The following is a 72,089-nucleotide window of genomic DNA, read 5'->3' on the forward strand; positions in this document are numbered from 1 at the left end:
AATAAGACCCCCTGCCCTTCCACCTAAGGGAAGATGACCTTGCTTGGAACAATCTTTTCTTTTACTAACAACTTTCTTGCCCCACCCTCCTTCCTATAAAAACTTTTCATACCCTACAACCCAGCAATTGCACTACTAGGTATTTACCCAAAGGATATAAAAACACTGATTCAAAGCAGTACATGTACCCCAATGTCCATAGCAGCATTATCAACAATAGCCAAATTATGGAAAGAGCCCAAATGTCCACTGACTGATGAATGGATAAAGAAGATGTGGTATGTGTGTGTGTGTGTGTGTGTGTGTGTGTATGCAATGGAATATTACTTAGCCATCAAAAGGATGAAATCTTGCCATTTGCAATGACGTGGATAGAGTTAGAGTGTATTATGCTAAGTGAAATAAGTCAATCAGAGAAAGACAAATTATGCTAAGTGAAATAAGTCAATCAGAGAAAGACAAATACCATGTGATTTCACTCATATGTGGAATTTAAGAAACAAAACAGATGAACATAAGGGAAGGGGGAAAAAAGAGGGGGAAGCAAACCGTAAGAGATTCTTAGCTATAGAAAACAAACTGTTGATGGAGGGAGGTGGGCAGGGGATGGGCTAAATGTGATGTAATGAGCACTGGGTGTTATATGCAACTGATAAATCAGTAATTCTACTCCAATATTACCCTATATGTTATAACTAACTAGAATTTAAATAAAAACTTGAAAGAACAACAAAAGATAAAATATTTGATAAATAGTAAATAATGAGCAAATGAAAAAAAAAAACATTTCATTTTGTACAACTCCTTAGATCTCCCCTCTACCAGCTCAATTGGATACTGCTCAGTTCATGAATCATTTACTAAAATCAATTAGATCTTCAAAAAATAATATAATTAAGTATTTAAGCTAAAAAGGCATTTAAAAAGAAAAATCTAGTGATACCTTCAGGAAAAAAAGAGAGTAATTCATTTATGAAAAGTAAGTAGTAATTAGATCTTTAATACAGACTTATTTAACACACTTCAAAAAATGTGATTAAATTCATCAATTGAACCTGCTTACTTCTGTTCCTAAGGCAGTTTACTAAAGTGTACTAATCATCACAGCATGTGCTAAATAGTGAACGAAATACTTAACATGCATTATTTCACTTAATTAATTAGTATATGTGTAAAGAATGCAAAAAGACCTTGAATGTGACTAAATCTACTGATCATTGGTTTATAAACTCATTATAGAGTTTCACTTAGAATTCAAGTTTGTTTGATCTAGAAATTTGTTCCCCACCCTCCCCAATCTGTCAGAATTTCTCTCTCTCAAAACAATCATGGCTGGCCCAGTGAGTGCCACCTTAGTGACTAGGGCTCAGTTTTGGTTTCTTGAAGCAGAGAAGACTCCCACAAAGTCATGGGCTCCAGAGGTCTAGAATCATAGGTCAAGTCAGGGGTGTGAGGTGGTAGTGGGGCATTCAAACACCAACTGTGACGCTGCAAAAGTAAGATTTGAGGCTCTGGTTCTAAAACTAGAAGTTCAGAGGTGGGTATGGTTTAGAAAGCAATAAACAACAGATTGTGAAAAAGCTCAGGACTGGAGGGGTTTGGTTTGATTATTGCAACTATCCATAGATATTTTGATAGCTCATCTTCATTGGTCCAGGGGAGGATGGTGTGTTTATCTGGTTTAGAAAGCTATATATAAGGAAGATCATTACTAGTTCTGTATCATAAACATTTGATTGTTCACTTGGAAGCCCCTTATTTTTCCTAGATGTGTTCTATCACCACTGAATTTCAGAGAATTTTATACCCCTCCCCACATCTTGCATCCCAGTTTTCCCTGGAGTGGCTTCCTCACAACCTATTCACCACCAATTCCTTCCTCATTTACCCATATTCTCCCAAACATCCACTTTATGAGAAGTTAAAGCCCAATAGTTCTGATAAGAGACAATGCTTAATGACTTGGAACCAAAGGATCTGAAAGAAGACAACTTATTACTAGATTATTTATTCCAATTCTTTAATTTTAAAAATATACTCATTCAGTATTTTTTATTGAGCACCTAAAATGCACTGGGCACTGTTTTAGAACTGAGGAAATAAAGGTGAATAAAAGAGATTAAATACTTGTCTTCATGGAACATACATTTTATTAGGTAGATAGATAATAAACAATTAAATACATATAGAAATGTAATATAAATTGTAGGTAAAAGCTATAAAGAAAAATAGAGCATGATAATGGCATAGAGAATGATAGAAGGAAGAAAAGTGAGATCTTCTAAAAAGTGAAATTTGATCAGATAATTAAATAAAATGAGGTGAAAAGATACACATTGCTGCTATGAAAAAAATGTGTCTAAGGAAAACACAAAAACCCCCACAGTGTTCTAGGGCAGAAAAACATTTGAGGATCAGGAAGAAGGCCAGCAAGGCTGAAAAGGTGTGGGAAAAATGGAAAGAGATGTTAAAGAGACAGACGGGCCAGGTCACACAAGGCCTTGAAGGCTGTGGTGAAGAATTTGGAATTGATTCTAGCACAGTAGGTAACCATTAAAGTATGTTAAGCAAGGGAAAGAGATGACATATATTTTTTAAAAGTATATTGAAGAATAAATTGAAGAAGAGCAAGAGAGAATGCAAGGAAACCAGTCAGGGGCTCTTGAAGTTGTCAAAGTGAAACATGATGATAGTTGGGATGAAGGCAGTCACAATGGATGTGGTAAGAAGTAGTCAGGCTTGGGATATATTTTTTGAAGTTAAAGTCTACAGCACACTTGGGATATATTTTTTGAAGTTAAAGTCTACAGCACTTTTGGTTGATTGCATAGGGATTGTAGTGAGGATAAGAGAGGGGTCAAAAGTGACTGCAAGGTTTTGGATGTGAGTGGCCGTGTACATCACGTTTAATGAGATGGGAAAAGCTAGGAGATAATCATGTTTTGGGGGGGCAACCAATAGTTTAGATGTTTTAAGCTTGGATACTTCTTAGGCATTCAAGTAGAATCATCAACCAGCCAGTGAATATAAAAATACGGAATTTGGGAGAGGTACAGAATGGAGTTATCAAATTGTAGAATCTGTTGCATGTTAATGGTATTTAAAGCCATTGGACAGGATGAGATCCCCTACGGAGGAGGTATAGAGAAAAGAGACTGAGCACTAAGTTCTGGAGCACATCAATGTTTAGCAGTTAAAAAGAAGAAGAGAAACCAGCAAAGGAGATTTGGAAGGAGTGTTCAATGGAGTGGGAGAAAAACCAGTGGTTTTCTAGAAGCAAAGTGAAGAAAATGTTTGAGAAAGGAAGAGCTAAAGTTTAGTTACTGAGCATGGCAAGAGGTATGTTGTTGGTGACACTGACATAAGTAATTTCAATGGAGTAATGAAAGTCTGACTAGAGAATATTCAAGAAGAACTGGGAAATGAAGAAACATTTTTAAAAATAGGGGTCAGAGAAATGGGACGGTAGCTATAGGGGATGTCAGCTTTAATAAGGATTTTATTTTTTTTAATGAGAGATGTTAGAAAATGTGCATATGCTGACAAGAATGATCTGTCATGCCTAGACTTCTGAGTTTGAGAGGAGGACACATTGTCAGACTTTTATTTGTCAAAACAAATGAGCTTTGTGTTGGGAGAGGAGGTAGTTTTTGTTGACGTCTTCATTAGAATCAATAGCATTGTATATGAATAGCTTCAGATTTGCTCTTTTAAGGCAAACATAAATAACTTCTCAGGGTTTGCTCTTCCTTACACAGATTCCCAGGCATCCAGGCATGTGGCAGGTGTGGCAGACCTGCCAAGCGGTGTGTCTGGTCTTGTGTGATGGATTGGTGGGTTTTGATGAATGGCCCATGCCCCACAGCACCATTAGAGCTGACTGACTCTGGCAAGATTAATTGTTTTAGATTGTACAGACATCTTTCAAGAGGGAAGTATTTCTGTATATCTATCTGCTGTCCATCACAAAGGGGTCCCTTGCAGCTTGTCATAATCTATAAAGAGGAACAAAACATTTTCATACCTATGAAGGATGCTTTCAACTATTTCTTCAGTTACTTTTATACTCTCAGGGCCAATACAAATATGTTGGTTTTCTTTTGTAGTTGTTAAACTCTTCTTGTAAGTTAAGTTATCCCTAGCACCATTTAGGAGTGAAAATTAAAATCGAAAGGTCTAAAGAGCTTAATATGATGGCTTAATCTAGTTTGTGGCACGTAGCAATTATCATATTATAAAAATTTGTCTACATGTCATAGTTCCCTTGAGAGATACCATAGGGCCTGGAAAATATCAAGTATTCAATAAATGTTTGTTAAGTGAATTAATTTATGAGTGAGATACATAACCCTATTTTAGAGTTAATGGTACTTTAAAGAAATATTTTAAAGGCTTTGACCTTTTCCTTAGAAGGAACAAACTGATAAAGAAAAGGTATTTCCAAGTGACATATATACTATTTATTTTTAGTCAAACATTTCTATAGAGCTTATTATATGGCAGACACTATAATAATTGCTTTACAAATATTAACTGAGGTAATTTCTTAAGTCAGTATTATTATCAGCATTTTACATGTAAGGAAACTGAGGCATGGAGAAATTAAGGAAGGTTACACAGCTAACAAAGGACAGAGCTGATCCTCAAACCCAAACATCTAACTTCAAAACTCTAACCATATGGTTTGCCAAACCATAATGTTTGGCAATTGATCTAATGGAAAATATTTTTCAGAATCAATTACTGTTGACCAGGAACCAACTATAATCAGAATGCTGCACTTGGAACTGCTTTGAAGTTTGAGAGATTTATGGTTTGGGATCCACCAGACTAATAGTTACTGCTCATTATATACTTACTATTGCCAGGTATCATACCAGGTTTTTGTTTTGTTTTGTTTTGTTTTAAAGATTTATTTACTTATTTTAGAGAGAGGGCAAGTGAGGGGAGGGGCAGAAAGAGAGGGAGAAACTTCAGCAGACTCCGTGCTGAGTGCGGAGCCCGTGTGTGGCCCAACCTCAAGACCCTGAGATCAGGGCCCAAACTGAAACCAAGTCAGATGTGCAAACAACTGCACCAGCCAGGGCTCCATACTAGGTTCTTTGTATGTACTACCTCAATTCTGAAATGATGAATCTGAGCAATAGGAGTTTTTACCCTATTTGACAGATAAGGAAACTAAAGTGTGAATGGAAGAACTGGAAATCAAACCCACACATGTCTTATTTCAAAGTCAAGGCTCTATAAAGTGACTCAACAGAGAAAATAAAAGGACCTATTTAAATAAGTCAACTTTGTAGAGAAGATAGAACAAGCTGGGTTGAACTACAGTGTTTTTTGAAGCTGGAATTGAATTTAAGGTTGTTTTGTGTAAAAATTCCATTTCATAACATCTGAAAATAAAAATTTCCACTATTTTTAGTTTTATGTTTTGATTAATAATTTTGTTTTAATTTCAGTGGAAAACTATGGAGAAACAAAGAAAAGAAGTGATCAGTATCAATAATAAAAATGAAAGTACATATTCTTGGCACAAAAATAATTCACTGTTTTTTACTGTTACTAGGAATCAATTTTGGGCTTCATCTTCTCTTATTCACCTATAGTTCGATCAAAGTTATGAGAAAATAATAACTGACCTTTAATCTACCTTGGCCAGCTGCCATGTAAAGTACTTTACATCCACTGCCTAATTTAATCTTCAGAATAACCCTATTAGTTAGATACTATTATTATTTCACTGATTAGGAAACTGAGGACTAGAGAAGTAATCACTTGCCTAAATTCACTCAGATAATAAGTAGCAGAGGTGAGATGTTAATTATGGTCTATGTGATTCTAAAGTTCATTAAGCATATTTGTTGTTAATTACAGCATTCAGGGACACTTGTGTGGCTCAGCTGGTTAAGCGTCTGCCTTCAGCTCAGGTCATGATCCCAGGGTCCTGGGATCGAGTCCTGCATTGGGCTCCTTGCTCAGCAGGGAGTCTGCTTCTCCCCTCCCTCTGCCTGCCACTCCCCCTGCTTGTGCTCTCTCTCTCTCTCTCTGACAAATAAATAAATAAAATCTTTAAAAAAATTACAGCATCCAATGATAACAGCTTAACTATTTAGAAAGCACTTCTATATCCTTTATCACATTTAATTTGAACAATTTTGGGAGGTGGGAAAGTCAGATAAAAGAAAGACCAGAAAGATCATGAGTTAAGAAAAGCTTTTTTAAACAAATGAACAAAACACTGTATTAAGTTAAGTACTACTGTTCATCAAAAGATATCTTTAAGAGAGAAAATGTAAGCCACAGAAAGGGATAAAATAATCTCAAAACCTATACCCAACAAAGAAAAAAGACTCTTTAAAATTAATGGGAAAAAAGGCAGATAACCTCATAGAAAAATGAGAAAAGACTGACAGGCACTTCACTGAGGATATCCACAGACCAACAAACATGAAAAGGTGCTCAACTTGATTTTCATCAAGAAATGCAAATTAAATTCACAATATAATACCATTTTGGATAAAACAAAAAGGTGTTTTTGAAGATATGGAGTGACAAGAACCCTCATATACTGGTGGTGGGAGGATAAATTTCAGATACTTTGGAAAGCTATTTGGCAATTATTTACTAAAGTTGAATATACACATTCATACCCCATGACCCAAGAATGCCACTCTTAAGGGCATACTCAACAGAAATGCATATATAGGCACCTAAAGACATACAATTATGGTCTATAGAAGCATTATTTGTAATACTCTAAAATTGTAAACTCTCCAAATGTTTATTGACTGTCAAATGGATAAATACGTGTGATGTATTCACATAATGAAATGCTATACAGAAAGTATAATAAACTGCAATTGTACACAATAACATGGAAGAATCTCCCAAACAAAATGCAGAGTGAAAGACAGATACAAAATAGTACATGCTATATAGTTCTGTTTATATAAATTTCAAAAACAGAGAGAACTAATCTATACAGTTAGAAGTCATAATAGTGATCACAATTGGGGATGGTAGTGATTGGAAAAGGGCATGAGAAGAGCATGTGTTAAAACAATGTATTCTGTTGTTGATGGATGTTTGTGTTGTTTTCCATTTTTGGCTATTATGAATAGAGCTGCTTTGAAAATTTTTGTATACATCTTTTGATGGACATACATGTTTTAGTAATATTTCTTGCTTTATACTCTACTGATACTAATATAGTCATACCAATTTCCTTTTTGTTAATGTTTGTATGGTATATCTTTTTCATTCTAACTATGTCCTTAGAAGACTCTCTTGTGGGAACAACCTAAGTGTCCATCAATGGATGAATGAATAAAGAGGCTATGAGATATATCTATATACTTACATAGAGATATATATGGATATATGCAATGGAATATTATTCAGCCACAAAAAACACAAGGAAATCATACCATTTGTGACACTATGGTTGGAACTTGAAAGGCATTATGCTAAGTGAAATAAGTCAGAGAAAGAAATACTGTTTGATCTCACTTGTATTGGCATCTATTTAAAAACACACATATATACAAAAACTCACAGAAAAAGAGATAGGATTTATAGTTATCAGAAGTATGAGGTGGGGGAAGGGGAAATTGGAGGAAGGTGTTTAAAAGGTACAAACTTCCAGTTATAAGATAAAATAAGTATACTAGAGATGTAGTGTACAATATGATGAGTATAACACTGCTATATGATATGTAGAAAACTTAAGAGAATAGATTTGAAGACTTCTGATCACAAGGAGAGTTTTTTTCTTTTCTCCTTATTTTATCTATGTGAGATGATTGATGTTAACTAAACCTACTGTGGTAATCATTTCACAATATATGTAAATCAAACCATCATGCTATACACATTAAATTTATATACTAATGTATGTCAATTTCACTTGACCCTTGAACAACATGGGGGTTAGGGGTACTGACCCCCAGGCAGTTGAAAATCCACATTTAACTTTTGGCTCTGCTAAAACTTAACTACTAACCTACTGTGGACTGGAAGCCTTACTGATAACACAGTCAATTAACACATATTGTGTGTGTTATATGTATTCTATACTGTATTCTTACAACAAAGCAAGCTAGAGAAAAGAAAATGTTATTAAAATAATATGGTAAGATACAATTACAGTCTGTACTGTATTTATTTCAAAAATCCATATTTAAGGGGACCCATGCAGTTCGAACTCATGTTGTTCAAGGCTCAACTGTATTTCTCAATCTGAAAAAAGTTCTAAAAAAGACTGTCTCTTGTAAACTGCATTTAAAAGACAATGTTAGTCTTTTATTTGAAGTGTTTAGTTCATTTATATTTAAAAATATTTTAAAGATTTTATTTATTTGACAGAGAGAGAGAGAGAGAGCACAAGCAGGGGGGGCAGCAGGCAGAGGGAGAAGCAGGCTCCCCCAGGGAGCCCGAGGCGGGAATCGAACCCAGGACCCTGGGATCCTGACGTGAGCCGAAGGCAGATGCTTAACGACTGAGCCACCCAGGAGTCCCTAGTTCATTTATATTTAATGTATTATTGGTAGTTGGTTTATTTCTATTATCTTGCTATTTACTTTCAATTTGTCCCAGCTGTTGTTTCTTATTCTTCTTTTTTGCCTTATTTTGGAATAATCAAATATTTTTGTAATTCATTTTCTCTTCTATTTTTATTACACTTTCTTGTATTGCATGTGTACTTTTAGAACTACAGTAATTTCTCTTGTCTGGAAAATGGGTTGAGGGGTAGAAATGTTCCTCATACTCCTCAGTGTTGCACTTATGACTATGAGCACCAGGTCACTCATAGTTCAGTTCAACATATTCCTCTGTTCTCTGAATTTCCTGAAAACAGGTGTCTGGATTTAAGGATTTGACCAGACTCTGGTTGCATCTCTTTGGCAAGATAACAAATGATGTTGTATTCTTTCATCAGGGGACATGTAATGTCTGAACTTCATTCTGTCTTTATGTTAGCAGCTGTTGATGTTTGTGACTAGATCCTTTAAGTCTGAGGATGCCAAAATGGTGATATTCTAATTTGGTGTCATCCAATAGAAATGATGTGATCCACTGAAGTGAATGACATATGTAATTATAAATATTCTTGTGGCCATGTCAAAAAAGTTAAAAGGAACTTTTAAAATTAATTTTGATATTTTAAACACAATATATAAAATTATCATTTCAACATGTATTCAATATAAAAATCATTGAGATATTTTACATTCTCTTTTTTTGTACTAAATCTTTGAAATCTGTTATGTATTTTACATTTATATCACATTTTAATTTGTACTAGCCAAATTTCCTGTGCTCTACAGACATGTGACTGTGAACTATCATATTAGATTGCACAGTTTTAACTCCTTTATGTGTGTAAATTAGCTGGAGTAATTTTATAAGGAGATGCTTCTTTCCAATCATAATTTTCAAGTTCACAGGGGAAGATAGAGATAGAATATCCAAAAATTACTGATTTGCTTTATTCAACTTTATATACATGGCAGTTTCAGAAAACAGTACTATTCCTATTATCCTACTGTAATTATTTAAAAGAGTTAAAATTTCTTTTGCATATTCCCTCCCATTTTGCCCCATGTTTTACTATTTCTATATTGACAGAACATATATTCATTACCATATATACTCTTTCTTTTACTTATTTAATCTTCATTCTGCTAGTAACTGTATATTTAATGCTCAAAAGTGTTTGTGCTGTTTCTCTAGTCATTTTGGTTGTCTAAATGAAGCTTTGTTTTCCAGAAGATTCCTCAGGTAGAGTCCTGGGAACAATATTTTATGAGTACTTGAATGTTTCTGACAAATATTCCATGCTCTTTCTCTTTGAAAGTAAGCTTTTCTGGAAGCGAAATTCTCAGCTCACATTTTCTTTCCTAGAGAATCTTTGTTACTCCTTCCTTTTATTTTTGGCATTCAGTGTTGCTGTAAGAAAATATGATAATAGTTAAATTTTGTTCTCTATATGTCACTTGTTCTTTTTTTCTAGCTGTGCAAAGGATGTTTTTCACATATGTGTAATATTTATATTATCTATAAATATAAATACATATAATAAATATATATAATCTTTATTTATATATGTATTTTGATCATTCTGTATATATGGTATAGATCATTCTGTATCAGTATTCTTGGATATAGAGTGTGATGTTTCAGTGTATAGTTTCAAATTTTAAAAATTATTTTAGAGAAGTTTTCTTGAATTTTGCTTTTAGTTTTTTTTAGTTTAATATTTAGCTCCCTTGCTTTGGTTTTCTTCTTTAAGTCTCTTATTACCTATACCTTTGCATTAATCTACATAGATTAATATGCATAGATCTTCTTTGCATATCTTCAATATGTGCCACATTCAAGACCTTTTTATCTCTTTTTTCATTTCTTTTTGATTCTGACTTTTCCCTCTTTTTAGTTTACATTTCTCTTAAGCCATTTTTTGTTGTGTTTATATACTTTTGTGTTACTTCTAGTTTGATCTTCATTTCTAAAAATTTTTTATTTCTAATTCTTTGAAGTCTGTCACATCATTTCTGAGCTTTTCTAATTCTAATTTGTGCTGTTATTTAATATATCATTTTATTAATGGCTTTTAGCTAATTTTGGAATGTATGCTGCTACTCTTTATATTTGAGCATGTTTTTGTGGCATGCTTTCACTGTCTACAGAGATGTTATCCTGGCTTTGTTTCTCTCTTTGCCTTACATCCATACATTTACATCAGATATCCCTGTTCTCATTTTTTATTCCACTCCCAGAAATTTCTTCTCAGTACAGGGACTTATCTTGGAAAGAGACCCTAACGGGTCACTTTTGAGAGTTCATAGGGCCCAGAGTGCAACAGATACTTTATGCCTTACTGCAGGCTTATTAATTTCATCCTCTATTGGATTGGGCAAAACCCTTTGCAGTTTTAGATGCTCTGTCAGTTGGCACTCATTGCACTTTCCAGTGAATACCTGTTTGGTATTTTGGGGTTATCTTAATCTGAGGTCCATCAGACATCCTATTATTTCCTTCTGCTCTCTTCTGCACAGATGCCAGTAACACACAAATCTTGCAGCTGTTGGTGGTTTGTCCTTGTCCACTTACTTTGAGGTTAATTGGGACACTCTGTCATTTAGTTTTGTTGTAAATGTCCTTTGGTTTTTGTTTTACCATCTATTTTGATGTGGAGATTTTGGAAGATGCAAAAACTATGCTGCCATCACAGTTGCCATCTTTCTGGAATATGGTGCTGTTTTAAATTAGCTTCCTGAATATCCAGATTCCCAAAATGAACACTTTATTGACACCTGATTAGGCCATTCTTGTACCCTCTGTAGGGTATGGTAGGATGAATTTGGACATTATAGTATATATTGAATTTTGGCTTATGAACATCTACCATCCACCATCTGGACTAAGAAAGCATATTCAGGATTACAGAAAGCTGATTTCTATTTTTGATGAACAGTGATTGAGACTAAGGAAGAGCACCATTTCAACACAAAAGGTCTGGAAAGAACCCCTAACAAGAAGGAAATGGATACTCAACTCCATCCAGAAAGCTTGAATTAAAATCCTCATGATGCACCTACTATCTCTTTGACTTTGGAGAAGTCATTTATATTAATTGAAACTTAGGGTTATTTTTTAATTTCTAAAACACTTTCTTTACTTGGCTAGGAATACTGGGTGGGAAAAGCAAAAGATGCAATGTTTTAGAGAGATCCTTTAAAGCTAGCAAGTCACTCATTTAAATTATTTTTGTTACATCTTTTCTAGATATTACTTCTGTGGTCTTATAAAAACCAATGGTGGATCCTCTTTAGCCTTAGGGCTATATGCCACTTATTGGAACTATATCAGCAGGCATTGAAGTGAAGATGAAAAGGAGAGGTTAAGAATTGCATTACTAAGCACATTGATATATGATATAAATAAATATATTTTGAAAGTGATAAAATGACATCACTGAGACTTTTGAGGGTTCCCTAACAAAGACATTAATAAATAGCCTAGACATAACATTTTTTTAATGCAGCCCTTTGTTGATAACACTGGTAAATTTTGGCTTCTGCATTCAGTCTGGCTGGACACCCTTGGGCCAGGCAGCCATCTGCCTTGGATGCTTCAGGTGTTGTTTTGGCTAAGTGTGAGACCAAATGACCTTTGAAACACCTTCCATGATTCTATTATTTCATTAGGAAGCAATGTATATCTTTACAAGTTGCATTATACTATGTTCACTATATTTTCCAAGTAACTATATATATATATATATATATATATATATATATATATATATATATATAATAAAGTTGAAGAATTAGTGAAATGGAAAAGCTCAGATGATCATGACTTTCACATTAATTTGTATCAGTGATGTAGGAGAAGAGGTAGGGATAGGATAGGGATACAGTGTGCCTATGTCCTGGACTAGAGGTAAAAGTTTGTATATGGATCAGCTGGGGAATAGATAATCACTCAGAAGTTCAACTTTGAAGAATATAGCTTTGGAGAAAAATACAGGGTCATGAGGTAGAACCCAGGTGATACAATTGTGTTTTTATAATTTTAAGTCATTTAAGGTCCAGAGTCCATAGGTCTTGAACAGAAATAGGCATCCAAGTGTCTAAAAATATCTAGACCAGCATCATGAAAGACTTTTTCCGTTCAAATATTGTCTCTACAAAATGCTCTCTGGAAAAATAAATCATGCTAAATGTTAATAAATAAATCATGTTAAAAATATTAAAAAGCACAGCTTGTTATATGCCCCTTTGGGAGAGTTGACAGGATATTAGCATATTAAAACACTGAAAAAGACCAAAGTTTAGAAACCTATTTATCCATCTATAATCTAGTATTTCCAGGTGACACCCCTCCCTCTCTTTTTTCAAAAAGCTATTAATACATTGGAGACAAGTGGATATCTGAGGCAAACCTAAAATCTTTGGATCTAATGGTATGGACCGAAAGTTGGTGGGGATAGAAGTGTCATGGATTCATTTCCAGGCTTTAAGCAATCCTAATAATATTCAAGTGCCTGAAATTGGATGTGACCAAAAGTACAATTTCCAATTATATTAGTGGATACAAGGAAGAGCTGGAACCCCCTCTGAAAATTATGGAAGGACAGACTTGTTAAACATGAGGAGCAAAGGAGTTCCCACATATTGGAGTTGTTGGTTCTCACTATCTCTAATAGATATTTTCCTTCATGTCTTTGCACCATTCCAGTAAGAGTTATCCATACCACTTCAAAATATCTGATTTTGTCATGCTCACAGTGATCTTCACATGGCCAAAACCAAGTTTAGTTCTTATTCCTTATGTTTCTTAATCTATCATCAGCATTTGGCACAGTTATTCACCCCTGCTCTTTGAAATATTTTCTCTGTTTAGCAGAGCAGCATTCTTCTTATTTTTCGTACCTCACTGACCACTTCTTTTCAGTCTCCTTTAATAGACCATTTTCACCTTTCTTTAAGTGCCTGGTTGTTTGAGGACTCAGCCCTTGAATTTTTTCTAATCTACATCTACTTCCTAGGTGATCTCATCGAGCTCCATGACTTTGATGACCATCTCTAGCCTGATGAGATTCCAGCCACAACTTCCTTCTCATTGCTACATTCCACTGCTAGAGCCTCTCTGAAGTCTAAATTTCATACTCATATATCTAATTGCCTACTCAGCTTCTCTGTTTGAATATCTAATTGGCATTTCAAACTTAATGTATCTAAAATAGACTTCTTAATTTTCTTCCCAAACTCTTTCCTCCCCTAGTCTTCCACATCTCAATAAATGTAATCCCATCCTTCCACTTGCTTGGGTTAAAATCTCTGGAATCATCTTCATTCTTCTTTTCTTAAACCCTGTATCCAATTTATTAGCAAATCCTGTTGCTTTACCTTCAAATTATAGTTCAAGTCTGACCATTTTACTCCACTTTTGCCAACCTCAGTCCAACCCATCATCATTTCTCTTCTGGATTTCTTCAAAAACCTCCAAAGTGGTATTCCTCCTTCCATTCTTGCTCCCCTAGGGTGTTTACCACACAGCAACAGAGTTGTTTTTTTTTTTTTTTCTTAAACTAGGTCAGGTCAGGTCAAGTCTCTGTTCAAGACCCTCCTCTGGTACCCCTCTTATTCAAATTATTATGGGGGACCACTGTTCCCAATAAGACTCTCTTATCCCCTCCCTCTGGTTTACTCCCCTTTACCCACAGAGGTGTCTTGCTGTTCTTTGAACACACTGAGCTCTTTCTTATTTGAGAGCCTTTGCATTTTACTGTTCCTTCTGTCTGAGATGCTTCCTCCAGTTATATGCAGGGCTTACTTACTCTCTCATCTCATCAGATTGAGCTGAGAGAGGCATTTATCAGAGAGGCATTTCCCGACTAAGTTTTACAAAATAATGCTAATCTGCTCTGTACCACTCATTTAACCACACTTTATTTTTCTTTAGAGCACTTTTCTCCCACCTATTAAAATGTTATATGTGTTTGTTTGTTGTTTGTTTCTCTCCTCTGGAATTATTATGATCAGAATCCTTGTAAAAATTATCTTTATTCTTTTAAATTAGTTGGGTCCATGCTTGGTCTTTTTGCCTGTTCAAACTCAGTCACAACTCACGTTCCTCTACTCTCCCTCTCCAGTGTTATTGTCCATGCCTTTTAGACATGACTCTCTCCCACCCACCTGCCCTCACATCCCCACTTCTCCTGGAGCGTCCATTACACGGGCATTCAGTTTTATAACAGAGTGTGGGACTTGCAGGACCTCTGCCAAAGCCCTGCTCACCCAAAGTCATTTAGTGAAGGAGTCCATTATGATTAGCACTTGCCGAGCAAAATCCCTCGCGATGGAGGCAGCCCACTCACAGCAGACACACTCTCCTTCTAATGGCATTCTGCTCTGTCTGGCATGCTTCCTGATGGGGACTCTGCCCCCCCCGGAAGAGCACCAAAGCACATAGAAACATCCAATAATGACAACAGCCACAGCAATAAAAAACAAATACTCACGGGATTGCCTGAAGAGAGACAAAAGAAACCAAGCTTCTCAGTCGCTGTGACTGTTGAGGTTTTCGCCCCTCAGCGTGATGGCGCCGCTATGTCAGGCACGTGACGTCCTGTGCTCTCTTGCGGTTTGGCGTGCTTGCTCCTCTAGAAGCCAGGTTCTTATGGAAGCTGAAAGTTTTATACTCCCAAACTCAAGAATCCTTTCATATGGGGAAAGAACTTTAAAGAAGGTCTTTCAGGGCGCCTGGGTGGCTCAGTTGGTTAAGCGACTGCCTTCGGCTCAGGTCATGATCCTGGAGTCCCTGGATCGAGTCCCGCATCGGGCTCCCTGCTCGGCAGGGAGCCTGCTTCTCCCTATGACCCTCACCCCTCTCATGTGCTCTCTCTCTCTCTCTCATTCTCTCTGTCTCAAATAAATAAATAAAATCTTTAAAAAAAAAAAAAATAAATAAAGAAGGTCTTTCAGTTGAAGGCACCTGGGAAACTCTTCCAATAACCAGGGCAAGGAGTTTTTATTTTTAGGATATAATCACACCACAGAAGATTCCTCTTTTCCTATTTTCTGTTAGCATTATTGAGTCACCACTTCATTTGGGAACGGAAAGCAGGGACCGAGAGGAAGGAAAGTGTACATTTATTAAGAGTGTAATTAGGGCTTCACTCTTTCAATGAAGAATATTAAGTCAGTCAAGTTTTTCGAATAACATATTCCACCAAATGATGAATTTCAAACTGTTTGTTCAAATAAAAAGTACATTAAAGGACAAAAAGCATGTTTTATTAAATTATCTTTATATGGCAGAATTTCTAGAACAGGGATAATTCAGTCACATATTATCCAGGTTATATATTTAAGCAAACAGGAATGCTTTGAGTAGATATAAATAATCAAAAGCATAGACCTAAATTGCAACCTTCCTGAAGCAACTTCATTTATATGTTTTAACTAAGGAAAAGCTGAGAGAAACTTCCTAATAGTCTTCAAGAAGGTGCAAGCATATTACATACTAAATGTGTTTATTTCCATGGAGAACAGAATGAAGAAAATGAATTTCAGTGGGGGAGATTTAGGTAAAAGTTGGATAAATTTTCAGAATGAATAGTATTACACTTGGGGAGGGACTGATAATGCAGGAGGAACCACCTTAGCAGTGGAATTCTAGAAACTCTGACAACTTCAAACACTCATCCAGACTCTGAACGTTTGGACAAGTCCTAGAATGTTTCTGTTTTTTTAATCATAAAATGAAGAGGTAGATCCTTCCAGATCCTTCTGTCTATAAGGACATACTTGCTTGGAGGCAAAGGGCTACACTATTCGAATGGTTGAGGTCTTCCCAGGGAGAAGTTTCTTTATAATGAAATCTCATGACTGCAAATAGAAAGCCTGAGACTGTACTCTGACACAGCAGCTTCAGGGAGAACTTCTGGTTCTTTGTCCTCCTCTTCTGGAGGAAACAGACTTTCCCCGCCTGCGGTTGCTGGCATGACACCACAGGAAGAGTTTATTTCCCCATCCTGATGACTGGGAAATGGCATGTGCACTAAGCCCTCAACAGCACTGAGGAGTTTTGGGGTGTGTGTCTTCAATACTGTGGGAGCTGACGTTCCCATTGCTGTTTCCTAGGAGGAAACAGCAGCTTCTGCCTGCCATATGTTCATATAACACTGCATGCCAACTTGCATGCCATATCATGCCAGCCTGGAAACAAGTATGTTCACCAGGACTATATTAGCATCATTCTACTTGCAATCTAATTAATAATTAGCTGTCTTCCTGCAGCCCTTGAAGACAAATGTGAGAGCAACTTTGTCATGTTTATTAAGAATACACTTATCTGCTGGTGTTTTAATATGGACAGTGGAAAAGGGAAATTTCAAAATCTTGGAGCATTGGTGAATCTGAGTGAAAGGTTCAAAGGGCTCTTTGTACTTTTTGTTTGAAACTTCCAGGGAGTCTATAATCATTTCAAAATAAAAAGTTAAAAAAAATCTGTGATACAAACTCAAGGCTGGCCTCGTATATCAATAGAGTAAGCAATAACTTAGACAGTATCATTCCAGGCATTTATAAAGTCTGTATTTACAAAGTCCATGTCAAAAGCTAAAACTCTGATTCCATTCAATCTTTTGCAGATCACTTTAGTGTGAAAGAATGATTGAGGGAGAAGTTATGAGAGGGTGTGTGATAGAAGATCAAGGAGGCTGACCTTTCTTGCTTTATAACCCTGCCCCAGGTGACCCTTGAGGACAGTTCTTCATTATGTTCTAGGACTGGGCTGCTGGCTAGGGAAGGCTCTGTGTTCTACCAGAGTACAAATAATTGAGAACCATTTTGCAATTTTAAAGGAAAAACTTAAGTGACTATGTATCTTGGACATCTTTACTTTGAAGACCTCTCAAGGTAGTGGCAAGTAATTGCATACAGAATCTTTTATTCCTCTAAATAGAACTATATTTATGAATAATTAAGGATACTTTGTGTATTTCTTTATGTAAAAAGATCATAAAACATTTCTCTTGGGGCACCTGGGTGGCTCAGTCAGGTAAGTGTCTGCCTTTGGCTCAGGTCATGATCTCAGGGTCCTGGGATCTAGTCCCTCACTGGGCTCCCTGCTCAGTGGGATGTCTGCTTCTCTCTCTCCCTCTGCCCCTCCCCACTGCTCACGCTCTCTCTCTCTCAAATAAATAAATAAAATCTTTGAAAAAAACATTTGTTGCTCTCTGCACACTAAATGGTGTGATTTCGTGATAGTTTAAGAAAACTTACATCATTGCTAAATAATTAAGTATGTTTAGGGGAAATATTCCCTTTCAACTTAGAGAGTGAGTTACTGTTGGTACCTCACATTGTAAAGTTATTTTTTTTTTAAAGATTTTATTTATTTATTTGAGACAGAGAGAATGAGAGAGAGAGAGCACATGAGAGGGGGGAGGGTCAGAGGGAGAAGCAGGCTCCCTGCCGAGCAGGGAGCCCGATGCGGGACTCGATCCAGGGTCTCCAGGATCATGACCTGAGCCGAAGGCAGTCGCTTAACCAACTGAGCCACCCAGGCGCCCACATTGTAAAGTTATTATTAAGAGGGAAGTAGCTAGCTATTTTCTAATTTTGCCACAAAACTGAACTAAAATAAGAGCAATTTTTATTTAAGTAATGTTCAAATGTTAAATTCTTATTAAAAATGTTGTGAAATAGGAATTAGGCTGTATAAATCCATTTGGTTAATGTGTAAGCAGTATGGCAAGAAAAAACCAGTAAAACTATATTAGAATAATACATTTTACAAATAAAAGTCAACTCACAGTGTTGTTGCCAGTCTTCTGAGAATTAGGTAGAGGATGTGGTAGAGAGGCTGGAATGGTGAGCTAGAATCCAGAACATCTGTGTTCTAATGCAGTGCTCTTTTCCTAACCATTAAACAAATGTAAAGTAACTGAAATAATGCCATATGCTTATTAACGTATAACTATTCCTCACTAAAATTTATATATACTTGTGCATAAAACACACACATACATAATATATGTCATACACAAATAAGGCTGTATTGTAAAAGTCATATCTTTGCAAGTAGTAAAAGCACTCCTTAAGACTTCAAAACTTGTACTTTTCCCAATAGCATCTACATATTTATAATTGATGTTGTCAAAAGAGAATTTGTACAATTTCCCAAACTTGTTGGAATTTTATTAAAAGAACCAAATTTCCTGGAAGGAAGTGATGATTTTATTCTAATTCAAACCAGACTGTTGGATATATATTTAGACAGGAAAAACTAAGTACAGTGATTTGAATTGATATTCTGTGCAATAGCAGAAACCTAAAATATCTAATTGCTTATTTTATGGGCAAAGCAAGGGAGTTAAACCCTCACAGATGATAGAGTCAGACATGGAATAGAAGAAAAGAGGAGTAAAATGGGTTTTGAGCACTTACTTTCTTCTTTTCTTTTGCTTTCTTTTAACTAGAAACTACAATGATATTTACTGTATGAATTATGGTTTCAGAGGGAGATTTTTCTCTTGTAGGTTGTAACATCAGTGTTGCAGAATGATGCTAAAGAAGTAACAGATTCATAGGAAGTGGGTGGGGGCTTTCTTCCAGTTACCAACTGCTGCATAACATTAAAAAAATCATTTTACTATGCTCACAATTCTATAGGTCAATAATTCAAGGACAGTCTTCTCCATTATATTTAGAGCCTCAGCTTGGATGGTATGAACACTAGACATGGCTGGGATGGCTGGGACCCGGGAATGTCCCAGTTGCTCATTCTCTCATGTGTCCGGCGCCTGGGCTATGATAGCTGGAACAGCTGGGGTATGGCTCTTATCACTGGTTCTCCATACAATCCCTCCACGTGGCTTCATTACAGCACAGAAGTCCCAGAGTATTAAGGGTTCTTACATGGCACTTGGCTTCCCTCAGAGCAAGAGTTTCAAGATACAGGAAACAGAAACTGATGATCCTCTTAAAAATTAGACCCAGAACTGGCAAAGTATCACTTCTGGCATGTTTACTTGGTCAAAGCAATCAGTGCCCAGTCCAGATTCAAAGGACTCCATCGATTCCACCTTTTGGTGGGGCAATGGCATATAAGTACAAGGAAGGGAGGAGTTGAAAGTGGGCACTTTGGAGATAAGCTGCCATAAACCATAAGGAAAATTTTCAGTTTATGTAGTTTTGTAGATACTCATGTAATTTTTTGTTTTTTGTTTTTTTAAAAGATTTTATTTTTTTGTCGAGAGAGAGAGAGAACAGCAGAGGGAGAAGCAGGCTCCCTGCTGAGGAGCCCAACATGGGACTCGATTCCAGGACTCCGGGACCATGACCTGAACCAAAGGCAGATGCTCAATGGACTGAGCCACCCAGGTGTCCTGATACTCATGTAGATGATACACTATTTTTATAGGTTAAAAAAAATCCATGGGTTAAAAGAATATGTATGGAAAGTCAATTTCAGACATAAATTCAGAGGAAGCTGGAACACAGTAAGTTATATTAGACTCTGCAATAGTCTCCACAGGGGGAAAAATTAAGAGAGACCAATTGCCTGAGTCACTTTAAATTAGGCTGGAAAAAAATATGCTGTAAGGGATCAGTATTGTATTGGCAAGGAAGTACTATTGGTCTTTTTAACTCCAAATATCTATGATGTGTTGCAATATATATATTCTTTTGTGGCCGATAAAACTATGTCATAAAGTTCACTGAACTGTTAACATTGTCTGTCCATTTTGAGGATTATATCCAAGCATGTGACCAGGTCCCGGGGATGCTATTGAACTGCGTAATCGATCACCCAATGCAATTTGTTGGTGTGTTAAAGGATGTTAAGTACATTGCTGCTGTGAAACTCTGCTACCCACAACTCTTCTTCCTCTTCTGTGAAAACAAAAAAGTGCAGGAATTCTTTTATCAGGCTATTTGCAAGTCCCTTGCTCCTCCATGTCAGCTGCCCTTGGCTGCAAGATAACCATAAAACATTTACTGCAAAGCCATGAAGAATCCATATGTCCATTTGATGTGTCAGGCCACCAAGAAGCCAGAGCTTGTGGGGTAGCATAAGGATATCTGAAGGTGACACATGCTGTCAGTTGATGAACAGAGATGCAGAAGGGGATTCTGGCAGCCTCTGTCTTGGCCTTGACAACTTGTGATGGTGACCAGGTGGGGTGTGTTATCTTAATAGTCTGGAGCTCTTGTGAATTATTTGCTGATAGATGTAAACAGCTGTTATTCTTGGTAATGGAAAGCAATTAGAAACATCTGTACTCTTGGCTATGAGTAATGCCTCCTATCCTCACTGCTCCCAAGTGCCAATTGGAAATAACTACATCGAGATGGTGTTGGCAATTCTACACTGCATTATGGGCTGATGATTAGTACTGAGCTGTGAAGAACAAGAGGTGAAGTGCGGGAGAAAGAGCCTTTACCTGGGATTTATGAAGCAGAGGGGAAACACTGCTTTATCTGTGCAATAGAAAGCAAGCATTATGGCTTTGGGAAAGACACATTTGCATTAATCTCAGAGATACCTCAGTATAAAAAGTTACCAGTTCCTAAAAGAAACTGGTTCATTGACAAGTCTAACCTAGCGATTAAGCACGGGCCACAGAAGTTGGGACTATTCAGGTTTGCCTCCCAGCCCTGCTACCTGTGTGACTTTGGGCAAGTTGCTTAACCTCTCTTAGCTTTAGTTTCTTCATCTATAAAATGGATATGACACCTACCCTATAGCACAGCTATGAGAGTCAAATGAATTTGTATATGAAAAGTGCTTAAAACAATGCATGGCAAATAATGAGTACCCAGACAATCTTAACTGTTGTTGTTATTAAACACCTACTGTGTATTTGGTCCTGCTAGCCTGAGGAACATTCAAGGTGGCTACTCTCATGGTGATCATTATTAGTGTAATGTTCATAAAAGCATCTAATCTACAGGCAAGTACATATAAGAAACTTAACATTAGTTTATTTCTCTTTTCTTTTGCTTTCCAGGGAAAGAGTTATATGTTAGTTTCCTAAAGACTGGAAACTAGGACCTATGATGGGTCCTAGACAGTACCACTGGTCCTAGTTGTTGATGGCTCGAAAGAAATATGAATCTGTAAGTGGATACTTTCAGGGTGGATAATAATTAATTAGAAGAATTGTTGTTAGATTTGTTAAGTAATTATATTCTAATACTTACTGTCTCGTCCCAGAGATTGCCATAGATTTTTTTTTCTTTCTGATGCCCATTACACAGCACACACATATTGCCAAATTGAAATATACTGCCACCTATATGCCTCATCATTTAGAAAAAAATAGAGATCAAGTTCTGTCTCTGGGTGCAATTGTCACAGTATATAGTTTCATGATGGAGATTTCTGAGGAAGACATATCATAGGGAGAGGTGATGGAGAATTTGAGTGAATTCTGTCATAAGAAAGGGAAAAATTGAGGCATTTTCCCCCCTACAAGTTGAGTATCATTTTAGGAATGATAGTCTATCAGACAGACACTTTGTCTTAGGGTAAGATAATAATTTTCACTCATTTATTCAACCAATATTGGTTGAATATTGGTTGAAAAAATATATATGGAAATATATATATTAGGAAAATGAATAAGAATAGGACACAGACCTGGCAGGTTACATTGATTTTTATGTATGTTCTGTTGACTTAGAACTTATATTTGATGTTTGTGTGAAGATAGTAGATTATCCTGAAGTCTAAGTGTGCAATCAAAATCTAGAATTATGAAAAATAGAGCAGGGTTCTAGTTTACTATGGACAAGGAAAAAAACAAAATGCTTGAAAACTAATGAAAAGGAGAAGTAAAGGGGTTTCTCATTCAAAATGAGAAGATCCTCAAGGTTAGGTGAGTTAAGACTTAGAAGGATATGCTGTATGCAACATGCTAAATTTACAGTGAATCTAGGATTCTGTTGGATATTAACAAATGTTCATTAATTTAACTATGTTTAAGAACGTTACAGTTTAGGAGGAGGAGACCTTAAACTGATGCTTAATCTGTTGGCAGTACATTTGATATTTTAAAAGGACTGGAATATTTTAATGCTTTTTCTTCTGTTGCTAAAAGTCCTTACAGGTCTTGCTCAACTGGTCACATAAAGGGAAGGTGTGGATTCTGCTATTCCCATTCATCAGCTATAGAAATAGACGTAGAGCATCAAATCCTTCTTATAATAATATAAACAAAAATGACTTTCAGTCTCCTGGTTCCTACTTGGAAATCTTGCTCTTTTGATCTTGTTCTTATTTGCTAGGAGAATGCATTTAAAATGCAAAGGTTCACTAGAAAAGACAGTTAAAGCCAGTGGAGACTGGTGAGTCCTCACTGCTATGAAGAAAGATCGGCATGTGACACCATCAGAGTAGCTGAAAATGAAGTCTGGCTTACCACATACCCTGGAGTGATTTATTTGCAAACTTCTTTAGAGAAAAATTAGCCAGTAGAAGCTTCCCTTTCTTAGTTTCCGTTTCATGGGCTCCCATTACTATCTCCCCTACTAACCATAACCCCATCCAATTAACCAGTTCTAGGGCTTCTCATTTTTCTTTGCCTCTTCTCTCCTCTCCACTGTTTTATTTTCATCCCTTGTCTCCCACTTGGACTCTTACAGTAACCCTGTTCCTATTCTTGTCCTCTTCAAATTCATCTTCCACTCAGTTGCCAGTGATCTAGCCAATGGACATTTGATCATACAGTATTATTTCTTGAACCCATTCTATTAGTTCACATTGGCAAAAGAAGAAAGCTTAAGTTTCCTAACATGTCATACGACGCTGTGAATTACCCAGTTTCTACTTCTTCAGTCCCATCTCTCACTTTCTCTACTTTGAAATTTGTTCTTGAAACTGCTTATAATCACTCTGCACATATGCCTTTGTTCATAGTGTTCTCTTTGATGACAATGCCCTGTCCATATTTTTTTGCCTGAAAAACCCCTAGATACTCCCATGGCGTATCTCTCCACAGTTATCTCTGCCAAGAAGCTCTCTGGACCACTTAGGGCATAATAGTTGCATTTTCCTTGTGCTGTTTCTTGGGCTTTTCTCTACCATTCATATCTCATTGTTTTTACCTGTTTGAGGTCTAGACTGTGAGATACTTGAAAGGTGAAAATTGCATCTTACTGATATTTGCACACTTAACATCTTTTATAGTGGGTTCTTGATAAATATTTGTTCAATGATTAAAATACCAATGATGATTATTATAATAGTAATGCATATTGGTTACTTACTATGTGCTAGGCACTGAACTAAGTGCTTTTCCAGAATTTTCTCACTTAATTCTCCTAGCAAATCTAAGAGATGTGTACTACATTTATTCTCATTTGACAGTTGAGAAACTGAGGCTTAGAGTGAATACATAACTTTAGGTCACACAGCTGGTGAGTGGTGGAGCCAGGGTTATAATGCAGGTCTAACTGGCTCTCTGAAGTGTACTTTTGAACTAAACCAAATTTTGCCTAGATCCTGGGTTCTCAAGTTAGCCCTGCAATTTGCTTGCTGTGGAACCTGGGGAATAAGATTCCTCCAACTTTATTTCCTCACCTAGAGAGGGGAACATTAATGTTTTCTCTGAGTACACAAAATGATTGTTATTGTCCCAATTAGCTCAATGTCCATAATCCCTTCCCACCATGCACAAAGCCAGACAGGCCCTATAAACTGCTCCCCTCCTCTCAATTCCAAGGGCTCACAAAACCTTTCCTGTCTTTACCTTTTCACTGCCTACTCCAATTGGACTTGATGCTATAGACTTTTCTGGCAGTTGCCGAACCTACTGAACCTTAGGATGCTCTTTTGTATTTCTTATCTGTTCATTCTTTCAACAAATCTGTATCAAGTACTTGCTAGCCACCAGACACTGTTGTAGAAATTTGGGGCACATCAGAGAACAAAAAGTAAAAATCTCTGATCTTGAGGAGTGTATATTTTAGTGAGAATTTCAGACAATAAAAAACAACATAGTAACTAAGTTAGTTGTATAGTTGATTAGAAGGTGATCTCAATTATCTCAATTCCGGGTCATCACTTTGCTATGCTATGCCCAATCTTGGCTCTGAGGACCCAATGCTGGCCAGAGGTTCTGTACCTCTCTGTATGTCTGAGACAAATAAATGGATAAATTTTGGATAAGTGACATTATCAAGTGAGTAAATAAATGTGAAAATGTATTGTAAACCTGTTTTATGTCTAATCATCTCAGAATCACATTGCTCCCAAAGGGTGAGCAGGATGGCAAGGTCTCAGAGGAGATAACCTAGGACTTCTCTGGTAATCAGAAACACCCTGGCCTTCCAGCCTAAACTGAACCCCTAGTGATGTTGGTTGGGTGCAGCTGAAGAAGTGAATAGACGTAAGAGACATGTTCCGGGAGATATGTCCATTTCCTGGCAGACAACCAGTATCAGCAAACATTCATGGGCCTTTTTCAACCTGGAATACATTAAGAGAAGTTCAAGGGTATAACAGAGGCTACAAATGAGTAATTTTTTTGAGGGTGTAGAACATTTATATAAAAATATACAAATTACAATGCAAGAAGGCAATGCTAAGTGCCAAACGTCAGGTATAAATAACTTCTGTAGAAGTTCCCAGAAAGAAGTGGTGGTTAAATGCTGGGACAGCTTATAAAGGCTCCAGAGAGGCAGTCAGGCTTGACCTGTCCCTGAAAAGGATGAAGACTTAGCAAGTGAAATGATAGGGAAAGAAAGCTGGGAGGAAAGAATGGACAACTAAGGTGAAGATGAAACAATCTTGGACTTGGGGCTACACTTATTTCTGAGTTTCAACGATCCTACCTGCTAACTGCCAGACAGTGTACAAACCTCTTAACATTTCTGAACACTGAATTCATACTCTTTATTTTACAATGCAATTGTGAGGAACAAATGAGATCAGGGGATATAAAAATTATTTAATTATAAAGAATTATGTAAATAAAAACTATTACTTTTATAATGGATATCAATAGCTTTTGCTTTTCCAGCCTGCAGGCTTGTCTTTTCTTGTAAGAACACTCCAATTTTGTTTTGGGGAGTTACCCTTTCTTCTCTAGATAATGTGCTTTCCCTTGGCCAAAGGATGGGCACGCAGCCCAGGCCAGCTTAATTATGTTATCTCCATGGGATGTGACTCTTGAGAAGAATGACACAAGGCTGAAATTGTTGCCACTGACTCTCCTGGTTAGGATCCTGAAGACACTATCCTTTAGTTCCTGTAACTTAAGACCTACTTGATTCTTATCCTTTCTGAATCTTTTTTTCCCTTTCCATCTTTTCCTTGGCTTCTGTAAGATGTTCCATATTCTATCAATAAATTTATTTTCTCTACTGAAGTTTTCCAAGGTCCATTTCTGTTTCTTGTATTTGGAAAACCCTAACTGATAAGTGGCTTTAGGAGACTGAAGAATTTGAGGGAAAAGGTGGTATCTTTCATTTATGTATATATCTAGCAACAATGGTGGGTCCAATACATGTGCTTAGTAAAAATTAGCTGAAATAAAACATGTGCATATGGGCTGGACTGAATGGAAGTGTTCATATGATGAAAAGAAGGAAGTTAATTAATATAAAGAAAGATATAGGTACTACAACGAGGAAGGCCTTGAAGGACAAATCAAATTCTTAATTATTTCAGAATCGAGAGGGCTTGAAAGGTTTTTACTCAGAGTTGCAGGGTAGATGGGTAAGGGAGTGATATAGGAAACACAGTGTTTTAGAAAGATTAATTGGATAAGCAGGGAAGAAACTACCCTCATCAGTGCTTTCTAGGCTCTGGCCCAAATGTTTCCCATGGATCACCATGAAAATTAACCAAGTCCTCACAACAGTCTATGAGATGCATATCCATTTTACAGATGAGGAAACAGAGTCACAGACTGGCCAAATAATTTACCCAAGGTCAAATATCTAGTAAGTGGTAGAGTTGGGATTGAAACCTGGGCAGTCTGACTGAAGAGTCCATGCTTTAACTATTACATTGCTCTGCCTCCATAGTATGGCTATGCAGACGGTGAGAAGAGTTTTCTTTTTATTATTGTATTTTATTTTTATGTAATGTTATGTTATGATGCTAGTCACCATACAGCACATCATTAGGTTTTGATGTAGTGTTCCATGATTCATTGTTTGCATATAATACCCCGCGCTCCATGCAATACGTGCCCTCCTTAATACCCATCACTGGGCTAACCCATTCCCCCCCAACTCCTCTCCCCTCTAAAACCCTCAGTGTTTCTTGGATTCCATAGTCTCTCATGGTTCACCTCCCCCTCTGATTCCCCCCCCTTCATTTTTCCCTTCCTTCTCCTAATGTCCTCCATTCTATTGCTCATGTTCCACAAATAAGTGAAACCGAGCATAATTGACTTTCTCTGCTTGACTTATTTCACTTAGCGTAATCTCCTCTAGTCCCATCCGTGTAGATGTAAAAGTTGGGTATTCATCCTTTCTGATGGCTGAGTAATATTCCATAGTATATATGGACCACATCTTCTTTATCCATTCGTCTGTTGAAGGGCATCTCGGCTCTTTCCACAGTTTGGCTATTGTGGACATTGCTGCTATGAACATTGGGGTGATTATGGCCCTGTTCACTACATCTGTGTCTTTGGGGTAAATACCCAGGAGTGCAGTTGCTGGGTCATAGCAATTTTTAATCTTTTGAGGAACCTGCACACTGTTTTCCAAAGTGGCTGTACCAACTTGCATTCCCACAAACAGTGTAAGAGGGTTCCCCTTTCTCCACAACCTCTCCAACATTTGTTGTTTCTTGCCTTGTCAATTTTTGCCATTCTAAGTGGTGTAAGGTGGTATCTCAATGTGGTTTTGATTTGAATTTGCCTGAATTTGATTTGAAATTCCCTGAATTTGATTTGAATGGCTAATGATGATGAACATTTTTTCATGTGTCTGTTAGCCATTTGTATGTCTTCATTGGAGAAGTGTCTGTTCATGTCTTCTGCCCATTTTTTTGACTTGATTATTTGTTTTTTGGGTGTTGAGTTTGAGAAGTTCTTTATAGATCTTGGATATCAGCCCTTTGTCTGTAGTGTCAATTGCAAATATCTTCTCCCATTCTGTGGGTTGCCTCTTTGTTTTGTTGACTGTTTCCTTTGCTGTGCAGAAGCTTTTTATCTTGATGAAGTCCCAAAAGTTCATTTTTGTTTTTGTTTCACTTGCCTTTGGAGATGTATCTTGAAAGAAGTTGCTGTGGCTGATGTTGAAGAGGTTACTGCTTATGTTCTCCTCTAGGATTTTGATGGATTCCTGTCTCACGTTGAGGTCTTTCATCCATTTTGAGTTTATCTTTGTGAATGCTGTTAGAGAATGGTCGAGATTCATTCTTCTGCATGTGGCTGTCCAATTTCCCCAGCACCATTTATTGAAGAGACTGTCTTTTTTCCATTGCATATTTTTTCCTGTTTTGTCAAAGATTATTTGACCATAGAGTTGAGGGTCCATATCTGGGTTCTCTATTCTGTTCCATTGGTCTATGTGCCTGTTTTTGTGCCAGTACCATGCTGTTTTGGTGATCACGGCTTTGTAATATAGATTGAAATCAGGCAGCGTGATGCCCCCAGCTTTGTTTTTCTTTTTCAACATTTCCTTGGCATTTTGGGGCCTTTTCTGATTCCATACAAATTTTACAAAATTTGTTCCAGCACTTTGAAAAATGTCATTGGAATTTTGATCGGGATGGTGTTGAAGGTATAGATTGCTCTGGGTAGCATAGACATTTTAGCAATGTTTATTCTTCTGATCCATGAGCATGGAATATTTTTCCATCTTTTTGTGTCTTCTTCAATTTCTTTCATGAGTGTTCTGTAGTTCCTAGAGTATACATCCTTTACCTCTTTGGTTAGGCTTATTCCGAGGTATCTTATGGTTTTTGGTGCTATTGTAAATGGAATCGTTTCTCTAATTTCTCTTTCTACAGTTGCATTGTTAGTGTATAAGCAAGCAACTGATTTCTGTGCATTGATTTTGTATCCTGCCACATTACTGAATTGCTGTATGAGTTCTAGTAATTTGGAGGTGGAGTCTTTTGGATTTTCCACATAAAGTATCATGTCATCTGCGAAGAGAGAGAGTTTGACTTCTTCTTTGCCAATCTGAATACCTTTTATTTCTTTTTGTTGTCTGATTGCTGTTGCTAGGACTTCTAGTACTATGTTGAACAACAGTGGCAAGAGTGGGCACCCTTGTCATGTTCCTGATCTTAAGGGAAAGGCTCTCAGCTTTTCCCCATTGAGGATGATATTTGCCGTGGGTTTTTCATAGATGGACTTTATGAGCTTGAGGAATGTTCCCTCTATCCCTATACTCTGAAGAGTTTTAATCAGGAAAGGATGCTGTATTTTGTCAAATGCTTTTTCTGCATCAATTGAGAGAACCATATGGTTCTTCTCCCTCCTCTTATTAATGTGTTCTATCACATTGATTGATTTGTGAATGTTGAACCACCTTGCATCCCAGGGATAAATCCCACTTGGTCGTGGTAGATGATCCTTTTAATGTATTGTTGGATCCTATTAGCTAGGATTTTGTTGAGGATTTTGGAATCCATATTCATCAGGGATATCGGTCTGAAATTCTCCTTTTTGATGGGGTCTTTGCCTGGTTTGGGGATTAAGGTAATGCTGGCCTCATAGAATGAGTCTGGAAGCTTTTCTTCTGTTTCTATTTTTTGAAACAGCTTCAGGAGAATAGGTATTATTTCTCCTTTGAATGTTTGATAGAATTCCCCAGGGAATCCATCAGGCCCTCAACTCTTGTTTTTTGGGAGGATTTTGATCACTGCTTCAATCTCATTACTGGTTATTGGCCTATTCAGGTTGTCAATTACTTCCTGTTTCAGTCTTGGGAGTTTATAGGTTTCCAGGAAGGCATCCATTTCATCCAGATTGCTCAGTTTATTGGCATATAGTTGTTGATAATAATTTCTAATAATTGTTTCTATTTCCTTGGTGTTAGTCATGCTCTCTCCCCTTTCATTCATAATTTTATTAATTTGGGTCCTTTCTCTTTTCTTTTGGATAAGTCTGTCCAGTGGTTTATCAATCTTATTCTTTCAAATAACCAGCTTCTAGCTTCGTTGATCTGATCTACTGTGTTTCTGGTTTCTAATTCATTGATCTCTGCTCTAATCTTAATTATTTCTCCTCTAATGCATGGCTTAGGCATCATTTGTTGCTTTTTCTCCAGTTCTTTAAGGTATAAAGTTAGTTGGTGAATTCGGGATCTTTCTATTTTTTTGAGTGAGGCTTGGATGGCTATGTATTTCCCCCTTAGGACTGCCTTTGCAGTATCCCATAGGTTTTGGACTGATGTGTTTTCCTTCTCATTGGTCCATGAATTGTTTAAGTTCTTCTTTGATTTTCTCTTTCACCCAAACATTCTTGAGCAGAGTGGTCTTTAGCTTCCAAGTGTTTGAATTTCTTGCAAATTTTTTCTTGTGATTGAGTTCCAGTTTTAAAGCATTATGGTCTGAGAATATGCAGGGAATAATCTCAATCTTTTGGTATCAGTTGAGACCCGATTTGTGACCCAGTATGTGGTCTATTCTGGAGAAAGTCCCATGTGTGCTCGAGAAGAATGAGTATTCTGTTGTTTTAGGGTGGAATGTTCTGTATATATCTATGAGGTCCATCTGGTCCAGTGTGTCATTCAAAGCTCTTGTTTCTTTGTTGATTTTCTGCTTAGATGATCTGTCTGTTGCTGAGAGTGGAGTATTGAGGTCTCCTACAATTAACGTATTATTATCAATATGACTCTTTATTTTGGTTAACAGTTGGCTTATGTAGATGGCTGCTCCCATGCTGGGGACATAGGTACTTACACTTGTGAGATCTTCTTGTTGGATAGACCCTTTAAGAATGATATAGTGTCCTTCTGTGTCTCTAACTACACTCTTTAGTTTAAAATCTAATTTGTCTCATACAAGAATTGCTACCCCAGTTTTCTTTTGAGGTCTGTTGGCATGGAAGATGGATCTCCATCCTTTCACTTTCAGTCTGGATGTATCTTTAGGTTCAAAATGAGTCTCTTGTATGCAGCATATGGATGGGTCCTGTCTTTTTATCCAATTTGCAACCCTGTGCCATTTTATGGGAGCATTTAGGTCATTCACATTGAGAGTGGTTATTGAAAGATATGAATTTATTGTCATCATGTTGCCTGTGAAGTCCTTGTTTCTATAGACTGTCTCTGTAAATTTCTGTTCTATATCACTCTTGGGGTCTTTCTCCTTTTATAGACCCCCCTTAATATTTCTTGCAGGGCTGGCTTAGTAGTTACATATTCTTTCAGTTTCTGCCAGTCTTGGAAGCTCTGCATCTCTCCATCCATTCTAAATGACAGCTTTGCCAGATAAATTATTCTTGGCTGCATGTTCTTCTCATTTAGTACCTGAATATGTCTTCCCAGCCCTTTCTGGCTTGCCAGATCTCTGTGGATAGGTCTGACATTATTCTGATGTTCCTCCCTCTGTACGTAAGGAATCTCTTCCCCCTAACTGCCCTTAAGATGGTTTCCTTGGTTCTAAGATTTGTGAGTTTTACTATTACATGCCACAGCATTGGTCTGTTTTCCTTGATCTTGGGAGGGGTCCTCTCTGCTTCTAGGACATGAATGTTTGTTTCATTCCCCAGATTAGGGAAGTTCTCAGCTACAATTTGCTCAAATACATCTTCTAGTCCTCTCTCTTTCTCTCCACCCCCTCAAGGATCCCAAATAATTCTGACATTGGAACGTTTCATGGCATCATTTATTTCTCTATTTCTGTTTTCATGGATTTTAAGCTGTTTCTCCCAGGCCTCCTCTTTTTCCTTTTTTTCTATCAATTTGTCTTCTAGATCACTAATTCATTCTTCTGCCTTGTTTACCCTAGCTGTTAGATTATCTAGATTAGATTGGATCTCATTGATAGCATTTTTAAGTTCTGCCAGTTCAGCTTTCATTTCTGCCCTTAGAGACTCTATGTTGCCATTAATCGATTTCTCCATTCTAGCTATTGTCTTCATAACTGTTACCCTGAAGTTCATTTCCGACATCTTGGTTATATCTGTATCCATTTGTAAATCTGTGGCAGAAGTCACAGTCTCTGACTCTTTCCTATTTTGGGGGTTCCTCCTCCTAGTCATTCTGTTGAGGGGTGGTTGAGGGAACGTACAGAGTCTAAATTATTGACCACAACCCAAGCAAGATGCACCTGTTTTATAGGGACCTTAGGGTTGTTGGCCTCTTTTTCTCCCAGCCTGTCTTCTGGGGGAGGGAACTGCCACACTGTTACTCAGGCAACCCTGTTTGGGCAGAGTTGCCCTGCCCCCTGTAGGGGGGGATGGGCTCAGTGAAAACCGTTTTTTGGGGGTTTTTTTCTCTGATGGCTTTCCCTGGCGGCTTTCAGGGTCTCTTCCGAGAGTCAGAGCAGAAGAGACTGTGTCCGACCCTCTGCCTCAGAGCAGAGAGATTGCAGTCCGTTCTTCAGTGAGCTCTCCAGGCCACACTGTCCCTTTTTTTGTCTGTGCTGCTAAAAACTGCAGTGTCCTGGGTTGTGTGCCCCTCAGCTTCCAGGTCCAGGCACGTCTCTGCCCTTTGTACTTCTAAAACTGCCAGCTGCCCCCAGTTTGCACGCGCAGCCCCGCCACTCCAGGTTTCAGTCCGGGGGACTGCCCTAAAGTCCTTCCCCTGCCGGTACTGGTCTGCGAGTCTGTGCCCCATCCCCAGTGGGGGAGGCTTTCACGCTCCCATGGTGCAGGATCCCTACAGCTCCCTCCCCCTTCCGTTTATCTTCTGATATCTGCCAGCAGAATCACGGCTCCCTGCTTCATACCTTGAAACCAACCACTTGCAATATTCTGTTTGTAGAGATCCAGATATATCTTCTTACATCTCAGGCTGATTTCGTGGGTGTTCACAGTGGTCTGGTAGATATATAGCTCAATTCATGGGACCGGTTGGAATAGGGCTCCCTACTCCTCTGCCATCTTTTCCTCTCCCGAGAAGAAAGAGTTTTCAAGGAAGCAGTAAAGAGTCCAAGTCATAAGGATCTGGGCTAGAGTGGTGGCTGTCAGAATAAAGAGTTGTCAGAACTTGGCCTCACTGGGTATGGGCTGATATTTGGGAAAAATCAAGGGCCAAAATTAATTAGTCAGTAATTTATCCATTAATTCCATAAACATTTATTGAGCATCTACCAAATTTCATGCACTGTTTTATCTCATCATGCCATGGTGAGCAAGGCAAGCAAGTTCTTTGTTTCATAGAGTACAGATATTCTGAGAGAGAACTGACCACAAAACAATTAAGTTAAAAAAAACTCAAGTAGCAATAAATGCTATGATGAAAATAAAAGAGTAAAGTGATGGAGAGGGATTAGGGTCTGTTTATACAGACTGAAAAATCTCTTTGAGGAATTGATGTGTACATACAGATCTGAATGATGGGAAGGAACCAATCATCTAAAGATCTGCAGGCAAGTGTCCCAATAGAGAGACCAGCAAGTACAAAATCCCCAAGTTAAGAATGATCTGGGAATGCTTGAAGAACCCAAATAAGGCAAGTATGTCTGGGGTATAGTGGGTAAAGAGTATAAAGAGATGAAGAAACAAACTGAGGGTTTTAGAGGGGAGGGGGTTGGGGGGATGGGTTAGCCCGGTGATGGGTATTAAGGAGGGCATGTATTGCATGGAGCACTGGGTGTTATATGCAAACAATGAATCATGGAACACTACATCATAAACTAATGATGTAATGTATGGTGACTAACATAACATAATAAAATAAAATTAATAAAAAAAAAGAGATGAAGATACTGTAGTGAACAGAGCCTGCTTTGTGTAAGGCACTGGTGGATTAGGGGTTTTAATTTGGGAGGTTTATTTATTCATTTGTAAAGATTTTATTTATTTATTTATTTATTTATTTGAGATGGAGAGCATGAGCAGGAGGGGCAGAGGGAGAGAGACTCTCAAGCAGACTCTGTGCTGAGTGTGGAGCCCAACATGGAGCCCAATGTGGAGCTTGACATGGAGCTCCATCTCAGGAGGCTGAGATCATGACCTGAGCGGAAACCAAGAGTCGGATGCTTAACCAACCGAGTCACCCAGATGCCCCAATTTGGAAGGTTTAAATAGAGCATTTACCTGATACAAATTATGTTTTAAAGAAAGTCACTGGCTAATGTGTGAAAAAGGAATAGTGGTAGAGCAAAAGTAGAAGCCAAGCACCATGTTAGGAGACAGTAACAGCAGTCCACTTTGTAGTGATAGAGATGGGCTTCATGGATTCAGGAGATATTGTGGAGGTTGAATTGACAAGATTTACTGATGGATTAGACATAGGAAGGAGAGGAAGGGAAAGGATTTCTAAATATTTGCTTGAGCAATCAGGTTGATTGTGATGCTTTGTACTGACATGTTAAAAAATCAAGGGGAAAGCAGGTTTTGCAGGTCTTGGAAATTTTGTTTGGGGTATGGTAAGGAGATGCATATTAGAAATTCAAGTGGAAATATCAAGAGGTCAATTGGATTGAAAAGCCAATTTTGGGTAAATTTCAAGGCTAGAGAAGTAAAACTCAGAATCACTAAAAATATGGATATTCTTTAAAGCCATGGGATTGGATGACATCACCTAGTGAGAAGGTGTAGATAAATAAGAGAAAGAGCCCCAATTCCATACTAGGAGCCAGCAAAGGAATGGCTAATAAGGACAGAAGAAAAGCCAGCAGTGGAATATCTTTAAGCCAAAACCAGAGAGGCTTTCTAGGAGGACAGAATGGGCCAATGCTAAGTCTATAAAGATGAGAACAGAAATGTTACTGTGGGATGTGGAAACAGGCAAATCATTGCTGATGTTAGTGTGCAATCTTAGTGGATGGAGGGTCAGAAAGCCTGTTGAAATGGGATGAGGAGAAAATAGGAGTGATGTAATAGAGGCAGAGACTATAGACACCTTTTTCTAGAAATTTTGCTCTGAATGGGGATGATATAATGGGGTAGTAGAGAGCAGAATGTTATGGAAATTTTTTTAATGCACAAAACTAAAAGTTCTTTGTCTGTTAACAAGAATGATCAATGGAGAGGGGGAAATTGATAATGCAGTATAAAGAGAATCCTAGGGCGCCTGGGTGGCTCAGTTGGTTGGGCGACTGCCTTCGGCTCAGGTCATGATCCTGGAGTCCCTGGATCGAGTCCCACGTTGGGCTCCCTGCTCGGCGGGAAGCCTGCTTCTCCCTCTCCCACTCCCCGTTTGTGTTCCCTCTCTCGCTGTGTCTTTCTCTGTCAAATAAATAAATAAAATCTTTATTAAAAAAAAAAAAAGAGAATCCTATTTGCAGGAGGAAATTTTTTAAGGATCCAGAACCTGATGTGTGTAGGGTGCAGTGAAGACCTGATCTGTTAGGAGGAGCCTGTCTTCCATTAAAATAGGCAGGAAGGCAGGAGGGCAGAAATTACAGTTAGAAGCTCAGGTAAACTGGTAGATTTCTTGCTGGGAAGATGAGGGAGTTTCTGTCTCATTGCGTTTATTTTAATTGGAAAAGCTGAGGCAAGATTTCAAGTCTGGGTAACTTGGAAAATGATGGAACAAATCACATGCACACCAAAAGAAAATCACCATGGGTGTATGGAGACTTCACAGGGTATAGAGAGATGAGCAGAGAACTTAGAAGTAGATAGTCACTTCATCTGTCTCACTAGCTATGCATGTCTTCCACATGGTACAGGTTGGGGAAGGGGGGAAACATAATTTTGCACATTCCTAAAAGTAATTTTTAATATCAGTACTTAAAAATCATTTTCAGTGATATATTGCATGCCTTTGAGGAAACCAGTGAGCATAGAAATAAATATATATATAAACCTCAGTTATGTTAATTGGAATTATACTTTTTACTTACATATAGTTTGTTTTTTTTTTAAGATTTTATTATTTATTTGACAGAGAGAGACAGCGAGAGGAAGGGAATACAAGCAGGGGGAGCGGGAGAAGCAGGCCCCCCACCAAGCAGGGAGCCCGATGTGGGGCTCGATCCCAGGACCCTGGGATCATGACCTGAGCTGAAGGCAAATGCTTAACCACTGAGCCACCCAGGTGCCCTTACATATTGTTTTTTTTTTTAATTTAAATTTAATAAGCCAATTTATAGTACATCATTAGTTTCAGATGTAGTGTTCAATAATTTATCAATTTCATATAACACCCAGGGCTCATCATATCACTTGCCCTCCTTAATGCCCATCACCCAATTATCCCCTCCCCCCACCCACCTCCCCTCCAGCAATCCTCAGTTTGTTTCCTAGAGTTAAGAGTCTTTCATGGTTTTTCTCCCTCTCTGATGACTTCCCATTCTGTTTTCCCTCCCTTCCCCTATGGTCCTCTGCCCTGTTTCTTATATTCCACATATGAGTGAAACCATATGATAATTGTCTTTCTCTGATTGACTTATTTCACTCAGCATAATCCCCTCCAATTCTATCTACGTCAATGTAAATGGTAAGTATTCATCCTTTCTGATGGCTGAGTAATATTCCATTGTATATATATATACCACATCTTCTTTATCCATTCATCTGTCGATGGGCATCTCAGCTCTTTCCACAGTTTGGTTATTGTAGACATTGCTGCTATGAACATTGGGGTACAGGTGCTCCTTTGGATCACTACATTTGTATCTTTGGGGTAATTACTTACCTATTGTTAAAAAACTTCAACGGAGTAAATCTGAAGATCTAATTGGCTTCATCAAACAATTCATGAATCCCATCTAGCAAGCAGAAGGGAACTCCAAAGGGCTACAGAAAGGGAAAGGTTTATAAAGGCAGGACAAGGAAGTTATAAACAGAAAAAAAAAGGATTATTTCAGGTGCAATCTCCTTCATTTGGGTTTTAGTAGGTGGATTACCTCATCTTCCTTTGGGGGATGAAGAGGGCTCATGACAGATTACCTTATTGGTGCTGACCAAAGAATTCCCTAACTGATTGGTTAAGAATCCCTTTCTGGGGTGTTGAAACTGAGTTAGGGTAGGTATTAAGTCTTGGCTTACTGACTTGGTATCTTAACCTAAGTGACAAACATTTTAGGCCTATGGTTTTCTTTTTGACACTATATATATATATATCCCCATTAACTGCCGCAGAGTTCAGGGCCCTAATAAATATTTCTTGAGTGAATGAATGAATGAATGAATGAAGTGATTTGAAGAACTTGGAAAGCAAGGAACTACACTTTTCCAGGAGAGGTGAAATAGTACATGAAAGAAACAATGCTTTCATAAATGTAATGCTTTATCTCTAAATTTAAAACAAAAGAGTTCAGTTGAGAGGAAGCAGAGATAAGGTAGAAACTCTTAGGAAATGTAACTCAACTTTTATGTAGTTCTAGAAATGACTAATCAGAGTAATTTAAAAGGCTCCAGAGAAGGTTGTGACCCTAGATTACAATTATGTCCCCTTTCTGACAGTAATATCCCACCATGGTTCTTAAGGAATTAAAGGCAGTATGAATTAGTATAAAGAAGCCTCATTAACAAAGTGTCCTATTTAGTTCCTAAATAGAATCCTGACTGTCACAGAGTATCTTCTGTGGCAGGGCATAAATTTGATATCCCTGCCTATCAATCAAGTCTGATTCAAGAGTATCAGGTTTATTATGTGAAAAAAAATCTGCAGTTAATCATCATAGGTAGCAACATCTAACAACAGATTCTAGTTATTGCATTTTCTTGAAGAATGGTGAATGCCTTTAAGAATGTGCAAACTGAATATTATTGTGTTGGTTAGGAGGTAAGTTACCAGTTTAGTAAATTCTTTAAAAGGCAGTTTGTAGATTTTTTGGTAGGGTGCATTTAAAATCAGTTGGAGATTACACTGATAGCTTTTGCAGCATTGGGCAGAGCCAGTAGATGGTGGTCTTAAATTGCAAGTTGCTATTACAGTAACACCTGTCAGCATGTGAAATAAGTACTGCTTTCCACAAAATGTCAAAATTCACTTTTCCATTCATTGGATGCTGTAAATTGGAATACAATGGCACAAGAGAGCATTCTGAGATGACATGTTAACCATTATTTTTTTAAAAAAATCATAGGAAATTTATAAGACAGCATTTAAAATCATGCAATGTTTGTATCAGAATGTGATATAAATAGCTTTATCTATTGTTTATCTTTTCTTCAAGAATAAAAGAGATTTTTAATTTCCTAATTAGAATGCTCTCTGTTTGAATTCTCAAAAACCAAGACCAAGTCTAAGCTGTACTACCTAAATAAGATATCCACTTAACATTCTCTATTGTTAAATGCACTTCAGAGATTCAGTTGCAAGAGTATTACAATACCTGGTAATTATGCAGGCTGAGTAGAATTAAAGACTTTGGAAATTAATTTTGAGTTGAAATATTAAATTAAGTAGAATGTTTTATCATAATGGCATAATTTAAAACTAACTAAAAATAGCATTAATAATAATCATGATCACTCTCCTTTCATTAAAAGAAGAGATTTAGCACTAAATTATTAAATGATCAAATTTATGGTGCCCAAGTTAGTAAAGATTTTGTAGTAGTGTAAATCATGCTACATGATTTCTGTCCAGTGACTATAGCAAATTAGTCACTCTAGTAAATTTTAGAGGATGTTAATAATACAAACACTTCAGTGTTGGAAGCTTTGGTAGAATGATACTGTATACATCCTTGGGCATTCAAATATTCTTTTTTTTTCTTCCAACAGTGTATTATCTAACTGCCATTGGTAGTAGCAGGGATGGACAATTACACCTTGAACAAAAGAAAAGGGTAAGCCTTTTATTTTTATAAGCCAACGATTTATGAGAAATGATTTCTGCTTTCCAACATTAACCTTTGGCCTCCTTCTATTCAACAGTCTTCTGATTTTACTCTGAAATTGTACTGTCTGTGTTCTAAGCAGAACATATGTTGCTCATTTTCTTTAATGATTCTCAGATCAACTCAATTTTACTCTACAAGCCAAAAAAAAAAAAAAAGGCAAGAAATGATTTGCTTTTCAGCTTATTTAAAATTATCCTAATATATATATATGATTTTCCCCCATAACTGAATTAGCTTTACCAATATATGAGTTATAAAACGGGCAAGCAACCTAAAATAGAAGGCAAACACACACCAACCTCTTGAGTGATGAGGATGGGGTTGGTGTTAAGGTAAAGGGAGATTTGCTTTGTTTTATATGTTTCTTAAGGGAAGTTTTTATAGATGTTCTAATGTACACATATACTGTACATTTGTCTATATTTAATACCTTTAAATGTTTCCTTCCTCTTAGCCATGGGTATGGTTTTTGGCATCTGATCTATATTTTAGAAAATTATCAGATCTGAGAATCCCAAAAGTCATGTCATTGCAACAGATTAGTACATGTATAAAAATATTATGAATCATCCAAATCACTCCTTAGAACTTTGTCTTTCAGGGTTGAAATATCAGTGTCTGTGGAGGTTTCGTACTACAAAGATTATATGTTACATACCTGTTAATTCATAATGCAACTTTTAGAAAATTGTGGGGAAATAAGTCACCTAACTAAACTTACCAATATGGGTTAATTTCTGAGAATGTTAGAATTATTTTGGATCAAGAATGCTAATTTAGAGCAAACCAGTCACTTGTTACTTTTCTTTTACTTAGTAACATTTTGGCCATGAGTTTATCCTGTGCCTTTAGCATTACCCAAATCATTTTGGCAAAATACATTTTGCAGCAGAAGATTCTCATTTAAAACATGGATAGTGCATTCTCCTTCACAGAGCTTTGGGGCGTCATTAACAAGAAGCTAGTTATTAATGATCACACATTCATTTATTTAGCATATTCATTGTACTTTATAAAGTGATGTGTGAATAAAATCAACACAATTGGTATATCTATAGTATCAAAGTCACTATAGCTTAAGATAATTTTCTTAAAATATTAATCCAACAGCTGGGATATTCAGTAGAGAACTACATACATCATACTGAGACATTTAACTAGACTCAGGAGTCAAACACACATCTGAAAATATCTATCAACTCATTAGTATTGTTTCAGTAACTGCTTTGGCTTTTATATAACTCAGGAAATAGGAAACCATAACATCGTAAATAGTGTTAAACTGAACCTATCCATGTAGCCAGAGCAATTTTAAGCCAATCATTTCTCATTAGGCTAATGCTAGTAAAGTTTCCTATTCAGATAATTTTTTTTCTTTTTTCTTCTTTTGGCTATTCAGTGGCCAATGAGGTGTAATAAGTTTTAGCAAATTGGGGCTGAGGTCTCTTAGGTTAGCTTTATTCTTTGCTGTAAATTACAGCAGCTTTATAACTGCTTAACACAGCTCTTGAATCAAGAAATGTCACACCTGAATTTTCTTGTTCAGGCTGAATGACTGGCATTAGGGGGAGAGAGAGAGAGAGAAAGTGCATACATTCCTAGAATTCAGGATTAAACCTGCTTTCAGACTGTCAAACTGATTTATATTTTAACTGTTGAGCAGCTGAAGTGGCAACTAAATAGAATTTTAATATATGAGCATCTTCCCATATAGTTTCTCTTTGCAGACTACAATTTGGCAAATTGTTAAATTTGTCAATGCACTCTGTATACCTCCTGTTGACTTTGAATTGGATTGTATTTTGGACTTTATTTTTTATTTCAGGCTCAAAACCATGAGGTATGATTTAGATTACTTGCTTCTTGGACTTCACATCTGTTTTTTAAGCATAAGAAAGCCAGTCACTGCTATAAGGACCCTCGCTGATTAAGCAGCAGAACTTACATAAGAAGACTGTATGACAATAAAAAGGGTACTAGTGTAGAAGTCTCTCTTCTCTTAGCAGGTTTTAATAGGTCAGCAAATGTGACTTGTTGGCTGTTTTCCTGTTTTTCTCATTGACAGTTCATCACAAAATGAGGTAGGTTATTTTTTTTCCTGACTAGATTAGCAAAAACAGAAAAGTAATTAATACGTAAAGTACCAAATATGAAATATTACTCTGCACAGAGGCATTTCACACTTCATTGATTTCATGAGTAGGCCAGAGGTGCCAGAACAATAATTAATATGTTGTAAGGGAAAAATTATTAAGCAAGATCAGCAGCATTTGAAGACTTTACAAAGAAGAGGCATGAAAAGGTATTCTGAAACTGTTTCTTAAATAGGGCTTAAAATTGGATTTTAAATGAATATTTGAAGAAATACATGGTTTGTCTATGAGAAATTAGTAGGGGTTTTTCATTTATCACTGAAGTATGACCCTTTATGTAAGCATAATGTAAATCAATATATTGGCATTTGGGGAAAAACTGAATAAATATGTGTGGGTATGTGTAGACTTATGGATATCATTATTTACATTTCCAAACTGTCAATGAAATAGAAAAATTTAAAATTCAAGGAAATTCATTTATATTATTTTTAAATTACTAACCAATACATGTTTTGCAAAAAGTAACAATCTCAAAAAAGCAAAAATAAAAACACCAACATCAAATCAGCCATAATCCCCCTGTGCTGGTATGAAGATGTTAATATTTTGGGGGTGCCTGGGAGGCTCGGTCGGTTAAGCATCTGCCTTCAGCTCAGGTCATGCGGGGTCCTGGGATCGAGCCCCGCGTCAAGCTCCCTGCTCAGTGGAGAGTCTGCTTCTCCCTCTCCCCCTACCCCTCCACCCCGCTTGTGCTCTCTCACTCTCTCTCAAATAAATAATTAAATCTTTAAAAAATAAAGATGTTAATATTTTGGTGTATATCCTTTCAATATTTTCTCTCTAGGAAGTATGTATTTTTATTTTTTTTTTTTTTTTATTTTTTTTATTTTTTTTATTTTTTTAAAGATTTTATTTATTTATTTGACAGAGAGAGAGACAGTGAGAGAGGGAACACAAGCAGGGGGAGTGGGAGAGGGAGAAGCAGGCTTCCTGCCGAGCCGGGAGCCCGATGTGGGACTCGATCCCGGGACTCCAGGATCATGACCTGAGCCGAAGGCAGTCGCTTAACCAACTGAGCCACCCAGGCGCCCCGGAAGTATGTATTTTTAATGGGATACTGCAATGTTGTTTTTCAGTGTGCTTTTTCACTTATTATATGATTATTCCCTTATGTCATTCAGTAGTTTTCTATGACTTCTAGTGGCTACATAATGCTTCACTGGAGATAACATAACATATTTAAGCAGTCTTCTGTGGATGGGCATACAGTGGTTCCCAATTCCTAACAAATTGCAACACTCATCCTTAGAGTCATATCATGATCAAGACTTTGGACACATTTCTAGAAATGGGAGTTCTGATTGCTTCCCAGGTATTGCCAAATTGTCCTCCATCAAGGTCATCTCAGTTTGCCCCCAACACAGTGTCTGCTTCAAAATCACTCTCAGTTGTGATTTTAAAGCTCTTCTTTATTCTGATGTCATGTAGTAAGTAATGGATTTTCCAGGATTAATTGAAGATGATTGAGAGAAAAATCTCTTGAAAGACTTTCAGAAGCAAAATGTTCCCAGTGATTATCTTAAGACCAAAATAAGTAAGATCATTTAATATCATATTTTTAAATCCCCAACTGAAAGCTACTAATAGCTATCATTTACTGAGTGCTTACCATGTATCAGTGATAACTTGGCCATAATTCTATGTGCTTTACATCAATTATTTTAAATTTGATCCTCACAGTTATCCTGTGAAGTAAGTTTATTATGCTCCTTTTAAAAACGAGGAAGCCAAAATTCAGACAGTTTGTGAACAAACTGACTAAGGTCGCACAGCTAGTTGGTGGGGGGCTGGGGTTTGAATCCAGAAGCACCTGATTCAAAAGCTCGTATTTCAGCTACTGTAAAAAACAGGAAAGATCTTAAACTTGTGATTCGGAAAGTACTGTACCTTCAAACATCACATGTTGTAGCTTATTTGTGTATTTACAACCACTTTTTTCCTCAATCTACTGTCATTTTGGTATCCTGATTGAAGGTGTCTGCTTGGATCGACTATGGATTTCTACCACCTGGACCTGTGCTAAGAAACAGTGGGTCTCATTTCTCAAACACGAGGTGCTAGGAAGGCTGGCGCCAGGTTGGCAGAGCAGGTTCTCATCCTTTCTTAGTGCATATGGCTCTCTGGTGTAGGAAGCTACCACTAGTCCCCCAATTTTCTCTCCTCTACTCACGAACTGGAGTCCAGATGATAGTGTGACTTTCTTGTTAACCTCCTTTCTGTGAATCTGAGATGATATAAAGAAGGAAAAAGCCAGAAAATTGGGAGTAGGGGCAGTGTTGAGTCTTCCTTGGGAAACTTTCCTTGAGGCACCAGAACATTGTTCTGAAACTGAACCAGTGGGGAGGGGCCTCTCTGAAAGGATGTCTCTCTGGTGACACCATTCTGGGAGGGCCAGGATGGGAAGACAGGAAGATGATATGTTCCAGACAATATTCAACCCCCGATACAGTGGGAGTTCATAAAGGGAAGGAAGAAAGTATTCTCTATTCTGGATAGGGAGCTCAACAAAGTAACATAATTAGGACCAGAAATTGTCCTGTTGTGGCATTCCAAATGCATACTTGAGCCTCTGTCCTACTCGTTATGAATCTTTATCCTTTCCTCTCCCTCTGCTCCCTCTCTCATCAGCAGGCTAAAGAGAGGATACATCTCTAGCTTAAGCTTGGGGCTTTTTGGCACGATGCTTGATTGTCTCGGTTTCCTCTTGGCAGATTTAAATTGTTAGAGAAATGAAACTCGTTTGAAAACAGTAGGCCCTGGCAGGCACTCTCCCAGGCATTGCCCAGGACTCCAGGAACAGTTGTCAACTTGCATGGCATTTGTCTAGGTTGGGTTTGATCTTATTCTCAGATCCCATATGGTAAGAAATAATTCAATTTTAAAGTTTTGTGTGTTTTATGATTGTGCGGATTGAGGTCAGAAGAGGGAGAGAGGTTGCTGCACATGGAGTTTGTAGATTTTTTTTATATTAAAACTAAAACTTAATGAAGATGGGAGATTAAGGAAAAAATTCTCTTATTTGCATGAACATGAGACAAAACTGAACAGGATATTTTTTACTTTCTCTAAATATAAACCTTTATTTGATTATGATACCCTTAATTGTAAGGTATGGAAATATAATAATACTGACAACTAATATGCATACATGGTAGTTTAGAGATTAAAAACACATTCATGGTCCTTAGTTTAAAAAATTAGTATAGGGGCGCCTGGGTGGCTCAGTCGTTAAGCGCCTGCCTTCGGCTCAGGTCATGATCCCAGAGTCCTGGGATCGAGCCCCACATCAGGCTCCCTGCTCCGCAGGAAGCCTGCTTCTCCCTCTCCCACTCCCCCTGCTTGTGTTCCCTCTCTGGCTGTCTTTCTCTCTGTCAAATAAATAAAACTTTAAAAAAAAAAATTAGTATATAAATGAAGAAACAAAAGAAAATAGTACCATTTCTAGTAGTATTAGTTCTAACATAATCAGTTATCCAATGTTTAATTTATTTACAAGACCATATGTAGCACTATACAAAGAATCCTGTGGTAGATAATAATATGCTTAGTGTTACTGGTGAGATATTTTCCAGCCTATTTACATGTTTTTTTTTTAATTATAATAGAACAGAATAATTAAATAATTAGAGTAAAAACACCCCCCAAAATACTAGGGAGAAGTTTGTAGATATGCATAACTTTTATAACAAATTTCTAGTGAAACCAATACTGCTTTTGATTATGTAATTACAAATTTCATCTTCCTTCCTCTATCTTCATACAACCATTTGGGAAAAGAAATGAACACTTAGCAGCTGGATCTGTGAACACAGAATGGATTTCAGAGCAACTAAATGTGTATGCTGCTCTAAAGAACGTTTTAGGCATCATAAATAGCCAGTGTTTTAAACCACTAAATCCCTTGTCTCCTACCTTTGTTTAGTTTGGCCACTCTACCACCATTATTCCTCTTTGACACACAGTTTCCTCCTCTTATTTCAGAACCTCAAAGGGGCAAATACTAGGTCCATTTCACAGACTCAGTTTAACATAGACTAATATGCACAATGATACACACAAGAGTATCAGTGAGAACTTTCCATATTTGGTGGTTTATGGAGTTAAAATAAGTTATCATCTGACACCTCAAACCTGACTTTTGACCTGGATTTCTTCCTTACATATCCAACCATCAGCCCGTTAAATGGAAGCTAACGCAAGTAGACTAAACTAGGGTAGAGGCCCAATCTGATTAAATCTAACAATTTGTACATCTGTGTCTGACTTTCATCACTTCTTATGATTGTACATAAAGTACCTGCTGTTGAATGGGGGATTAAGCCCATTCCAATTATTGATGCTTTTTAACTTTACAGATGTCAAAGGCATTTCTTCAAACCTGTTCATTTCCAGAGCAAGGCTTTTCCAGATGGGAATTAGAAAGCAAGATTTGATAAAATCTGCTTCTCTATTACTCAATACAAAGGAACATTACAATAGCACTCCTGTTTCTGCTAATCCGTTCATTTCAGGTTTGATTTACCTTTTTTGCCTTGATCTAAAATCCATGTGGCTTTATAGGATTTATATTGCTATATTCAGGTTTTGAATGAATCACAGAGTATGCATTTTAATATGATTTCTCTGATTCCAAAGCCAGGATTAACCTGTTGTTTTTTATTAATAAGATTTTATGTTTAGCTTTTAGAGGAAGAGTGTTAAATTTCTCTAGTTATTTATAAATAGACAAAAGAAATTATATTTGTTGGCCGTACTGATGGAAGAAAGGAAAAAAAGGAAGCATAATTTTATAGACAACTTAAAATATTGATACTTAATATCAACTGTTACTTAAATAAGAATTGAAGTTTCCTTAGTACCGAGACTTCTATTTCCTATGTTGACATCTTGCAAAGTTGAGACTACTGAAGTAGACCTCATTTGAATCATAGTAAAGAGAAATATTGATACTGGTTAGGTCTTAGAAATTAGATACTAAAAAAACAGTTATTTTAGTGCTTAAAAAACAGAAGGAGACACTCTACTCTTTTCTCCTGTGGTGCTTTTATTTTTATTTTTCTGCTAAAGTGCTTATGGGAGTAGAAAGATGCAGTAGGGGTTCCTGATATTATTTTAAGGAACAATAATATTGTAATAGCAAAACCTTAGAGATGCTTAGAATGTGACATGCCGTATTCTAAATCCTTTACGTATATCAATGCATTTAATCCTCACAGTAGCCTCATAAGGTTGGTATTATTAGCTCCCTGATATAGATAAGGAACTAAGACACAGAGAGGTGACAAAATTGTGCAAGCTTATATGACTGGTGAGTGACAGAACAGGGTCCAAACCTGGGAAACCTGGCTCCAGCCCATGCTTTTATTTTTTTTTATTTTATTTTTTTTTTAATTTAAATTTTTTTATTGTTATGTTAATCCCCATACATTACATCATTAGTTTTAGATATAGTGTTCCATGATTCATTGTTTGTGCATAACACCCAGTGCTCCATGCAGAACGTGCCCTCCTCAATACCCATCACCAGGCTAACCCATCCTCCCAACCCCCTCCCCTCTAGAACCCTCAGTTTGTTTTTCAGAGTCCATTGTCTCTCATGGTTCTTCTCCCCCTCCGATTTCCCCCCCTTCATTCTTCCCCTCCTGCTACATTCTTCTTCTTCTTTTTTTCTTTCTTAACATATATTGCATTATTTGTTTCAGAGGTACAGATCTGAGATTCAACAGTCTTGCACAATTCACAGCACTTACCAGAACACATACCCTCCCCAGTGTCCATCACCCAGTCACCCCATCCCTCCCACCCCACCCCCCACTCCAGCAACCCTCAGTTTGTTTCCTGAGATTAAGAATTCCTCATATCAGTGAGGTCATATGATACATGTCTTTCTCTGTTTGACTTATTTCGCTCAGCATAATACCCTCCAGTTCCATCCACGTCGTTGCAAATGGCAAGATCTCATTCCTTTTGATGGCTGCATAATATTCCATTGTATATATATACCACATCTTCTTTATCCATTCATCTGTTGATGGACATCTTGGCTCTTTCCACAGTTTGGCTATTGTGGACATTGCTGCTATAAACATCGGGGTGCGCGTAGCCTTTCGGGTCCCTACTTTTGTATCTTTGGGGTAAATACCCAGTAGTGCAATTGCTGGATCATATGGTAGCTCTATTTTCAACTTTTTGAGGAACCTCCATACTGTTTTCCAGAGTGTCCAGCCCATGCTTTTAATCACTACCCTAATTATGCTGATAGGGTCAGACCACTAGTTTCTGGTCCACCCAAAAAGTATGTAAAATAAATTAAACTCAATCTAATGGGAATAAGGTAAAGTCCAAGTGAGAAATTGAATAAACTGGTATATTTTTATTTCTTCCAAACTCCCCTTTTTAATGTAGAAATTCCAGATATGGGCTCCACATCTGTAGATTTTAAAAACTGCTCATGTGCAAGTCACTAAGGATTTAGCCTGTGACCCATAAGGTCTTTGGACTCATTACTATGTAGTTTCTTTCCCTTTGGTCTCACCCTACACTTGGGGAACAGAGATATAAAAAGGAATTTAGTTGTGAAAACTTGACTCAAACAATTGATCAATGTTTGTGGAGGGCAGATACTGATTTTCCTAAGTTGGTGATGAAGGAAGGATTGAAGCTTATATATATATTGCTAAATAGAGTTAGAGACACTACACACCAAATTGAACTTTGGCAAGTTGAAAAAGGGAATGTTTACAAACATGTCTAAATGCAAACTAGCAAGTAACATAACCATTGTTTATTAAAATAAATTTCACTTAATCTTTGAAATTTCTGATATTTATAGGCAAACACCATTTTATTGTGCTTTGCAGATATTGCATTTTTTTTTTTGTAAGTTGAAGGTTTGTGGCAACCCTTTGTCCAGCACATCTATTGGTACCATTTTTCCAACAGTGTTTGCTTACTTCATGTCTCTGTGTCACATTTTGATAATTCTTGCAATACTTCCAATTTTTCCATTATTATTGTATTTGTTATGGTGATCAGTAATTAGTTATCTTTGATGTTACTACTGTAATTGTGTTGGGGCACCATGAATATGCCAATGTAAGACAGTCAACTTAATCGATAAATGTGTGTGTTCTGACTGCTCCACTGACCTGCTATTCTTCAGTCTCTCTCCCTCTCCTGGGGTATCGCTATTCCCTGAGACAGACACAACAATATTGACATTAGACCATTTAATAACCCTGCCCTCTAAGTACTGAGTGGAAAGAAGAGTTGCACATCCCTCACTTTAAATAAAAAAAACTAGAAATGATTAAGCTTAGTGAAGAAGGCACATCCACAGATGAGATAGGCTGAAACCCAGGTCCCTTATGCCAAACAGCTAAGTTGTAAATGCACAGGAAAAGTTCTCAGAAGTTAAAAGTGCTACTCCAGTGAATGCATGAATGGTAAGAAACAAAACAGCCATATTGCTGATGTGGAGAAAGTTTTAGTGGTCTGTATAGAAGATCAAACCAGCTACAACATTACCTTAACGCAAAGCCTAATCCAGAGCAAGGCCCTAACTCTCTTCAATTCTAGGAAGGCTGAGAGAGGTGAGGAAGCTACAGAAAAGTTTGAGTCTAGCAGACATTGGTTCATGAGGTTTAAGGAAAGAAGCCCGCTCCACAGTATGAAAAGTGCAAGGTGAAGCAGCAAGTGCTGACGTAGAAGCTGCAGCAAGTGATCCACAAGGGTCTAGCTAAGCTGATTAATGAAGGTGGCTACATTAAGCAGATTTTCAATGTAGGAAAAAACAGCCTTATATTGGAAAAAGATGACATCTAGGACTTTTATGGCCAGAGGGGAGAAGTCAATGCCTGGTTTCAAAGCTTCACTGGGTGTTACACTGAACTGAAGAATCACTGAACATTATATAAAAAACCAATGATGTACTATACCTTGGTTAATTGAATTTAAATTAAAAAAATTAAAAAAAATATATATATATGTATATATATATATATATATATATATATATATATATATATATATATAATATTAAGAATAGTCTCCATATCCTGTGGCAACCGATAAAGAAATTCATTCCAATTTACTGTTTTGCTCCTTGCCTTATACCGATTTTACTGTTATATCTGCATCTGTTATGCAAGGATGTATTTTTTCATTTATCTATTGCCATAGTAATGCTGCCTAACAGTCACAAAACATCAGTGCTTACAACAATAAACATTTACTTTTTGCTCACACACAAAAAAATATATTACTCATTAAAAAAAAAAAGCTTCAAAGGACAGGATAACTCTTGTTAGGGGCTAATGCAGCTGGTGACTTTAAGTTGAAGACAATGTTGTGTCCCATTCCGAAAATCCTAGGGCCCTTAAGAATTATTCTAAATCTACTCTGCCTTTGTAAATGGAACAACAAAGCCTGGAGAGCATGTCTGTTTACAACATGGTTTACTGAATATTTTAAGCCCACTGTTGATACCTACTGCTCAGACAAAAAGATTCCTTTCAAAATGTCACTGCTCATTGACAATGCACTTGGTCATCCAAGAGCCCTGATGGAGATGCACAATGAGATTAATGTTGTTTTCATGCCGCTAATGTAACATTCATTCTGCAGACCATGGGTCAAGGAATAATTTCAATTTTCAAGTCTTATTATTATTATTTAAGAAATACATTTCATAAGGTTGTAGCTGCCAAAGATAGTGATTTCTCTTTGAATCCGGGCAAAGTAAATTGAAAACCTTCTGGAAAGGATTCACCATTCTAGATGCCATTAAGAACATTTCTGATTCATGGGAAGAGGTCAAAATATGAACATTAACAGGAGTCTGGAAGAAGTTGATTCCAACCCTCATGTGGTAGAAACAGCAAAAGAGGGGTGCCTGGGTGGCTCAGTCAGTTGAGCATCCGCTTCTTGGCTTCAGCTCATGTTGTGATCTTATGGGTGGTGAGATCAAGCCCCGCACAGGGCTCCACACTCAGCAGCTCAGCAGGGAGTCTGCTTGAAGATTCTCTCCCTCTGCCCCTACCCCCACTTGTTCTCTCTCTCTTTCTAAATAAATGAATAAATAAATAAATCTTAAAAAAATAAATAGCAAGAGAACTAGAATTACGAGTGGAGCCTAAAGATGTGACTGAATTGCTGCAATCTCATGACAAAACTTTTGTGAGTTGCTGCTTATGGATGAGCAAAGAAAATGGTTTCGTGAGATGGAATCTACTCCTGGTGAAGATGTTGTGAAGATTGTTGCAATGACAACAAAGGATTTAGAATGCTGCATAAACTTAGTTAAGGAAGCAGCAGCAGGGTTTGAGAGAACTGACTCCAGTTTTGAAGGAAGTTCTACTGAAGGAAGCACAATGCTGTCAAAAGCCCCACATGCTCCAGAGAAACCATTCTTGAAAGGAAGAGTCAATCAGTGCAGCAAACTTCATTGTTATTTCATTTTAAGAAATGGCCACAGCTCTCTTCAACAAATGGTGTTGGGAAAACTGGAAAACTACATGCAAAATAACGAAACTGGACCACTTTCTTACATCACACATAAAAATAAACTCAAAACAGATTAAGGGCCTACATGTTAGACCTGAGACCATAAAAATCCTAGAAGAGAGCACAAGCAGTAATTTCTCTGACATTGGCCATAGAAACATCTTTCTAGATATGTCTCCTGAGGCAAGGAAAACAAAAGCAAAAAGAAACTATTAGGACTATATCAAAATCAAAAGCTTTTGCACAGCAAAGGAAACAACAAAACTAAAAGACAACCTACTGAATGGGAGATGATATTTGCAAAAGATGTATCTGATAAAGGGTTAGCATCCAAAATATGTAAAGAACTTATACAACTCAACATAAAAAAAAAAACCCACAAAACCAAAAAACAAATAATCCAATTTAAAAAATTAAGAAACAAAACAAACAAAGGAAAAAAGAGGCAAACCAAAAAAACAGACTATTAACTATAGAGAACTGATGATCACTGGGGGGAGGTGGGTGGGAGATGGGTGAAATAGGTGAAGGGGATTGACAGTACACTTATCTTGATGAGCACTGAGTAATATATGGAATTGTTGAGTCACTGAAACTAATAAAATAGTGTATGTTAACTACACTGGAATTAAAATTGAAAAAAAAATTGCTATAGCTACCCCAACCTTCAGGAACCACCACCCTAATCAGTCAGCAGTCATCAACATCAAGGAAAGATCCTCCACTAGCAAGAAGATTATGACTTGTTGAAAGCTCAGGTCACGGTTAGCATTTTTTAGCAATAAAGTATTTTTAAATTAAGGTATGGACATAGTTTCTTAGAAATTGCTATTGCATACTTAATAGACTATAGTATAGTGTAAATATAAATTTCACATGCACTGGGAAACCAAAAACTTCATTTGACTTGCTTTATTGCAATATTTGCCTTATTGCAGTGGTCTGGCACCAAACCTACAAGATCTCCAAGGTATGCCTGTACTAGGACAGATCCCTTTCTTTTGCTTGTATCTGGTGGCTTCATTCAGATCACTTTCTATGGTCTTTTTACCCAGTTTCTTATAAAGAAATCAAGCATTACTCTCTATGTTTAATGAAAGATGATTTTAAATTTAAGCATTTCAGTGTATCTGAAAAAAAAATGAATCTGATGTGAAAAATTGTGATCCATAATTTTCTAGGGATGCATAGTTCACGTATTCTTGTTTGTATTTTCAACTAGATTCTGAACTCCTCAAAAAAAAAAAAAAGCTTCTTATTTACTATTTTTGTATAATCTACTCAACTCCCCCCTCCCCATGCTCTCACCCCATTCTATATCCATAACAGTGATGTGCACATAGTAGATGTTTAATAAATGAATGTTGTGTAAATAAACTGCTTTCCATCACTGAAGCCATTTGGGAGATTATTTTTTAAACAATAAAAGGGCTTATAAAGAATATAATAAACAAGGTTCAAAACCGGGTTTGGGGCACCTGGGTGGCTCAGTCAGTTAAATGTCTACCTTGAGCTCAGGTCATGACCCCAAGGTCCTGGGATTGAGCCCCGGAGTGGGGCTCTCTGCTCAGCAGGGAGTCTGCTTCTCCATCTCCCTCTGCCCTTCTCCCAGCTCATGCTCTCTCTCTTGCTCTCTATCAAATAAATAAATTTTTTTTTAAAAACGGGTTTGAATGTAAATCAACCATCTGTCTCCAGGTCTCTGATTTTGACCTCCAAACAGTGCTTGACTGTAAAGCAAACAGGTATATCAATACATCGTCCTTTGTCGAAGGGGCTCAAAAAGGTGTAATGAAAAAGAAGAGGTGATGTTGGAATTTGCTTTCTGGCTGCATGCTTTGCCTTTCAAGCACTAACTGAGCTGCAGCATAAGGTGTGAAATTAGGACAAATGTTCCAAATCCTAGAAAATGAGTATTTTATTTAACTCCATCCTGTTTAAGAAATCTGTTTCAGCATTGTAGGTTTCCAGAAGAGAGTGGTGACTAAGGAGTGTTCAGGTCGAATTGGATAATCTTTGACAATGAAAGCTAAAATAAATGCTGGCACAATGGAATGGCTTTGATAATGATGCTCACAGCAGTATATTAGTAGTTTCAGACACAAAGGAAGAATTAAGTGTAAACTCTTAGCTAGTTTATTGTTTAAAATCATAATAGCCCAATTTAAACACTAGGAATCTGCATTACTCCAATATTCTAGGTTCCCTGGGTAAATTTGAAGTTTTCAAGGATTGGCAAAGAGGTAGCCCAGTCACATAGGGTAGAGAGGGGAGCAAGAGAAAAAAATGTTTGAAATGTTAAATATCCAATGAATAGTATAAATAAGCTTCAGTTGTGAAAGGTCTTTCTTCTTCAGTGAGAAAAGACAGCTTAAGAAAACTAGATGGTTGAAGATAAAGTATTCTTCTTATAGTATTTTCTATTTCTATCATTGATAAAGTAATACAGAACAGATTGAATTATTATAACCATGAACTCTCCTTATTGATTTAATATAAAATACATAATTTGTCCTTCTGCCCTGAGAGTTCTGTTCCTCTGAGAGATAACATGTCTTTAAATTATTGGATTAGATGAAACCTCTAGTTGCTTGTATTCAGTCTTGAGCTGAGCTAATATTAATAACTAGATTCTTAAAAACCACTTTTAAAGGAGATCCTTTTTTCCTATTTGAAATTTCTTTCCTTCATTTAACCAAAATTCTCTCTTCTAAAATTAATTCATTTTGTGTAATTTTATGTGGAAATAGAACCCTTACTTATATGACAATGTTGTGAGTCATTTATATTAATGCACTTAATCTTCATAATAGTGCTATCAGGAATGTTACTAACTCTCCCCATTTTACAGATGAGGAAACTAAGGCACAGAGAAATTAGGAAACTAAGGCACAGAGAAGCAACCTGCCTAGGGTCACACAGCTTATTAGCTATGTAGCTAGGCTTCAACTTCCAGAGGCCATCTTTTTAACCAATAAGCAACACTCCATTCTTTGAGAGAGAGGACATCTTGTTCATCTTTGTATCCCACACGTTGGCCCCAGTGCCTAGTACTTGGTAGGCATTTACAAGAAATTTGTAAAACTGAACACTTTTGAGCTCTAGAATGTCCCTCCTTTCATTTCTTTTCAGTTCTCATCTCTGCAGCCAGATCTACATCTTGTTCCTTCTCATCTGGGTAAGAGCACCTCATTAATTTCTCCCATTTGACCTTCAATTGATAGCAGTTTAAAGTACAGTTTTAAACATTTCATTTCATTTCCTTGTTCAAAATTCTACCATGGATCCTCATTACTTCTGAGCTGTTGTGTCTGGCATTCAAGGCTCTCTATTTGTTGCCCTAGCCTATCTTAATTCTTATCTACCACAGCCCTGAACACACATTCAGTATGCCACTCAGTTTTGTCATAGAATACCCTGTGATTTCACATTTATTCTCATCCATAGACTACCAAATGCTTTTCCTTTGCTGTTGTGTGCTCCTGAGATTTTCAGACCCCCGTCTAATCACCATCTATGATTAAGGCTATTGATTCTTCAAGCTTCAAATCCTATGTTAACACTTTAGTAACATGTTATCCACTGATTTCACTTGATTATATTTTCTCCCTCTTTTGAACCCCTAATAGTACTTTACCACATTCTGCTTGATAGTAAACGCTTTTATCTTTTCCTTCTTATTAGGTTATAAACCTCTTGAGACCAGGGATTTTATCTTATTCATTAAGAACTGACAATGAAACAAACAAAATCCATGTGTGTAACTATGAGACTATCACCAAGTATCCGTCATTTTTCTTTCTTGAGGTCTGTTTTTGAGAAATTTGCTATCACAAAATCATTATACTTCCTGGCAGGAAGAGACTCCTGCAATGAGTTCAGTACCTGCCTTATTTACCAATAAAAAACTGAGACATGGAGAAGTTATGAGACTTCCTGAACACCAATGCCTAATCTTCATGATAGCTTATGCTCAATCCTGAGCCCTATTCGCTATCCAGTGTTGCCTCACTACATTTTTAAAAGATAAAAAAAAAATGTTATAACAACAAGTTAAAGGACTTTAGAAGTTTCCAGATGGCATTGGACTATCCTTTCATAGGCCCTGCACTGATTTGGCCAACAGAAAGAAACTAAAAAGGGTGGTAGGGGTATTAAGACCTTAATGTTGGAACTGTGGTTTGAATCGTCAAGCTAACTCTGACCAATAGTTTTTGTAGATTGGTTATTTAAAAAAAAATCAGTTCCGTATGTTGAATCTTGGTTTATACTTCAACCTTTTTTTTTTTTTTTTTTTTTGGTATCTGTTATATTTGTTGATACTTCCTCCCTCCCAAAACAAAAAACAAAACAAAAACTGGCAGATATCTTAGATAGGTATTGTTTCCCATTTTATGGGTAAAGAATCTCAAAGGAAGTGACTGCCAATATTAGGATTGTGACCTTAGCCAGGACATTAGCGAGGAGGGATACTGCTCTCAGATGGTAGATACCAGGGCATCCTGCTTCCTCAAGAGAGGGTAAATCGGAGGGGGAGATGGACCATGAGAGACTATGGACTCTGAGAAACAAACTGAGGGTTCTAGAGGGGAGGGGTGGGGGGATGGGTTAGCCTGGTGGTGGGTATTAAAGAGGGCACGTACTGAATGGAGCACTGGGTGTTATATGCAAACAATGAATCATGGAACACTACATCAAAAACTAATGATGTAATGTATGGTGATTAACATTACACAATAAAATAAAATTAAAAAAAAGAGAGGGTAACTCTAACCTCTTAATGTGACTCTATGATATCCTAGGTATAATTTCATTAGCAATGGAGACTGCAAGTGACAGGTGCTAATAAGTCTGAAGTCAATGCTGCAGAACCAGCCACCACTGCCAACGAGCCGTGGCTTGGTTCAGCTTGGTTTCCCCATGCACATTCAGGTGATGGAGATGTCATGCTTTAACATGTCCAGTTATGCTACTAACAGCAATCTGCTGTACCTTCCTAAATGAGGCATTGATGCCCATAGGAGCAAGCACTTCCAGACACTGAAAGAGTAGACCAATTTGGGAAGTTGTGATAATGACATGGAATGACATTGAGAACGGCCTCTCCTGAATGATCAGCCACATGATTTTGTAAGGTGTTGTGCAAAATGCTTGCCCATGTTTGTATGAGGAAAAAAAGAATTGGAGCAGAGGGAGCAATACAATGAAATTTGTTTTTATACCTTGCTGTATACTTCAAAACATGTTTTAGCACAAAGAGCATTTCAGGTTAAAATCCAAACTTCTCACACTAGTATTCAAGGTGCCCCCACAATCTGGTCTACCTGTCTTGCCACTTCTGTTACTTTTTCCCTTCACATCCCACCTGCTCCAGTCAACACATGCTGCTCTCTGTGCTCACAACATGCTGATTCAGCAAAATTCAATGTCCACCATATGCTTGGAATTTTACTAGAAACTAAAGAAGAAAGGAGGAGAAGTCATTGCTTCTGTCCTTAAGTAACTGGAAATCTAGTGGGAAAGATGCAAGTACACAAATGAATCTGATATGAAGCAGAATTAGCAATGGGAAGGGCAAAATGTAGAAAGGTAAGTTGGAGTTATGAGGACATTAGAGAGTTTAATTTGTGTGTGTGTGTGTGTGTGTGTGTGTGTGTGTGTGTGTTTAAAGCAGTGGGAGTCTCTAAGAGGTTTTGAACAGGGAGTGAATGACCAGAATATGGGGTAGACATTATGAAGAATAAAATGAATTAAAATTAGGGAAGCCATATTTTACATAAGCTGTAATAGCAGTTCATGTGGGGTATGATAAGGGCCTCAAAGGTAATCACTGGCAGTAGAAGTGAGATGGAAGGGGTGAAGTCCAATAACATTGCAAAAACGCTGTTATATTACAGTGATTAAGCATGTGAATTCCAGAGTCAGACATGGTTTGCATTCTGTCTCTGGCATTTATTAGCTTTGTTGCCTTAAATGAATTAATAAACTGGTTTATGTATCAGTATCCTCATCAATAGAATTACCTTGGCATCCAAATTAGAAGTGTGTTTTGAATTCACAGGAAATAATCCTTGTAGAATGCCTGGCAGAGAGTAAGCATTCAGTAAATGTTAACTGACATTATTATCATTGTGGATGAGTTTTAAGGAAGACGGCTGAAGAATTTGATCAGAATATCCTCCCCACCCAACTTTTTTTTTAAAGAATTTCTTTCCACTTTCCTCTCTGCCTTGTTGGAATCTGCCCATCTCAATTGCATTTCCACTGTGAAGAATCCCTTGAATGGTCCTGTGCACAGTGATCTTTCCTGGGTCTGAGTTCCTAAAGTAGCATACAGCCCATTATGCTATGAAGTATTTTGCTCCCTTCCTTATGTCAATTAATTTGTAAATTCCTTAAGGGTTGGTGCTATTTCTTATATTACTTTGTATTCTCCATTCTTATATTTCTTTGTATTCTCACCTGCATCAGCTTGCACATTTGACCATGATAAAAATTTGTTGATTGCTTAATATTGCTAAATATGTCAATTCCTATTTACCAGAACTCAGAGAAATTGTAACACAGGTTAACCATAGAAAGCAATTTCACCTGGGCTCTATTCTTGGTTCTGGAGCCCACTTCTAGATCCTCTCCTCAAGGTCTTTAAGAGGACAATAAACTCAGTTAAAACTATTCCTGCACAGAGTGGTGATGAGGGCTGGGCACCAGTGGAAAAGCAGAAGAGCTCCAACCTGGGGTTGAGCAAGCACAAGGGCTCCAGCTGGCTAAGGAACCAAGCAGGAAGCAGTTGATTCTAGGGACCATTCTATAATAACCCACGATGAATATTTGAATTTGATTCTAACTTCTTAGGGCAAAGATACCCTTTCTAATAGTAGCTAATCTTTATTCCACAACTTACCGTATTTTAAAAGAGGATTATAATTAATTTGTTTGGAATGGGGGCTGTCTCAAGGAATCTTTATTTATTTATTTTTTTTAATGGCAGATGCTAAGATGCTTCTGTAGCAGAACTAGAGAAAAATTAAAGATTGGCTGAATTAATTTCCTCTCAATCCATTGAGTTGGTTTATTTGGCCTCGTATTAGTAGAACTACATATGTAATTTTACAAAACAACATATGGAGTATGTTGAGAGTATGAATGTGTTATGTGGGCTACAAGGGCATCAGAGGAATTTTGCTTTGAAATGTGCACTTTAATATAGATTGATACAATAGAGTAGAATGTCTTGAAATTGTATTGCAGATGTCTGCCGGTAATGACTTTATATATTTTTCATAAAAGATTTAAGCAGCATACTTAACAAATTATCTATGATTTCTTTTTTGTTCAATGTAGTATCTTCTAGTTCATTTAGTATAAGTATTTTCAAACTCATCTGAGACTGTGTAAGGAAAGATAACACATAAAAGGAATTCCAGGTAAAATTGAACTGGCAGGGCTGACGGAATCCTGAAATAGCTCTTTCCATCCTTCTATCCACTCTTATATCAGTCTCCCCTGATTTTTTATTCTGTGAGAAGTACTCTTAGTACTCCTATGCAACAAGATGGTTACTCAAAGAAAACATGACTTATTCCTGTTCAATTTGGTTTGCAATGGTAAAAATCTATAAAACAATCAAAATGGTGGTAGGCCAAAATAAGAAGGGATAAGCAGTTGCTGACTAATGTTAATCTGACAGATTTTAAGTATATTTTCTATAAAAACACTCAAATGCTTTGCAACAGTCTCATTTTAGTTGTGGCACTGCATTGTCTGAGATTATATAAATATATGTATATATAATGTATATATCTTTATTGCACATTTAGTGTATTATTTGTATTGTATGTATGTAAATGTGTATATATGTATATACATATATATCATATGCCATTACCTGTGGCATTAACTATCTCATAATGAAAGTGTTAAGTGCAACTTCCAAGTAACATGATTTCAAGAAGAAATTGCCTGCCTGTGCTTCATCTCTTTCTCCATTCTTACAAGATGGAACTTGGACTAGATCCAACCTTATCTAATGCAGACATCCAAGGTAATGGAAGAGTAAAAAGAGACCTCTAGGGAAAGAGTTTCCTTCCTCAAAGGTTTTTTTTCATATGGACCTCCCAACATAAATATTTTTTGAAAGCATGCAAAATAATCCCTAATTTGGGAAGAAACAACAAAAGAAGTAAATTTACAGGTTAGTTTTTACTGCTGACATAGATCTTTGAAAAAATATTGCAAAGTCACTCGTTTTTTCTCAAACTTTATTGTCAGATGCAAATCTGATAATTTCTTCTTGACTGTTATTAATCACAGCGATGGTGCTAAAGATAACAGTGGGGGTGTTAGGTGAGGTAGGACTTAATCTAGGGAGGGAAAATGAGAGGAAAATTGAAAGTAGCTAGCTGTTCTATCTCTACCAGTGAACTTGGGAAAGTTTCTTGTAGCAGATAGATTTTGGTCTATCTTTTGGCTTGGATAATGCATCTCTTTCATACTCCTTGGTTGGTATAAAAGTTGCTGGGGATAACTTGGAAGACCAAGTGGCCTTCTAGGAGTAAGAGTATAATAACCTAGACCTTTTCACTTTAAGGATCAAAATGATTAGAATGTCTCTGATGAACCTAGATAGCCCAGACTATGAAAGAAATCTCCATGTCTTCTCCAAGCTCTTTTATCTCCACATTATGCTTTTGTTTTCAAGATATGATTGTTTTATTAATTTTTAAAAACTCATGTTGACATATTTGGTCATAATTTTCTTCTGCTCCATGGAATCTTTTTCTTAGATTTCTTCATCTGCCATTTATTTTTTTCCTGTTCTTGAGCCTCTTTTGTCTTTTAATCAGTAAAATACTTGTACTGAAATATTTACATATTTCAATACAATTAGTATTGAGAATATCCTCTATTTAGCAGAATTTCTCTGGTCTTATCAATAGCCTCAGTACCTACAGATAGTATTTCTCAACTAAAAAAGTAGTCTACACAGGAGAGTCAATGTTAATCTTATTAATCAAAAACGTAATTTTAAAGAAACTTACAGGCAACTTTATTTAAAAATTAAAAATAATATAATATTAAAAAGTATATTCTTCAGAAAAATTATTCAAATAACACAGATACAGCTAAGAATAGTATATGATACAAGAATAATAATTATCTTTGTTTTTTGGGGTTTTTTAATGGTTTTTTGATCATTTTCACCCATTTCTCCCAACCCCTGCCTCTGGCAACAACCAATATGTTCTCTGTTTCTATGAGTTCAGATTTTTTAGATTCCACATATAAGTGAAATCATACAGTATTTGTCTTTCTTTGTCTGATTCATTTCACTTAGCATAATGCCCTTAATGCCCGTCTATGTTGTTACAAATGTCAGGATATACTATTTATTTTTCAATGTTTCATATAAAGGCATTTTTATGTTTGTTTAATGTATACAGATATCTTTATATTTTTAGCAAGATTTTTTTTTTTGAAACGAGCTTTTGAATAGAAATATTTCATTTGGATAGCCAATATAATAAAACCAAATTGTATGTCAACATGTGTATTTTGAAGAAATTATATAATTTTAGAGTGGCTGCATCAACTTGCATTCCCACCAACAGTGTAGGAAGGTTCTCCTTTCTCCGCATCCTCGCCAACATCTGTCGTTTCCTGACTTGTTAATTTTAGCCATTCTGACTGGTGTGAGGTGGTATCTCATTGAGGTTTTGATTTGTATTACCCCGATGCCGAGTGAGGTTCCTCAAAAAGTTGAAAATAGAGCTAACCTACGACCCAACAATTGCACTACTGGGTATTTACCCCAAAGATACAAATGTAGTGATCCAAAGGGGCACATGCACCCCAATGTTTATAGCAGCAATGTCCACAATAGCCAAACTATGGAAAGAGCCTAGATGTTCATCAATAGATGAATGGATAAAGAAGATGTGGTGTGTACACACACACACACACACACACACACACACACACTCTGGAATATTACACAGCCATCAAAAAATGAAATCTTGCCATTTGCAATGATGTGGATGGAATTAGAGGGTATTATGCTAAGCAAAATAAGTCAATCAGAAAGACAAGCATCATATGATCTCACTGATATGAGGAATTTGAGGAACAAGACAGAGGATCATAGGGGAAGGGAGGGAAAAATGAAACAAGACGAAACCAGAGAGGGAGACAAACCATAAGAGACTCTTAATCTGAGGAAACAAACTGAAGGTTGCTGGAGTGGAGGGTGGTGGGAGGGATGGGGTGGCTGGGTGATAGACATTGGGGAGGGTATGTGCTATGGTGAGCGCTGTGAATTGTGTAAGACTGATGAATCACAGACCTATACCCCTGAAACAAGTAATACATTATATGTTAAAAATAAAAATAAAAAAAATAAAAACTAGGTGTTGGGAAAAAAAAGAAATTATAAAATTTTAACTACTTTTAGTGCCCTATTTCATTCTCAAAAATATCCTGGTTTGGGATTCTTATATGGTCCTACTCCCTAGAAGGTTTGTGATGAGGGACTTGAACTCAGCACAACACCAAAACCTAGGGAGTGACAAAGGAAAGCTGGCTTCGGGCAAACCAAATGATTTAGGAACCCATTCTAAGCCTTTCACTGTAATATAACCTGCTTGGGTGCAAATTAAAAGCACTGTCAATAAAAAGGTGAATACTTACAGCCCAGGCCTCAGGTGGCAAGAAACAGACAATAGTGTAGAAGCAGGAATAAAGAGCCTACTTTTCTTTCTCCCTCCGCTAGCTCACATCTCCCATATGCTGCACTAAGAAACGGCCACCACACTGGCAGCGGTACCTCATCTCTGTCATAGCAGGAGTGGCCTCTCCTCGTGGGCTGAATTCTTTCTTTCCAAGGACATTCTTTGGTTCTTTATGTAGAGACTACTACTGGGACTGACCCATGTCTTCTCTGGATAACATCGGACACGTGACCAGATAGGTCCATGCTACCAGCTGTGGTTTATCTTCAAATAGAAACCCCCTCCCCCAACATGCATGAAGTGAAGTGGTGAAATGAAGTGGTGCTTAATAACTGGGAAAAATGCTTTACGTGAATCTTAAAGATTCAATAAGAAATCTTGGGGAAAAAAAACCATTATTATCAAACTGCTTTTTATTTTTTTAAATTTTTTTAAGATTTTACTTATTTGCCAGAGACAGAGAGAGAGTGAGAGCACAAGCAGGGGGAATGGCAGGCAGAGGGAGAAGCAGGCTCCCTGCTGAGCAAGGAGCCTGATGTGGGACTCGATTCCAGGACCGCAGGATCATGACCTGAGCTGAAGGCAGTCGCTTAACTGACTAAGCCACCCAGGTGTTCCATCAAACTGCTCTTTAAAAATTCTGCTTATATTCCATATATTTCCCAAAGTAAAACATTACCACTGCTATACTCACATGGTCATTAGTTCATTTTGAGTGTTTCTGAGATCTAGATTTAGTAGAGTTTGTACCTAAAATGATTTGAAAATTGCTCACATGCCCCAGAAAAGCCAACATGGATCAAGTGAACAGGGCTTTCTTCCTAAGGTGTGCACCTGAGTATGATGCCAACACATGTTTGTTTCATGTGAGTGATGTTGTGGTCCCCAAAGGCTTTATTTCACATCCTGCTCTCATTGATAGGAAGCATTTACTTATTCGCTATAAGGACCCTTAAAGGGATAGAATGTATGGGGAAGAAAAAAAAATGTCACCTTAATAAGAGACCTCAAACTAGGCTTCTTTTGCTCATTTTGTAGGTACTATTAAAATAATCTGAAATAGTTTAACTCTATAATCCTTGAAAAGCTATTTTTCATCATTTTCCCCTTACTAATTTACAAATATTTCTTCTTTATACCCACTTTGAAATCAATTCGCAGATACTACTTATATGTTTACTTCTTCAGAGTTAACTCACTTGTAAAAACGGATGTTTCTATGGGGATTATGCTTTCATGCTTTCTTTATGCAGCTCTGGCAAGCCCCTTTCCAACTAGCTATGTGACACTTCACTCTTAACAGAGATGATGTTATAGAATATTCACAAACCAAAGTTTTAGCAATTAAGGGAACACTGATTTCTTTAAGTAACCATTGAAAACCTGGATGTTGGGGCACCTGGGTGGCTCAGCCGGTTAAGTGACTGCCTTTGGCTCAGGTCATGATCTTGGGGTCCTGGGATTGAGCCCCAGGTCAGGTTCCCTGCCCAGCGGGGAGCCTGCTTCTCCCTCTTCCCCCCCCCAACTCTGCTCCTGCTCACTCTCTCTCTCTCAAATAAATAAATAAAATCTTTTAAAAAAAGAAGAAAACCGGGCACCTGGGTGGCTCAGTTGGTTAAGCGACTGCCTTCGGCTCAGGTCATGATCCTGGACTCCCTGGATCGAGTCCCGCATCGGGCTCCCTGCTCAGCAGGGAGTCTGCTTCTCCCTCTGACCCTCCCCCCTCTCATGTGCTCTCTCTCATTCTCTCTCTCTCAAATAAATAAATAAAATCTTTAAAAAAATAAAAATAAAAAAAATAAAAAAAGAAGAAAACCTGGATGTTTACACCAAGTGTCAGAATTTTGTCTAAGCAAGGTAGAAATGACTTAACTTTGAGCCTTTCTATCTTCATTTCCTTATTTGCCTTTAAAAGAGAAAGAGAACTGTACTAGTTTGCTAGGGCTGCCGTAACAAAGAACCACAGACCGGGTAGCTTAAACAACACAGATTTATTTTCTCACAATTCTGGAGGCTAGAGAAGATAGAGGTATTGGCAGCACTAGTTTGTTCTAAGGTCTCTCCTTGGCTTGTGGATGGGCATCTTCACATTGTCTTCCCTTGGTGTTTGCCCATGTTCTCATCTTCTTATAAGGATTAGGGCTCAGTCATATTGATTAGAGCCAACTCTCATTTTAGCTTAATTACCTCCTTAAACATCCTGCGTCTAAATAGAGTCACATTCGAAGGTACTATAGGTTAGAACGTCAAAATATGAATTCTGGGGGGACATAATTCAGTACATAATAGGAACCATGCCTATTTACTTTTATTTCAATAACAGTACTTGAAAAAATGACATTGTTTCTCGTTCTTGCACTGTAAAAGTAATGGAACATGTTTAAGACCACGGGACATCTACATAGGTAAGTATAAATCTTGTTGGCATTTTAATTTTCTCACTGGAAATCTTGTTTCCATGTGCAAGTACTGAAGGTTCTGGGAGATTTTTTTCATTATTGCTCTCCTTATGAAAGCAGCTGTTCAATGAGCACGGCATATTTTGTTACCTCATCAAGAAGCAGAGGAAGATTATGTTGTGATCAGGTTTTGTATGGCTATAGTCAATGCTTTTCTGATTGTCTGAGCCCCAGTGATTGATTTAATAGGTCTACTCCAGGGCAGTTACTCATCCCTGATATTTGTCCAACTCAAAGCTCCATGTTATTTATGTAAACGATGCTTTATATGCCTTCCATGAAGATAAATCCAAGTTGACAGAACTGTTTAAGAGATGAGTGTGCCAACCAATTGGGATTATGATCCACAGAATATATCTATATCAACTTTCATGTTACTTCACTGGCAAATTGGGAGCTTTGGAGGATAAGAGGATAAGATATGATTGGAAGAATCTATTTTCTACTCTGAAGGTAGTATTTTGACATTTCGTAGGACTGTGCATCTAGGAAGACTTCCGAACACAAACAAAGAAAAACAGGCTTGGGAACAGATTATTTGTCTTTGAAAAATGAAAACACCTCTAAACCATGAGGAAAATAAACCAGAGTCATTTAGACATACCCAGCATTTGGAAAATGTTCTTATGTGTAATGAGTTATGCATTTTTAGCTTTGGCCAGGGATTTTTTCTTTTACATGGTAGAATATGAGCCTTATGTGTTCTTTATACATGTGGTTATTAGAAGATCAAAAGGTTATATGTGATTTCTGCTTTGAGCATGATGGAGTGAGGTCTATGAATTGTCCCCTTCTTTTATAAGAAATCATCCAAAAGCCAAAAAAGAATAAGGAGGAAAAATTAATGCAAATTTGATCTCTGATAGAACTGGGAGATACATGAAATCTCAAAACAATAACAATAAAGTAGGAAAAAAGTTAACAGCCAAAACAATAAAAGGCCAACTGGGACAGAAAAACATGTGAAAAGAGGACTTGCGTAGTGACAGAGCTCAAGAAAAGCTCAACACAAATCTCTCAAATATGTTCCACTGAAATATAAAATAATAGATATTTATTTGCAACAATGGGAATAGAGAATATCTTTGGATGCCTGGAAGTCAGGGTTGATGGACGAATCACATGAACAATCCATGATTGCAGAAAGTAACTCTGCTTGTAGGAAAGAGGAGGAGGATACTTTATATTACTAACAGTGCTGCAGTTTGTTAGCAGGGAAGATGTAAAACCTAAAATAGCTTACACAGGCAACTCTGTCATAAGCAGAACTGCTGGGAGCCTACAACACAGCTTTAACCATTCTTCCACCAAAACCTTCCTCAAAGGGCTAATGGGAAGGCTACTCATTTGAAAGGTGAATGATAATGCTAACAGGAACCAGCACAGACTCCAAATGATAATGCTAACAGGAACCAGCACAGACTCCAAATAAAGCTGTTACAAAGGGAAAAAAGAGGTAAAGAAACAGGAAAAACAAATAACAGGTGAAGAACCTTCAACAAGAAAAATATACCATGGAGAAAGTAAAAATTATAACCACATAGGTAATCAAGAATTAGTAAAACAAAACAAAACAAAACAAAAAAACTCCTAATGAGACAATCATAACTGAAAAAATAAAAGGACATAGCAGAGATATAAGAGCTCAGGAAAAATGCCCCTCCAGATATATTCCCCACCCTTGTCCACCCCTCTGTGTCCCAGGAAGCTGAGCTCTGAACTACCTCAAAAGGTTCCCTTTTCTAGCTTCTAGTTGGGCGTGGCCAACAGGGGGTACTGCACTAATCTTTGACAGTTCCCCACATTCTGCCTTCACCTTTGTAAAAGTCCCTTTAGTAATTTTCTTCAATCTGACTGTGCCATCTCTTTTCTGCAAAAATCCTAACTGATAAAATGATGAAAAATGGCAAAGCTGAGCAATGAAATAGAAGGGGAAAAAATTAAATACTATAAAAATGAGCCAGATTGGAGGCAGCACAAAGGAAAATTGTGCCTTCTGAACAGAGGCACAATTAAGGATGAGAATTAGAAAATATGTAAAATGAAATTAAAATAGTTTGAAAAGGCAAGAGAGAAAATAATGGATATGGAAGATAGGCAAATCAGTATCATGGACAAAGAGAACCAAAATAATGTAACCAAACAAATACTTAAAGATACAATTCAATACAGCTTACCAAAAATAAAAGACTTGAATCTACAGATGGGATGCATATGGCATATCTAAGAAAAAAAAATTACACAGAATGATCAAAACAAAAATTCATCCTAGTAAAATCTCATAGTTTCAATATATATTTATATATATTCTACATCCAGATAGAAAGATTAAGACACTTAAGGAGGAAAAAAAATGCAGGATAGCCTCAGACTTCTATCAATACTCAAAGTTAACTATGGAACAATCAATGCCAATTAAGTCCTTGAAAAAAGACTGATTCAAGAATCTTTATACCCAAACTGCAACTCAACATAAAGGCAACATTTTTGAACATAGAGGAACTCAGAATATAGTTTTTAGAGTTCTTTTTAACTTCAGCCTTCCTTTGATGAATGGAGAAACTGGCAAAAGGATTGATGTGTGAATTGAATTCCTGGAACTAAGATCAAAACTAGTATGAGAATTATTGTAAAAATTAGAACGTAAATGTTAAAAACCTAGAGAAATAGAAATTATATATCCTGAGATGAGCAGCAAGAGGTGGAATAAATGTGCTGACCTCTTTTTTTCACAAACGGATAGAGATATTATTTAAAGCAGGTAAGTAAATTAATAGAGATATACGGATATCTGGAGATGTAAAGGTGGATTGATTTTGGTACTATCAGGAAACAGATGGCACACTCAAAAAGGGTGATTTAAGAGGGTTTAATGAAGGTCTGTTTATAAAGGCCTGAGAAGAAAAAAAGAGATCAATAAGGGATGAGGTAGCAAACATCAGGAAGACGTTAATTTCCATCCCTGTGTCTGAAGGAGAAAGTGGAGAGAACTATGACCAGAATATGAAGAAAGAAGCACTCATGGCAGAGTGTCTGCTGGACAAGAGTTGGAGCCATAGATAGAGGAAATCAAATTTAAAAACTGTGGCTGAAAAAGGGGTGCTGAGGAGTAGGTATCTTGTTCAATTTTTCTCTTTCCACTTGGTTTCATTGACCCATCCTAACCAGAAACCGGAAGGGGGGAGGGAATCTAGTTAAGGGAATTCATAGAGGTCAGCCTTCCATGGAATAGAGCAGGGTATCACTGCCACACAAAAACACACTTATTCTATCTCTCCTTTCCCTCTGCTGACCCTCGCTGATAAGTGCTTTACCTAGTAAGATGAACAAACCTTAATGCTTGTAGGATCTGAGTTATTAGGTTATGGCAGTTTTTGGCCACTACTTTTAAACAAGAGAGTACTATGATGTGTCTTGGTGAAACTCCTGGATTCCAGACATAGTCTTCTTTGTGCAAGTGTATAACAACAACACAAGTTTCCTTCCAGGAAATGGCATCAATTATCCTGGTCAAAATGGTTTGCCGGTTCAGAAGCATGAGGAACCAAAAATGGCCAGGGACAGTCACAGCTTCCAATTTAATAGACCTGATAAAGTATTCCTCTCTAGAATACCAGGACCACTAAACCCACTGAACCAAGATTATCAAGTTGGGAAGCAAAAACTAAGTAGGTTATTAGGTATAGTATAAGGACCACTACCACCTCCACCCCTAGCTCTCAAACCAATATATTCTGACTATTGGAGACATAACACTATACACTAGCACCTGGTTTAAGGTATATGCTGCTCCTTACAGAAAGTTTCCCAAACTCTCAAGGTTGAATGCCACTGAACTTTCAGTTCCACTGTTTTATACCAGCCATTTCTAGAAGATGGGACATAGGGTAAAACCAGTGATTCCATGGGCATGCCCCATTGCTACATTTCCTTAGCTATAAAATAGGTTTCTTGCCCAAGGTTCCTTGCTTGTGCAGCATTACAGGGCAATGAAAAAGGTGTTCTTAAAGTTCACAAATAATGGTATTGGAGAAGTGTTGTAGACTGAGAGGGAAATCCATATCCAGAATAAGTTTATTTTTCTATAAAGGCAAACTGTTATATCCTCCATGAGAGAAGGGATCCAGTGTGGACTTGCAAACATGTTGGGCACTCAGCAGTGGTGGTAGTCAGACCAGCCTTGCTGAGAGAAAAAATTATGTTGAGACCATACATAGCTTCCATCCTTGACAATATGGACACTCCGTACAAGAAACTATTGAGCAAGTATTGGGGTTACTAGAGAAATAGGCTTTACAACACATAGTTTAGATATGTTTCCTGTAAGCAATATATGGCCAAAAATTTTTATGTGTATGAATTCAGTCTGATCATCCAATTCTATTTATTATGCTATTTTATATATTTGTATTTTTTTCTAGAGGGAATTCAAGTTCTGTTTGTTACTCTTGTTGTTTATATTAAATTTTTGTTTATTCTTGTCTTCCTAATGATCTGATAGTAATGAAGCTGCCTCCACACAGATCCATAGTCCACAAGACTACAACCTGGCCTACTCCTTTCTGCTGCCAGGGCATTCGTATATGTCAACTGGCTAGGCTTAGTTCTAGGCATTAGACTATATCCTTCCCCACCACTCAACTCCCTATAAATCTGTTATCTGAACCACCAAGTTGGCAACACTTTTTTTTTTACCTTTTACTTTTTTTTTTTTTAATGATTTTATTTACTTATTTAGTTGAGAGAATGAGCACACTAGCAGGGAGGAGGGGTAGAGGGAGAGGGAGAGAGAGAAATCCAAGCAGACTCCATGCTGAGTGCAAGCCCGACTCAGGGCTCGATCTCATGACCCTGAGAGCATGACTTGAGCTAAAATCAAGAGTCTCATGCTCAACTGACTGAGCCACCCCTGCACCCCCTTTTCAGCCTTTTATTAAGAGATACTAACTCCAGTTCCCTGATTTCCCTGGGACCTTTTAATTTCCTATCATCCCACTGGATGCTTGTCTATTACTACCTGCTTCCAGACCTGTGGCTCATGACACTCATGTCCTTTGAGTTTCTGGTCCACAAAGATATTCATCTTACTCTTGAGCCTGGCTAAGTTGTTTTGGTTATTGTTCCTTATATTTTATACATCTTTGCTATATATATTGAGGAAGAGTATGCCAATGAATAAACTACTTTTAATTCTGAATGGATCTACCCACTATCTACTACTTAGTGGTTAAGGAATAAAGAGAAATATCTGAATATTTAAATATTTGTACTTATTGAACTTAAGAGCTACTTTACTCTGTTTATATTCATTGGGTATTGTATGTCTTCAATCCCTTGTGTTTAATTACTAATAAATTATTTTAACAATAATAATATTCCATTCACCTATTCTGGCAAATTTTATACTGTAGCATAGGTAAGACTTCTTGGTACTTGTTATATGGGGAGGGATGAATTAGAGTAATGAACTTAAATAAGGATATAAGTAATACTCTGGATTTTTCTTTAAAAACCAATCTATAGTAACAGAGCACAGCAGAGATGTGACTAAATGGGAGCAGACATGGCAAGGACTTTAGCATTTTAGTTGAATAAAAGTTCTGTATAATAATTATTAATATAAGTCTGCTCAAAAAATTTCATTCATTCTAGGCATAATAATAGAAATACAGTGATGAGAAAAAGGTTGTTGGATATTACCTCTCTGCTCTCTACGGGTCATGCTAAACACAGACTATTACTTTCAGTCCCAGATGCCACACCTTAAAAGGAACAAATCTGGAGCTTATCTGGAGAAGAGAAATAAAAATGTTAAAAGTTGTGAAAACTATTATAGATAAGGAACATTTTAAGCAACCGACCATTGAAGGACTTCATAAGCATCTTCAAATATTCCAAGGATATTAATATGAAAGGAAGATTAATCATAGTCCATGTGGTTCAAGAACTAGAATGGATAGCTATATATGTTTTCTAATTCTATAAAATTAGAATATTGAGAATTTCCTAAATATTAGAATTTTGCAAATAAATTCAGCTATCTTTATTGCAATGAGTTTCCAATCATTGGAGTTATTCACCTAAATGCCAATGGATATTAAAGATTAATACCTTCATTGTATCAATATCTTTTCCTTTGAGGTTCTACCATTTATCAAGTTATACCTCACTAAACTCATACATTTTTGTAAACCCTTGTCAACTTCACTCCTGCATTATGTGCCAAATTCTCTTTCATGTGCTCTGCCTTTACAAATGTTATTCCACCCCATTTTTTATCTCCATCACTATTTTTGCTTAGCTAACCTCTTTTTGTCTTTAAGTCTCAGCTCCAATATCACTTCTTCCTGGAAGACTTCTTGGGGTTTTCTGATTTTAAGTCTAACTCCCCAGTAAGTCATGAACTTCTTTAAGTAAAACACTGTGTGTACCCTCTGAGTATACCTGCCACTCTATACGGTGCTTGACACAGTGGATAAATGGATGGTTGGATTAATTAGTTGATTAAGATTTGTAGTACCATTCCAGCCTAAACAGAGACAAGACTTATGTGTCAGCATTTCTGCAACAGAAGGCATATAGAAAGTGGTCAATGGCAAGACATACTAATTTTGGATGAGGAATTAAAATAGAAAAATAACAAAAGGCCAACAGAAAAAATTTAAATTGCAAAGCTATAGAAGCATTTGAAAGGGAGAGAGAAAATATGTGCTTGTGAAGAAATCATTTCACCTTTGTATATTGTTTTCTATGGTTGATTCAACTCAAATGTTCTTTGATTAGAATAATTTTTCATGAAGATTCAATTTTACTTATGTAAGAGGCTAAAACAATCTAGAGAAAAAATTATGTTTTATCGATATAGTTCTAAAATATTCCATTCACTGGCAATCACCTTCTTTTACAATGTGAAGGGCATCTGCATTCTATATTGGAAATACATGGGCCAAGTTGTTGTATGACCAAATAAATCACTACTATGTTCTAGTTTGATAACTTTGCCCCTCTGTAATCCTATGGATATAAAAGTATGTATGGGAGACACCATGATAATTGTTTTATGAAGGGAGACTAGTATATTCTCAAGTCCTATAGCCTTTTAAAAAGATAAAAAGGAGGGGGGAAAAAGCCCTTATGAATTCATACTTGCAAAACAATTGCAGTCATTTTCCTGGGTGAAGACTAAATTATTTTACATTATAGTGTGCACGTCTATGATAAGTAGATTACTATAGATCATTCCAAGAGGAGGTGGAGGGAAGATTGCACTAACATTAGCTTCTCTGGTATTTGCAGGCTGTAAATTTCTTTAAATGATAGATGTAAAGATGGAAGACAGATGGATAGAGGAAAAGACAGAATCAGATACTGGATGAGTTAGTACTGCAGCTTGCGTTTCAGCACTGTCTTATTACCACAAGGCTAGCCAGCATCAAAGGCCCCCCCCACATCCCCCACTCCCTCCCCCTGAAATGCACCGATTTATATGAAAATTAAGATTACAAATTAAAGCCTGGCTATCCTGGAGTTTTCCAGTTCATCAGCCATCCAATAAAAATGATGTCAAGCCTGTATGCATAATTCCCAGAAGATTACTTTGTCCTTACAGCTAAGCCCTGTCCCTGATATGAAAGATCTCTATCCACTTTTATTGAAATAAAGAACTAACATCATAATCCCAATATTGAGGTATAATCTTCATTATCTCCTGACCCTCTTGAGGTTCCCCCAATCTATATTACTTCAGATTTGTTTATTTATAATCCTTATGTATTTACCTTTATTGAGATAGGATTAAAAACTGGGGGGAGGGAAGCTCCAAAAAATCCTTATGATCTCATGATTGAGTTTCAATTCACCAACAATCAACTAATGTGTTAGACTGAGGGTTTTTTTCTTTTTTTTTTTTTTTTTACTGGTTCTTATAGTTGTATAGTCTAAGCTTGAAAAGGCATTAATTGGTCCCCTGAGTGTCCTCATTTCATTAAATGAATTATTTCCAATCCAACCTGGTTTGTGAAATGATGGCAGCATCCTCTTTTCCTATTTATTAAAATAGGTGGGGGAGGGGTTAATGAAAAGGTAAACACTGATAGAATCATCCAAAGTAACTTTTATCTCTTTTCTTAGGAAGTTTTGATTCATACCTATAGTTAATTACTGGTAAACCACAATCCCCCAACCTTTTTTCCCCCCCAAGAGCCTTAATGGCCTCTGGCTATGCCTCAGGCTGTTAACTACCAAACTAGTCATTAATGCTGGTCAAGATGATTTCTTGGAAATCATTGCTCATTTATTATTTTTTTTAATAGACAAAACAGACTTTGTTCTGCACAAAGAATGAAACAGTACTTTAGCCATTTTTTTCCCTTTCAAAAGCATAAAGAAACACCTATAAAAAACACATTTTACTGTGGTATTTTAAAAACATTTCAAATATTAACTTAATTTTACTTCCAAGTGCAAATCGGGTTTGCAATGTCCTGGTTTTCACTGATAATCATGCTTTCTTACTTTAAATGAATTTTTGCTATTATATTTGGAAAAACACATCTTGATTAAGAGATTTGATAAGTGTTCTTAGTCATTTGTACCTATTTTTATGTTTTGTGCAAGGAAATGTTAGGATAATATTATTTGGCTTTTAGATTTGAAAACAGTATTGGCATAAAACTGCACTGGAGTGTTTTCTTCTTAAAATAAGATTGATTGATTGTAAAGGACTCTTGTTCTACCATTATTTGATATAAAGTGGGATTTGTTATAATTTTTTCATTGGCTCAATTACTCATCTGTGAACCCTTCCTTTTCATTCGATCATGCTTTTACTTGAG

This window comes from Halichoerus grypus, chromosome 3 (genome assembly GCF_964656455.1).
Source record: "Halichoerus grypus chromosome 3, mHalGry1.hap1.1, whole genome shotgun sequence".
NCBI lineage: Eukaryota > Metazoa > Chordata > Mammalia > Carnivora > Phocidae > Halichoerus > Halichoerus grypus.